Below are 72,089 nucleotides of genomic sequence, written 5' to 3'. Positions count from 1 at the left end.
CCCGGCTGCTCCACTTCCAATCCAGATCCCTGCTAGTTCACCTGGAAAAGCAGCCGAAGATGGCCCAAGTCCACAGGCCCCAGCACTCATGTGAGAGACCCAGAAAAAACTCCTGGCTCCTGGCTTTGGTCCAGCCATTGCAGCCGTTTGGGAAGTGAACCAGTGGAAGGAAGAAGATCTCTCTGTGTCTCCTCCTGTCTCTACAAGCCTGTCTTTCAAATAAATAAATCTTTAAAAAAAAAAAAAAAGTTCTGCCACTCAGCACTACCATCCTAGGAACCAGGCTTTCCAGCACAGGAACCTTGGGGACACATTCAAATCATAGCTAAATTCTAGCAGGGACTGAAGGGAGTTCACTCATCGGCAGATAAATTAAAGCATAGCAACACCAATAGGTTGTACAGCCCTGCCCATCACCAGCATGGGCCACAGACTCCAACCCCAGAGCATCTTTAGCTGTTGCTGCTGCTGCTGCTATTGAATATGCAGTAGTTTTCAAAGAGCTCCTCTGCCTGCTGGCTTTGACAATAAGAGATCATGATTACAAATGGCTTTAGACTGGAGACAGATCTGTGGTCTTCATTAAGGTTTATTTGTGACTGTTCCAATGGTGGTTTCTGAGAGAAGAGAAAAGAATGCCGATGGTAATTAGGCCCTCCTAATTGCAGTAGTCACTGATTGCCTATATTAAAAAACATTTGAGGAAGTGTTGCAATTAGAGCTTCGGGAAATATTTAAAAAACAAAGTGAAGAGAGGCCTCACGGTGCAAGGACACAGAGGCACCCGGGAGTCCCTGCCCAGATGGAGGGGGCTCTTAGCAACCCTGGACGTCTGGGCACTGCCCACCCTGGGACAGCGGCCATGACACTCTGAGGAGGAAGAGGTGAGTTTCTTCCCAACCATTCTCCAGACACACAGGCTGTGAATCCACCCATGGAGAGGCGGTTTAGAAGGGAGACGTGCTGCGAACAGTGCACAAGGATTCTAACAATGCCAGGCATATATCAGCTACAGATGCACACTAACTTGTTCCAACCAGACAACAATCTATAGCTCTGTTCGTTATTTTAAAGATGGAGATGCTTAGGTGTTCATTGAGTGAGAAAGTTGAAAACTGTCAAGGTCACACACACACACACACACACACAGCGGGTGACAGACCCCAGCTCAAAGCCAGGTGCTCTTCATCCCAAAGCAGGCGCTCAGAACCGATCCATTACTTTATGTCTTCTGTTCTCCAGAGGCCTGGCTCTTTTTCGTCACCAGCACCCCAACAATGTGAGTTTGCATGAACCAGTCACCAAGCCATGTAACAACTCGTTTTGCCCAAACTGTCCCTCCCCAGTTGCTACCCGGGAGCTGGGGGGGCCTCCCAGTCCCTCCCCTAAAACTCCCTAAGAAAGAGTCCTAAATATTTCTCCACTCCTTCCTAGACAAGCAAGGATCCAAAGTCTTTCATTCTACTGTGAAAAAATTCTAATCAGGTCACCTCCAGAATTCTTCAACCACTGGCCAAACACCTTTTCCTCTGGCCTCCTGGTTCCCAGCCGCCCTTATACTGGGCTGGGAGCCCCATGAGGGAAGAGATTCAGGTCTGTTGTATATCCTGCTGTAACCCTACCACTTAGAAGCGCCACTGGCTATTATGGCTTGAATGGGATCTTGTTCCTCCAACTCACACAGATGTTTCAACTCATGAAGTCTTATGTTAATGGTTAATGGATTAAGGATGGAACTTAACCCAACCGTGGTGTCTAGAGGTGGGGCCTTGGAAAGTGATTGCATTGGATTGGGTTGCTGGGGTGGAGCCCATGATTGAGTTATGGTAGTATTATAGGGAGAGACTGCGCAGAGGGTAGATGAGGACCATGGTCCCTGTGTCTCTGTTTCCTGGCTCACCACATGAACGTAGCTTCCTCGTGTGTTCTCCCACTGTCATCAGACATCAGACAACCCAACGTGGGGCCACCAAGTGTGGACTACAAACCTCTAAACCATAAACTGAAATAAACCTTCATACTTCCTAAGGTAATTCAGTTAAAATAAGGAAAAATTACTAATATGCTGGAACAGGAGCAATAAATATTTGCCAAAGAACTGACAGCTTTCTTTTATCCAAACAGAAATGCATCCTCTCCATTTCTAGCCATCTCTTGGTACATGATACTTTCCTAGTTCCCAGAAAGGCATCCTCAGCCACTTTCCCTTGAATCACACCTCTGCACCTTTCTAGCCCAAATAGGTCCATTTGACCTCTTGTAGGGTACAAGAAGCATTTGTGTTTCTAAAGGCTGACTCACAATGCTATTCCCTCTGTCTCACTACGTGGTGCAAAGCCCAGACAAAGGTGTTCTCAGACTCACTTGAATGGTGCTGCAGAAGAGGGTGTTTGAATTATATGTGCGCTCTGTCCAAGAGAAAGCAAGATTAAAACTTTATTTCCATCTCCTACTTGGCACTGGTGTCTCCGTAGAAATGTTGGTCCATTAAGTGAAGAATGCTAATTGCTTACTCACCTACTGACAGTGATGACAGGCGTGCTTAAGGGTTTTTATTAAAACCCATTCAAGAAGCCGGCGCCGCGGCTCACTAGGCTAATCCTCCACCTGGCGGCGCCGGCACACCGGGTTCTAGTCCCGGTTGGGGAGCCGGATTCTGTCCCGGTTGCCCCTCTTCCAGGCCAGCCCTCTGCTGTGGCCCGGGAGTGCAGTGGAGGATGGCCCAGGTGCTTGGGCCCTGCACCCCATGGGAGACCAGGAAAAGCACCTGGCTCCTGGCTCCTGCCATTGGATCAGCGCGGTGCGCCGGCCGCAGCGCGCCGGCCACGGCGGCCATTGGAGGGTGAACCAACGGCAAAGGAAGACCTTTCTCTCTGTCTCTCTCTCTTACTGTCCACTCTGCCTGTCAAAAAAATAAAAAAATTAAAAAAATTAAAAAAAAAAAACCATTCAAGAGAATCTGTGTAGCAACACTGTGGTTGCTTTGAAGGGAGAGACTTTGCACATAGATGCTTTGCACATAGGTCTTGTGACTCTGAAATACTTTTGGATGTGGAATATTTAAAACAAATTCAATCTTTACTGATACAATTAGCAGGTGCCATTCTGAATGTGCGTGTATGCGTTTAGCCTCATTGCCATCCCACCAGGTGGGTATGATGGCCTGGATATTACTTTGGAAGTTGAATGTCTCCCTAAGGCCCATGTATTTAAAACCTTTGTCTCTAGAGCTGATGGAGAGGTGAGCTGAGTGGGAGGTCCTTAGGTCATTAGGGACCTGTTCTTGGAAAGTAGGGTACACAGTTACGTTACAAAAACCTGAGTATGAGTCCAACGTTCCATGCTCTGCATCCTAGCTCATCACGTGGTCCTTCCGCCATGCACACTCCCTGTCTCTTGCCATGTTGGGACGCTGCCTGCAAGGACACCATCACCACAGGTTGAACCAATAGGATTCTACCTAATCTTAGACTGTGAACGTCCAGAACCATGAGCCAAAACACACTCCTTTTCTTTATAAAGTTGGGCTGTTGCTGGTATCCTGTGACAGTAATGCAGCGGGAATCACTATTATCCCATTTTATGAAGGAGAAAAAGGTGAGACCTAGAGGGGTAAAGGAGCTTGCTCAGAGTCAACTAGCAAGTAAGTGGCTAAGCCAAGGTCAAAACCAACTCCATCTACTTTGGCAACCCATAGTCCTGATGCTGCATTACAGTGGTCAGTGGTGAGAGGCCAGTGGGCTTCACAGTGCCTGAACGCTTCCCTGCCACCCACCAGTTCTAGATTCATTCTGAAAATCACGTACTGAGTGCCTTCAGTGACCCAAGGACCCTGCTCTGTGTGCAATCTGTAAGTAGCAGGTTAGAAAGTTGGAGACTGGCTCAGATGACAAACTAAGCTTAAGGGCCCACAGCTTCCTTACTCCACCTGCCATGAAACAAGCCCACAACCGCATGGGAAAACAAGAAACCTCCCTCTGATGGTCAGCAACTTTAAGTCACAGCTGTAAGTGGAAAAGCAGGCAGGCAACATACAATGACAGATAAGGCCAGAGGGTTCCTCCAGCCACCAGAGCCCCAGCAGGAGACTCTCCAGAGAAGGCGGGAACATTGGGAGAGGAACCCCAAGCTCAGAGACAATGGGGACAGGAAGGGAAGCTGGTCCAGGAGTGCCTGTCCCCGGGATTAACTAGGGAGACAGAACCACTGAGCCAGCCTTCAGTACTGAGCAGTGAGAAGCACTGGTGGGGAGACAAAGTGTGCCTGGGTAGAACTCTTAGTTACGGTCTTAATTCCAGCTTCCTGCCAATGCACACCCTGGGAAGTAGCAGGTGATGGCTCAAGTAATTGGGCCCTTACCACCCATGTGAGAGAGAGAGACTTGGATTGCATTCCCCACTCCCAAGCTTGACCTGGCTCAGCTGGCCACTGTGGGCATTCCGAGAGTGGACCAGTGGATGGAAGATCTCTGTGTGTGTGTGTCTGTTCCTCTCTGCTTCTCTCTCTCAAAAAAAATTTTTTTAAATGAAAGGAAAAAAACCTAAAAATTTCTAGAAAAAGAAAAAAAATCACTTACAATCCCTGTTCCATCTCTTCTTCTCACCTGTTTTTATTTTTAGTGGAATAAATATTAGATTTTGAATATGTATAAGAAGCAAGTAAAGAAAGAGGTTAACCATGCAGGAGCACCAACAATGTAGTAGATCGGCTGGTGTGGATTAGGTTGAGAAACTCTTCCTGTAAAACAGGGGAGAAAACCCTAAGAATGGGTGGAGATATAGCTCAGTGTCAGGGTAGAAGGGCAAAGGATTGAAGGGACTCTTGGCCTCTGTTCTCTCTACTTCGGACACTTACCCTGTGCCAGGCATTGTCCTTAACATACAATTCCTCATTTGAATCTCAGAACAACCCCCCACACACAGGCTGGGGAAAGAAATACAGGACCTATATCAAAAGAACAGGACCCAAAATATACGAAGAACTCCTGTAATTGACTCATCGTTTGTCAAAGAGAACAAAAATTCACAAAGGAAGAAACACAAAAGACAATAAGCACTTGAAATGGTGTTCATCACCATTAGTCATCAGGGTAATGCCAGTTCAAATCACACGGAGATATCATTTCAAACCTGTTCGAATGGCCAAAATCAAAAATCCTGACAACACCAGGACGCAGAAGAACAAAAACTCATACATTGTTGTGAGATTACAAAGTGCCAAACCATTTTTAACTATTTGGAAGCTTCGTATAAAATTAAATACCTACCCACGGTGTAGCCCAGAATTTCACAGGAAGGTACTTACCTGTGATAAGCATCTGCAAAAAGATGCACAAATGTTCATAGGGAACAGTCCCAACGTCCATCAGTAGGAAGTAGATAACACACTGTATCATGTCCACACCATGGGATACTACTCAACAATGCAAAGAAATCAACCACTGGTACACAGCAACATGAACCTAAAATGAATCTAGGTTGCAACGAAGATGTTAGTCCCAAGAGCTAATGCACTTTCACTAAAAGAGCTGAGAAGAGCTTCTCAGGGAAGGAAGAGGTTTATCCTAGCTGACAAGTTTTGGAGGTTCACAGTCCAAGATCAGGCGACTGCATGAGTCCTGCATCTGATGAAGGTTGGCAACGGGGGAACCCTGCAGAAGGAGCGTCCCCTGTCAAGCAGAGGGACACAGGTAGCACACTCTTCCTCCACATCCCTGTGTGTCTCCTTAGAGACACGATGATCCAATGATTCCCCCTAACAACCTAATCCAGTCTCACCATTTCCCAAAGGCCCCACTGCCAGACACCAAAACTGGATCCAGCCTCCACCACTAATCCATCAACCCTTAAACCACTGACTATGAACACAAGGCTTTGAGGAGCCAAGACCCACCCAAACCACAGCACTGCGTAAGTGCACCTATGAAAAACCTAGGCTAAATGAATGTATGATGCTAGAAAACTTGGACTGATTAGAAACAGGGCACAAATGAACATTCTGGGCTGGAGAAATTGCTTTATATCTTATTATTTTGGGATGGTTATTACATAGATGTATGCAATATTCAAAACTCATTGAACTGAACACACACTATCTGAACCTTTTATTCTATGTAAATTATATTTTCATTTTTAAAAATATATTTTTACAAAAATCTTTTGTTGGGTTTTCCATTTTCACAAATGAAATATCAAAGTCCAAAGAAGCCAAGATACCATCTTACAATCACACAGCAGGTGAATGGAGTGGTAGAGGCAGAATTTATAACCACAGCTGACTGATTCCAGAACCCACACTACACATTATGACTGTTATATTAAACCATTCAAAAACTCCTCTGCTAGGGAAATTAAGCAAGAAAAAGAAATAAAAGGCATCCAGAGTAGGAAGAAAGAAGCAAAACTATCTCTATTCATAGAAGACATGATCTTGTAGATAAGAAAATTATTAGAAACACACAAAAACCTATTATACCTAATAAATAAATTCAGAAAGTTTGCATAATATAAGAGTAAAAAAAATCAGGACCAGCACTGTGGCATGGTGAGTTGGGCTGCCACTTGTAACACTGCCATCCCATATCAGAGTTCAAGTCCTTGTTCATGTCCTGACTACTCTGCTTCTAATCTAGCTCCCTGCTAATTGCTAATGCACCTGGGAAGGTGGTGGAAGATGGCTCAAGTGCTTGGGTTCCTGCCATTCCTGCCTTTGGCCTGGCCCATTCCTAGCCTGCAGCCATTTGGGGAGTGAACCAGTGGATGGGATTCTCTCTCTCTCTCCCTCCCTGCTTCTTCCCCTCCCCCTCCCTCTCCCTCTCCCTCTCTCCCTTTCTCCTTCTCTCTCTGTCACTCTGTCTTTCAAATAAATAATCCAAAAATAAAATTAAGAGAACAATCCTCTTGCAATTGGATTAAAATGAACAAGATAATTAGAAATAAACTCAACAAGAGAAAGGCAAGACTTACACACTGATTTCTACAAAGCATTGTTGAAGAATTAAAGAAAATCTAATAAAGGAAAGACATGCTATAGTCATGGGCTGTACGACTTAATGTTGTTAATGAGGCAGTATTCATCAAACTGATCTATAGATTCAATGCAATCCTTACCAAAATCCTAACAGTCTTTTTTCAGAAATTGACAAGCTAGTTCTATAACTCATGTGGAAATTCAAGGAATCCAGAATAGCCAAAAATATCTTTTCAAAATTTGTAATTTTTAAAATGTTTCCAAGAGGGAAAGAGACAGGCAGGGAGACCCCATCCATTGGTTCACTCTCCAAACGTCTGCAACAGCAGGTGTTGGGCCGGGCTGAACTAGGGAGTCGGGAACTCCAGCTGAGGCTTCCATGTAAGTGACAGGGACCCAAGTACTTGAGCTATCACCTGCTGCCTCCCAGGGTGCCTAGCTGGAAGAGAGTAGGGACTTGAACCCATGCACCCTGATGCAGGCTGAAGCAGTGCCCTAACCACTGAGCAAGACACCTGCCTCCCCAAACAAATTTTAAAGAGAACAAAAGTTGAAGGACTCACATCTCCCCACTAAACTTATTACAAAGTTATACTATGAAGATAGGGTGGTACTGGAATAAGGATAAACACACAGATGAAAGGAATACAATTGAGAGGCCAGCTATAAACCTTATTTCTATCGAACTGACTTTTAACAAAGGTGCCAGGACAATTCAATAAGAAAAGAATAGCTTTTCAGCAGGTGGTGCTGGGAAAACTGGATGTCCACATGCAAAAGAATAAAATTTGACCCCTTTCTTCACACCATATAAAAACAAATTCAAAATTAATCATCCATAAATTTAAGCAGAAAAACATTTTAAAATAAGATTATTGCTTTATTTATTTGAAAGGCAGAGTTACAGAGAGAGGAGGAGGAGGGGAGAGCAAGAGAGAGAGAGAGAGAGAGAGAATCTTCCATCTGTTGGTTCATTCCCCAAATGGCCACAAAGGCCAGAGCTGGGCCAGGCTTAAGCCAAACGTTTCATCCAGGTTTCCCAAGTGGATGCAAGGGCTCAGGTACTTGAGCCATCCTCTGCTACTTTCCCAGGCTCATCAGCAGGGAGCTAGATTGGAAGTGGAGTGGCCAGGACTGGAACCGGTGCCCATACAGGATGCCAGCCAGTGTCACAATCAATGCTTTACCTGCTACACCACAGCACTGGCCCCACTATAAAACTTCCAGAAGAAAACATAGGAATAAATCTTCATAACCTTGGATTAGGCAGCAGTTTCTTAGATATGACACCAAAAGCACAAATGAAAAGGAAAATAAATTGAAAGCCACTAGAATCAAAATTTTTTGTTTTAAATGATACCATCAATAAAATGAAAAAATAACCTACAAGAGAAAATACTTGTAAACCATACATCTGATAAGAATCATGAATCCAGACTGCAGAACTGTTTCAATGTAAGTAAAAATGAAAAATAGTCTAATTTTAAAATGAGCAAAGGATTTGAATAGAATTTCTGTAGACATATGAGTACAAATGACTTACAACCATAGAGGGAGACGTTCAGCATCATTAACTATTAGGGAAATGCACATCAAAACCACAATGAGATACCACTTGACACTTGCCAGGATAGCTAAGTTATAAAAACAGACTATTACAAATGCTACCAAAGATACTAAGAAATTGGAAGCCTTAGGCATTGCTAGCAGGATTATAAAATAGTGTATCCATTTAGAAACAATTTGACAGTTTCAACTTACCATATAACCCGGTTCAATGGTAACTCAATAAGTTACCTTTCTGAATTAGACTATGACTTGGCCATTGCTCTCAGAGACAAACCCGAAAGAATTGGAAACCCCATCCAGACAAAAATTTGTATGCAAATGTTCATGATTGTTCATAATAGCCCAGAATTAGAAGCAAACCAAATAGCCATCAGCTGATGAGTGGAAAAATCAAGCACATATCCACACAATGGAATACTAGTCTGCCATAAAAAAAATGTATCGATACACGCTACAGCATAAATGAACCTTGGAGTCATCCCCCTAAGTGGAAGATATCAAACACAAGGCCCACGTATTGCATAATTCTGCTCATAAGAAATGTTCAGGGTAGGCACATTCTATTTTGGGACAGTAGATAAACAAAGGAGATTAGCAGTGGCCAGTATATGTGGGTAGGAAGTAAAAGGGTTAATTCCTAATAGCATGGGGTTTCTTTTTGGAGTGATTAGAAATGTTCTAAAATTAGATATTAGTGAAAGTTTGTAAAATGTTTTGGATCTACTAAAAACCCATTTAACCATTTTTTCTGAGATTTATTTATTTATTTGACAGTGTCACAGAGAGAGGAGAAACAGAGAAAGAGATCTTCCATCCGCTGGTTCACTCCCCCAGATGGCTGCAGCAGCCATGGCTGGACCAAGCCAAAGCCAGGACCAGGAGCTTCTTTCACATGGGTGGCAGGGGCCCAACACTTGGGTCATCTGCTGCCGCTTTTCCCAAGCCAATAGCAGGGAGCTGGATGGGAAGTGGAACAGCCGGGACACGAACTGGCACCCATATGGGATGCTGGCATTGCAAGTGGCAGCTTTACCCACTATGCCACAGAGTCACAACCCCCTGCCCCATTTAATCAGTTAATTGTACATGTTAAAACGGTGACTTTAATAATATACAGATTGTATCTCAATAAAGCTGAACATTTATCCAGAGAGAAGGGGAAGGTGAGGATGGGATAGTGGCCCGGAGGGCTTGAAGTGAGTGATGAGGTTTGACATGAATGACAAACGACCCAGATCGGCATGCTGAGCCCTGGCAAGGCCCTGCCCAAGAAACGATAACACAATACCGTAACAGTACACCATCTGCATGGCTGCTGGCATCTCACCCCTGTATCTTCCAGTTCATGCCCACAAGCTCTGGGGCCCGGGTGTCAGAGTGGATCCCCCACAGTCAGAACCAAGCCTGGCTTCTTCCATTGGGAAGAGCTGGGGAGTACCTGCTGCTTCCTCCTGCCCACATCCGAATCATCCCAGCTTTCAGAGCCAGCAAGGAGCAAGGTGAGGACTCGGCTCAGTGTTTCCCAAGTAGAATTTCTGGAACGAAAATATCTATCGACTACACCTGCTGCCAAAGCATCAGGCAGAGAAAAGAATAAAAAGGAAAAAGAAAAGAGAGGCATCTCCCTAGTAATTAAATCTGAATTATTCACAACCTGTTAGACACTTTTTTCCCTCTGATGCCTAAGCATGCACTTTCATGTCTCCCCGAAGTCCTCACTGCCTTTGCCATCAAAGTTGAATGTTTGGCCTATAGCTTTGGCTTTCCAGAGGGATCCGAGGCCCCAGGTCACGCCACCACCTGACTCATCCACAAACCTGTCCCCAGCTCAATTCCTGAGCTGCTCAGAGGCGATGGTTTTATCTAATCCCTCAGCCCTCCCCCTCCCCTGTTTCCCCCTGGGTTTGTACATCATGAGGGTTCTTTGCAATGTGGCCAGTGACCTAGTTTCAACCAACCGAGGCAAAGGGGACAGATTTATTGACGAAAGTAACTAAACCTTGGGAAGACTAGGATGCAGCTGCCTTCAGCGATGATAAATCCAAGAACTCATGTGTTCTGGTTTAGCACCTGACACCTCCCTCCCAAACCCTCCCTCCCCCATACACACCACTTCCTCCTTGGTGGCTCTTTCTTCTCCATGAAGCTGGAAGCATGGTGATCATGGTAGCCAAGTTCACACCTCCTCCCCTTGTTCTCATCCAGAAAGCCTCAAAGGAAGCTCTGGCTTTCTTGGCTCAGGTCATTTCCCTTGGAGGCCAAAGGAGCAGGCATGTCGTGGTTGGCCATCTCCATTGAAATCCTACTGTTTGCACTATGGGTTTGGGTGGGGCTTATCTCCCAAGGATTCATGGGTTAGAAGCTTGAGCTGTAGGGTGGCAGGGTTGGGAGCTGGTGTGGAGCCTGTAGGAGGTTAGCAGGAGCTTTATAGGCCACCTGGGCCTGTGTTCTCAGAAGGGATCATTTTCTGGCTTCCAGTTTTGCATAGTGCTCTCTCCCTATCGAATCCTGCCCTGATGCCATCTTCCATGAGGCCCTCACCAGGGGTGGATCCAACGGGGCTAGCCCATCTTGCATGTTCAGCTTTCAGAACTGAGTTCTTTTCTGCGTGAGTACCCAGCTTCAGGTATTTTGTTATAGAACACACACACACACACACACACAGCCTGACTTATACAGTTGGAATGGGAGCAGCAGGTGTTTCTCTAAAGAAGGGAGGTAGTGTCCCCAGTCACAAAGCTACCAACAGTCATCCATAGGGCAGCCAGATTCCCACGGTCCAGATGGGAAGAGCTTAGGGTCAGGAGTCAGAGCTCCTGAGTTTTGGGGCCAGCACTGTGGCCTAGTAGGCTAAGCCTCTGCCTGTGGCACCAGCATTGCATATGGGCACCGGTTCAAGTCCCGGCTGCTCCTCTTCCCAGCCAGCTCTCTGCTTGGGCCTGGGAAAGCAGTGGAAGATGGCCTAAGTCGTTGGGTCCCTGCACCCATATGGGAGCTTTCAGAGTTAGGATATGCTACAAAAGAGACGGTAACCAAGGACAGTTTTCTGTGCACAGTAGGGTTGTTGGGGGCTGCAAAGATTCTAGCTCATCCTTTGCAATCCTCTCCTCCCAAGTGTTCAGCACATAGCACAGAGATGCTTAACCTTGGCTACAACTCCTGAGGAGCTCCTAAAAATCCCCCAGGCCTGACGGCACGCAGATCAATTGTTCAGCTCTCTGCAGATGAGACCCAGGCAGTACCACTTGCAGGTTAAGCTGCCGCCTACAGCACCGGCATCCTGTATCAGAGCCCTTTGAATCCCCGCTGCTCCACTTCCAACCCAGCTCCCTGCTAAGGAGCCTGGGAAAGCAGCAGAAGAGGGTCACTGTCACCCACATGGGAGACCTGGAAGAGGTTCTGGCTCCTGGCTTCAGCCTGACCCAGCTCTGGCTGTTGCAGCCATGAGGGTAGAGAACCAGCAGATGGAAGATCTGTGTGTGTGTGTGTGTCTTTCTCTTCTCTCTCCCTCTCTCTTTCTCTCTGCCTTTCAAATAAAACAAAGAAATAAATAACCGATCTCTGAGAGAGGTGGGGGAAGCATGCATGCATATATGCATATATGTTTATTATAAATTGTACTGATATTGGGAATGTATCATACAGCTTATGAATAATAAAATGTAAAATATTATTTATTTTACATTGCACATAGCCAGTGGATTTTTACAGAATGGTTTTGTTCAATTTTTCAGGACCAATGTATGCTACTACCGTTATAATTCCATCATGATTTGCCAATGTTCTGTGCTATCAATGGCAGATACAACACACATGGACGTCCAGTCTGCATTAATAAAGTTTTCTCTATCATTTTCTGAAGTCCAGAGGTTTAATCAATCAAGCAAAAGCTAAATAAATCCCTGACTTGAAGCACTGGCTGATTACCATGGTGTAAACACCCACCTATGGCTGATATCAAAGCTTCCACAAAATGCTGTTGCTGAACTGGGACTCACAAATTGGGAAGAGGTGCTTTGTAGCACCTCGCTCGATAGGATTTCCACAATATTCACTATATGTTGAATTCTAAATAGTACATACCATGTGTGTCATATAGAGAAATATACATATGCACATAGAAGAGCTCTTCAAAAATTCACCAAATATGCCTATTATAAAAAAAAAAAACTCCCCGTAGGTTGCAAAAGTTTTTTGTACCAAGCCAACTTATCTTTTAACTCCATTTTTCACAAAATTTTTGAAGTACTCTTGTGCGTGTGTGCATTTATTCTTCAAGAGCACAGATGTAAAATGTAAAATAATTAGAAGGTGAAGAATTTTAAAGATGCATTGATTATCTTTTAAAATATTACTTAGGGGAGCCAGCAATGTGGCACAGTTGGTTAAGCCATCACTGTGATGCCAGCATCCCACATCAGAGTCCAGGCTACTAACTGTCTGCTAATGCTCTTGGGAAGACAGTGGAAAATGGCCCAAGAACCTGGGCCCCTGCACCCATGTTGGAGACTAGAATGACTTCCTTGCTCTTGGCTTTGAGCTGATCCAGACCTGGCTATCGCAGCCATTTGGTGAGTGAATCAGCAAAGGAAGATACTCTCTCTCTCTCTCTCAAATAAATAAATCTTTTAACAAATAGAAAGATGTAATTAGGGCCAGGCAGTTGGTGTAATGGTTAAGACAACAGTTGGAGCACCTGCATTCCTAATCAGAGTGTTTGGGTTTCAGTCTCTGCTCTGCTTCCAACTCCAGCTTCCTGATAGTGCACAGCTGTCAGGCAGCAGGCACTGGTTCAAGCATTCGGGTCCCTGCACCCACGTGAGAGACCCAGATCGGGTTCCCAGTTCCTGCCTTCAACCTGGCCCAGCCTCAGCTGTTACAGTCACTTGGGGAATGAACCAGTGGATAAGATCCATCTCTCTCTCTCTCTCTCTCTCTCTCCCTCCCTCTCTCCCCCATCTCCCTTTCAAATAAATAAAATAAATAATTTTAACATATAATTTATTCAGTATTATGTAATTTAATTTTGTGTTTAACAGCTAGCTTGCAAAATCAATCCTGAAATGTTAACTATCATTCAGACAAGCAGCCCTCACACCCCTACGGGACAGACTCCAGCATGGGAAGCAGCTCAGTCACACATCGGCAGAATCCAAGTTTTCCTCACTTGCAGGGCCAAGGCAGCTCACCTCAGCGCAGGCTGGGGATCCATGTGCAGATTTGGATACCATGATGTTCAACATCCAGTTTTCCTTGCATTCTGCTCAGCCCCACTTGCCTGTTCCCAAGCCCAGATAATGGTCACAGCGTTAGGGGCCCCCAGGAGTGTGTTCCAGCATCGACAAACAGGTGAAAAAAAAAGAGATTTCACTTTGCAAGAGATGAGTCGTTTACTTCCAGTAAAGTGGTGAGAAAAAACTAACAGCATACCCAAGAGATTTTGGGGACTAAAGGGGCCATTTTGTTCAAAAAATTAAGATTTTCCCAGGAACGGACAACAAATGGTAAGATGGTTTCGAATGTTGGTGTATGGAGAGCAAACAACTGTTCAGAATTTTAAAGAGCAACAGAGATTTTGAAGATGAACACAGTCAGATTGACAGACAAGTTTTCATCTTGCAGGAGGAACAGGAGTAACGGGAGTGGGAGCGCAAGCAAGAGGAAGATGCCTGGATCTGTCATGAACACCCCTGGTAAAGGAGAAAGGAGTCAGCCTGCTCCCACCCATCCCACTTGAACTAGGCATGAGAAACCCCCCCTTCCTTCACCAACCCCTGGGAGAGTGGAGCTGGAACTCCAGAGGAAGCTGCATTGGGTTGTGCTAAGGATAACCAAAAAACAGTGGCTTCCAATACGACCAGGATACAGAACGCTGACGAAGAGTTAAAAAGCGGAAAGACGCTCAAGCAGCCCAAGGTAGAGGCCCATGTGGCAAGGAAGGAGGGCCTCCTGCTAACTGCCAGCCCCAAACTTGCTGGCTACGGGAGCTACAGAAGCAGCTCCTCCAGCCCCAGGCTGAGCCATCAGATGACTACAGCTCTGCCTGACCCCTCAGCTGCAGCCTCTGGAAGGCAGTTCTGTGGGAGGGGTCTTGGACTGATCCAGTTCTGCCCCCTCTCTCACTTGTGGTTCTCAAGAATAACTGGGAGCCGCGCTGTGGCATAGTGGGTAAAGCTCCCACCTGCAGTGTCGGCATCCCATATGGGCGCCGGTTCGAGTCCCGGCTGCTCTACTTCTGATCCAGCTCTCTGCCGTGGCCTGGGAAAGCAGTAGAAGATGACCCAAGTCTTTGGGCCCCTGCACCCACATGGGAAAGCTCCTGGCTCCTGGCTTTGAATCGGTGCAGCTCCAGTCATTGCCACCATCTAGGGAGTGAACCAGCAGATGGAAGACCTCTGTCTCTCTCTCTCTTTCTCTCTCCCTCTCTTTCTCTATCACTTGGGAGCCTGGCTCACAATGGACTCAAGGTGTCTGTCATCTGTCGTTCCTTGTTTCCTGTCTGTAGGTAAGAAAATCAACTTCCTGTAACAGGAGGGTGTTCTCTCTCGCTTGGCCCAGACAAACTGGTAGCCAGTGCACAGTGAACCTGTTTCACAGTCTCCGAGAGACCCCACGCCAGCCATGCAGCGATCTGATCTCCGTGAGCTCCTCCAGCAGCCGCTGCTCCTTCTGTGTTCTCTAATTAAATGAAGGAAACTCAGTCACCTACGCTCAGAAGCTTAAAGTCATCTCAGTTGCTTCCTTTCATGTCAGATGTTTTTAAATGTCTTCGTTTTAACTTTCTGAACACCTCTCTCTTCTATCCCATTTTTTTTTTTACCATTTCTCTTGCTGCAGTATTATTTCTGGCTACCATCATCTTTCTTGGGCACTCACAATGGTTTTTAAATTTATTCCTTAAAATTCATTTGCAGTGCCAAGTGTTCAGCCTCATGGTTACGATGGTGGTGAAGACCACTGCATCCCACATCAGAGTGCAATGGGCTGAATACTCAGCTCCAACTCCTGACTCCAGCTTCCTGCTAATGCAGGCCCTGGGAAACAGCAAGTGATGGCTCAAGTAATTGGGCTCCTGCCAACTGTTACCAGAGAATGCAAGGGTTCTTGTCCTCGCGCAAGAAAAGAGTTCAGGTGTGAGACAGAGTAGTGGAAAGTAAAATAGCAAGGTTTATTAGGGCAGGGGCATCCCTAAGGACGGATGGACACCTCTCCAGAAGGAACCTGAGAGAGAGTGTGTCCAGTAGCTCGGACTGGGGGAGAGTCGGGTTACATGGTTGAGTGGAGAGATTACACCTGCACAGGCTAGGTGGGGGGCTCAGCAGAGAGGCAGAGGGCTGAGCGCGTAGTCCGGTTGAGGCCGGGGGGTTTTAAGGGGATGGGTCTTACCTTCCCAAATCTTCTCCTCCTGGAACAAAGGACTTTTTGTATATAAATACTAAAAATTCCTTTCTGAGTTTTTCCCCCAGAAGTTACCAGACAGGAGGAAGCCTGGCTGCTGTCTCCCCAGATTAGAGGAAGGATGGGCAGGACCCCCTGGAAGATCAGGATGGGGCAAGATATTTAAAGTGCAGGTACTGGGCTGCACCTGGAAGGGTATCAGGCAGAAGGGGCAGGACCCCCACCTGGCAGGTTAAGGGTAGAAGGGGCAGGGCAGGGTGTTTCAAGTGCAGGTACTGGGCTGCACCTGGCAGGTTATCGGGATGACTTTGAGATGCTGGACCTAGATGTCAGCTCCTTAGGCCTTTGTCACACACACATATCTCATATCTGACTTCCTACCTAACACCACTTTCACCTACACAGGAGACCTGGATTGGGGTCTGAACTTCCAGTTCAGCCCTGGCCCAGAGAATGGCCATCGTAGGCATTTAGGGAGTGAATCAGTCAAGGGGAGTGCTCTCTCTCTCTCTGTCCTTCTCTCCCTCCCTCCCTCAAATAAATAAGCAAATAAGAAAGAAAATTATTTTTAATTGCACAAAACATGAATATATTATCATTTTTTAAAAATTCACACAATACAGATCATCAAAAATTCAAGATTTAATCATGATAATCAGTTGGAAGGGTTCCAGATATTTTCTCTGCAACTTATACCCCGATAGTTTCTGGGTATTTTTATTTTATTTTTTTTAGGTAAAGCTTTCTTTTTAACATAAACGGTGCCAGAAACGGTTTTGTCTCTTTCTCTTTTCACTGCAACAACGTGCCTTAGCGATTTCCCTTGCCAGCATATAGAGAGCCGCCTCATTTGGGATGCCACAAGGTATTCTGGGTGTGCCAGTCACCCTCTGTTTCCTGGTATTCACAGCCTGGTGTCACTTCCCTCTGGGTGTGGCTGTGCGGGTGTTTGTGGAAGAGATTAGCATTTGAATGAGTAGACTGAGTGAGGATCCACCCTCACGAAACGTGGGTGGGCTGTCTTCCCAACTAGTGAGAGCCTGCAGAGAACAAAAAGGCAGAGGAATGGTGAATTCTGTCTCTCTTCCAGCTGAGATATCCAAGGCTTTTTAATTTAAAATGCAAAAATAATAATAATAATAATCCATGAGAATAGTCAGGAAAATAATTTTAAAATATAGAGATAAGACGTGCCTTACCAGATATTAACATTTACAAGAAGGTTATTGCAGTAGCATGAACTCTGACAAAAGACAGCTGAGGTCCTGATTCGGTAGGAGAGTAAGGATAGGATGTCAGCCTTAGGGAAGCTAAGCAAAGGGTACCAGGACCTCTCTGTCCCATTTTCACAATCTCCTGTTAGCCTCATAATACTTCTAAATAAAAACGCTTTTTAAAAACAACACACAGGGACTATGCTGTGGCGTAATGTGTTAAGTCTCTGCCTGTGACGCTGGCATCCCATATGGACAACAGTTTGTGTCCCGGCTACTCCTCTTCCAATCCAGCTCTCTGCTATGGCCTGGGAAAGCAGTGGAAGATGGACCAGTGCTTGGGCCCTGCACCCATGTGGAAGACCCTGAGGAATCTGGCTCCTGCCTTCAGATCGGCCCAGATCCATTACAGGAATGAACCAGCAGATGGAAGACCTTTCTCTCTGTCTCTCCTCTCTGTAGCTCTACCTCTCAAACAAATAAATAAATCTTAAACACACACATCACATACACACACAAATGATAATCTGGTGAGGAACCTTTTGCAAAACATATGGATAGGGGCCGGTGCTGTGGCATAGTGGGTAAAGCAGCCACCTGCACTGCTGGCATCCCATGTGGGCAACAGTTCAATCCTGGCTGCCCCTCTTCTGATCCAGCTCTCTGCTGTGGCCTGGGAAAGCAGTGGAGGATGGCCCAAGTCCTTGGGCCCCTGCACCCATGTGGGAGACCCGGAAGAAGCTCATGGCTCCTGGCTTCAGATCAGTGCAGCTCTGGCCATTGCAGTCATTTGGGGAATAGAATAAACTAATGGTTGGAAGACCTCTCTCTCTCTCTCTGGCTCTGTCTATAACACTGTCTTTCAAATAAATAAACAAATCTTTTTAAAAAAAAAAAAAAAGGATAAAGTGAGCAGTTACTGGAGCAAACTTTTGGCCCAGCACTTAGCCCACATCCCATATCAGAGTACTGTGTTCGAGTCCCTGCGCTGCTTCTTATCCCAGCTTCCTGCTAATGTGCACCTGCTGGGAGGCAGCAGGTGATGGCTCAAGTACTTGAGTCCCTGCCACCTGCTAGGATTTGCTAAGCCACTGGAACACAAAGAGTTAACTTCACACCTGGCAAACTGAGCCCCAATTCAGAACAACCCTGAGGATGTCACAGTGGAATTGTATGTACTAAGATCTCTGCCTCTTACAGCTGCCTGCTTGCCTGAGACACCCTGAGCTGATAAGAGCATACATTGTAAATTGTGGTTTTGATGCATACCTGGCCAGAAGGTGCCCCTGCCAGGTCAGATCCACTTTATCTTGGCAAAATGTGGGTCTTCACGTGGGAGACCAGGAGGAAGCACCTGGTTCCTGGCTTCAGATCGGCGTGGTACGCTGGCCGCAGTGGCCATTGGAGAGTGAACCAACGGTAAAGGAAGACCTTTCTCTCTGTCTCTCTCTCTCTCTCTCTCTCTCTCTCACTGTCCACTCTGCCTGTCAAAAAAAGAAGAAAAAAAAGAAAAGAAAAAATAAAATGTGGGTCTTTGCGTGTCCGCATAGCCCCCACCCAACAACAGCATGAAGGGTCTGTTGCCCACTGCCTGGTGGGCTGGCTGTCTTCTCAGATCCTGCCCACCCATTGACAAGTGGGCTGCAACCTTACGTCCTCCTCCCCAACCATGCGTCTTATCTTTAATAAAAATCTGTTTGGCTTTCATTGGCTTTAACTGGCCGCCTAGAATCCTAAAATGAACACCACTCATGTAGCAGATCAGGATGAATTTCCTGGCTCCTGGCTTTAGCATGGTCTATCCTTGGCTGTTTGTTGGCATACAGAGAGTGGACCAGCAAATAGATCTGTGTGTGTGTGTGTGTGTGTCCTTCAAATAAAAAAAATGAAAATAAAGAAACAAATTTTTGGCCGGCGCCGCGGCTCACTAGGCTAATCCTCCACCTAGCGGCGCCGGCACACCGGGTTCTAGTCCCGGTTGGGGCGCCGGATTCTGTCCCGGTTGCCCCTCTTCCAGGCCAGCTCTCTGCTGTGGCCAGGGAGTGCAGTGGAGGATGGCCCAGGTGCTTGGGCCCTGCACCCCATGGGAGACCAGGAAAAGCACCTGGCTCCTGGCTCCTGCCATCGGATCAGCGCGGTGCGCCGGCCGCAGCACGCCGGCCGCGGCGGCCATTGGAGGGTGCACCAACGGCAAAGGAAGACATTTCTCTCTGTCTCTCTCTCACACTGTCCACTCTGCCTGTCAAAAAAAAAAAAAAAGAAAGAAACAAATTTTTAAAAGAATAACAGTTATAAATATTCAGAGAACTTCAGCCAGTTGATAAGAAAATGACAACTGAATTGAAAAAAGAGCACACGAAGGCTGGCACCATGGCTCATTAGGCTAATCCTCCACCTGCGGCGCCGGCACACCAGGTTCTAGTCCTGGTCGGGGTGCTGGATTCTGTCCCGGTTGCCCCTCTTCCAGGCCAGCTCTCTGCTGTGGCCCGGGAGTGCAGTGGAGGATGGCCCAGGTCCTTGGGCCCTGAACCCGCATGGGAGACCAGGAGAAGCACCTGGCTCCTGGCTTCGGATAAGCACAGTGCACCGGCCTCGGCAGCCATTGGAGGGTGAACTAACGGAAAAGGAAGACCTTTCTCTCTGTGTCTCTCTCTCTCTCTCACTGTCCACTCTGCCTGTCAAAAAAAAAAAAAAAAAAAAAGAAAAGAAAAAAAAAAAGAGCACACGACCCACACAAGGTGCTGTGTGAACTGTTGGTCAACACAGAGGCAGATGCCCAACATCCATAGAAGCCAAGGAAAAGCGACTTAAACCAAATGTGCTGACCTTTTCTATTTGCCTAACTTTACAAAGGAGGGAGTCAGCTTGTACAGTCTTGGCTGGCACTTTTGAGAAGTAGAAACCACTGCAGCCTATTAGAAAAGTAATCGAGAGGCATCCATTAAAATTAAAAGTATGAAAAAAAGTGCAAATATTCACAGGCCCAGAAATCTTACATTTGGAAATCTTTTTTACTGAAACGAAAGTCCCTATATACCCAGAACCATATTAAGGAGACCTACTGCAGTCTTTTTTTCATCATTAAACATGGAAAACAGAACACGAATTCCACCCCTAAGAGAATGTTGAATAAACAAATGCATTAAGCCAGGGCCGGCACCGCGGCTCACTAGGCTAATCCTCCGTCTTGCGGCGCTGGCACACTGGGTTCTAGTCCCGGTGGGGGCGCCGGATTCTGTCCCGGTTGCCCCTCTTCCAGGCCAGCTCTCTGTTGTGGCCAGGGAGGGCAGTGGAGGATGGCCCAGGTGCTTGGGCCCTGCACCCCATGGGAGACCAGGAGAAGCACCTGCCTCCTGCCTTCGGATCAGCGCAGTGCGCCGGCCGCGGCGGCCATTGGAGGGTGAACCAACGGAAAAGGAAGACCTTTCTCTCTGTCTCTCTCTCTCACTGTCCACTCTGCCTATCTAAAAAAAAAAAAAATGCATTAAACCTGACTCACTTGGGGGGTGGCTATCTACCGTGAAGAGGAAAGAGCATTGCATAGTAATAAGCACATCAGACCACCTTTGTCATCAAGGCAGATCAAATCGGCCAACGCTCCTGATGGCTAGCCCCAGAGATCTTCGGGAAACCATGACCCCATTTGTCTCCTTTTTATCATTTTTAAATTCTTCATGATGAACATGTCTTGGGGCAGCATTTGGTACAGCGGTCAAGATGCCACTTGGGACACGGGCATCCCCTGTTGGAGTACCTGGGTTGGGGTCTTCCTACCCCGCTTCTGCTGACGTGCACCCTGAGAGGCGGCGGATGATGCCTCAAGTACTTGGCTCCCTTCCACCCTCATGGGAGATCCAACTGGATCCCTGGCTTCCATCTGGCCCTGGCTATTGCAGACTTTTGGGGAGAGACTAAGCCAATGGAAGAGCTCCTCCCTCATCTCTCTTTTTAAGAAGAGAGTAAAACCAGCGCCACAGCTCAATAGGCTAATCCTTCGCCTTGCGGCGCCGGCACACCAGGTTCTAGTCCCAGTTGCCCCTCTTCCAGGCCAGCTCTCTGCTGTGGCCTAGGAGTGCAGTGGAGGATGGCCCAAGTGCTTGGGCCCTGCACCCCATGGAAGACCAGGAGAAGCATCTGGCTCCTGGCTTTGGATCAGCGCAGCGCGCCGGCCTCAGCGGCCATTGGGGGGGTGAACCAACGGCAAAAGGAAGACCTTTCTCTCTGTCTCTCTCTCTCACTGTCCACTCTGCCTGTCAAACAAAAAAAGAAGAGAGTAAAAATGTATTAATTCTTAAAAAATCCAATAGTTCCAAGTGTCTATGTCTCCCAGTTACTGACAGAGGGCAAACCCCTCAGCATGACTTAGGACACCCTCATGGTCTAGCCTTTGCCATTTCTATGTCCTCATCTCTCCACAACCCTCCCAGACTCAATGTTGCAGCCACACCAGTCTATAATACTTATGGTTTCTTCATGTATTTTCCATTTTACCTTCAGAACTCTTTGAACCTGAAGCCAGTATTCTTTCCCCTTTCCAACAGGTAAACTCATACTCATACTTCAAGACCCAGATTCAATGACCCCACTCGACTCCCTTCACATCTCTGATGACATGTGTGTTATAGCATAATCATCTCTGTGTGTGTGTGTATGCATGTATTTGTGGTGTCACTCTTCCTTGAGCTCAGTTGGCATATGGAGCAATTTCAATGATTGCTAAATAAACTAAAATTAATCAAATTGGTGTCTGATGACTTGTGTGTTGTATGACTTAGCAATAGCATCATTCAGGCTATGTTTTGATTTTGGGGCTTTTGATGGGCCAGGATGGGTGCAGCTTGCGTAAATAGACTAATGCAGCTTGGTTGAATCTGTTTGGAAAAGTTGAGACGCTTGCAATTACAATTTAGTTTGGGCTAAATTCCTACATGGGGAATAAAATATGAAGAATGCAATTGCTGATTTGAAAGTTCCATCAGTAACCCCACCCCCTTTTCTTTCTCACAGTGGATGTAGAGAGGCCAGCTCCTGGACTCACTTGTGCCTGGCTCCATCCCTAACCCTCCCGGGACTCGGCTTTGGGCAGCTGACTCTGAGCACTCCACCTCTGTGCTCTCTCCCCAGCTGGATGCCAGCAGAGCTCTGTCGATGGCCAGCACTGGAGGGAGGGGAGGGAGACTGGAAGGCACGGAGAAGAAAGGAAGAAGCCAAGGTATTTCTCCCTATCTTTGCTTCAATCCACTGCCTCTGAGCCCCCATGGGACACCACTGCTCTTACTCCTCTTCTTTTGGGTGCTCTGGTTCCACTGGGCTCAGTTATAGCACCTCCTCCCTTTGTCACTACAGACTAAGACAGTCGTTGTCTGCTGTTACTAATCTCTGGGAATCCATGTACCACTTTGCTTTGGCTTTGAAACCAAATACCCCAAAACTTAATGACTGAAAACAACAATTTATCTGTAGCTCATAACTCACAAGGTAGCAATTTAGCTGGTAGCAGCTGGATAATTCTTCTGCTGGTCTGAGCTAGGCACACTCACGTGTCTACAGTAAGCTGTAGAGCCTGCAGAGAGCCCTGCTTTGAGGGCTGACTGGCTGCCATCTGGGGCCATGGTGGGTCCATGTGTCTCCTACCATCCACCTCCTGGTCCAGGCATAGTCACTTGGCAGTGGCTCCAAGAAAGAGAAGGAAGGGAAACAGGTTCAAGTGCCAGCCTACAACTTGTACATCACTGCTTTCTCCCAAAGGACATTATAGGTCTGCCCATCGTCAAGGGGTAAAGGAATAGGCTCCATTCCTTGATGGGGCAGGAAACATTTGTGGCCATGTGTGCAGTCTGCCACACCTTGCCATTACTGCCTCTGTCAGCTATTTATCCAAGACTTTGCTAAATTTCCTCTATGGTAAATACTTGGTGTCATCACTGGCTAGTTAGACCTGTGTGTGTATGTGTGTGTGTGTGTGTGTGTGTATGCTCAACTGTGCTTGGGAGACAGGATTCACAGGGAAAAAATCTATTCCTAATGTAACCCCCTTGGAATAGAATGTTCCAGGTAAATGTCAGCAATCCAAACTTCCTTAGAATTCCTCAATATGACAATATACTGTTTTTGAATATTTAAAAAAAACTCTAAGTTTTGGAACCTTGCAAAATACAGTGGACATGCATAAATTGATATGTACAAAACAGTAAATCGGCTGCCACCATGAAGTCTTCCTCACTTACAGTGATCCCAACTCTACAGTTTCTGTTCTTCCTCTTGCATAGTCTCTCCTCCCCAGGCAGAGGCTTTTGCTTGGCCCATTGGAGTCTCTCACAGCAGGAAGGACTTTAAGAGGCCTCACTGCCTCTTACAATAAGTAGAACTTGGGCTAGAGATAGAAGGAACATGGGCCGGCGCCGCGGCTCAATAGGCTAATCCTCCGCCTGCGGCCCCAGCACCCCAGGGTTCTAGTCCCGGTCAGGGTGCCAGATTCTGTCCCAGTTGCCCCTCTTCCAGACCAGCTCTCTGCTGTGGCCCGAGAGTGCAGTGGAGGATGGCCCAAGTGCTTGGGTCCTGCACCCCATGGGAGACCAGGAGAAGCATCTGGCTCCTGGCTTTGGATCAGCGCGGTGCGCCAACTGCAGCAGTCATTAGAGGGTGAACCAACGGCAAAGGAAGACCTTTCTCTCTGTCTCTCTCTCTCTCACTGTCCACTCTGCCTGTCAAAAAAAAAAAAAAAGAGAGAGAGAGAGAGAGAGAAGGAACTTGCCTGAAAGAGCAATGGTTACACAATGGACTTACACACACTAAACAAAGGTGCATTTGATAGTGGCCTGGTTCTTGTCCCTCTCTCCCACAGACACTGCTGGAATTCTAAGTGGGGCATGTATAGGTGCACAAAGTGAGAACGGGATTTATATAAAAGGTGACAGAGTGGACACACATTCAAGCATGTGTGAAATACCTATCATGAATGGACCAGAGAGTTGCTAAAGAGAAAGAAAAAAAGGCTGAATAGCTCCCTCAAGGATGGTCAGGGGCAAAATAAGAGAGCTCTCCCCCATTCTCAGTTTCATGAGGTAGGGAGTGGTGCCTTAACTTAAAAAAAAAAAAGATTTATTTATTTGAAAGTCAGAGTTACACACAGAGAGAAGGAGAGGCACAGAGAGAGAGAGAGAGAGAGAGAGGTCTTTCATCTGCTGGTTTTTTACCCAACTGGCTGCAATGGCCAGAGCTGTGCCAATCCAAAGCCAGGAGCCAGGAGCTTCTTCCAGGTCTCCCAAGTGGGTGCAGGGGCCCAAGGATCTGGGCCATCTTCCACTGCTTTCCCTGACAGAAAGCTGGACTGGAAGTGGAGCAGTCAGGAGTCAAACTGGCACACATATGGGATGCTGGCACTGCAGGCAGCGGCTTTGCCTGCTACACCACAGCGCTGGTCCTGGTGCCTTAACTGAATAAGCAAACAGGAAGGAGTCTTAGCACAGGTGGAGCTATCTGAGATGTTTATGGTACCTCCATGTGGAGTTTAATATCCATGTGGTCATCATGGCATCTCCTCCTCCCTGGTCCCAGATAGGACACAGGTGCATCCTGGGAAGGTGGACATCTCAGACTCACAGGTAAAGAGATAACATTACGTTTCAGGGCTGGCAAAAACTGCAGCCCACCCAGGCCTAACTGCCTGTCTATTCATGCCGTGTCAACTTGGGTGTCTGCTATGAGGCAGGCATGATACTAAGTATTAAGAACCATGTTGAACTTCTGGTTCTGAGGCCCCCACAGAACTGAATTAGGCAGAATGTTCACCCTGAGTGAGTTAAGTCAGGCCTGAGGCATCAGATGAGCACACGTAACAAGTACGTAAACATTTATCAAACATACGGATAAAAAACATACACACAAACAGGGCACAGAGGAGCAAGAAGTGAATTCTGAGAACAGAGAAAGCCTCATAAAAATAGGTGATTTCTAAATTTTAGACTAACAAAGACTTGTCACAGTTTGGCAGGCAATGTAGAGGTGAGTTACACAGATGAGCCTTCAGTTTCATTGCGCTGACTTTCCAGGTGGGGAAGACAGCTTAGAAATGTTCATCAGAGGGGCTGGCACTGTGGCGCAGCAGGTTAAAGCCCCAGCCTGTGGCACTGGCATCCAACATGGCGCCAGTTCGAGTCCCGGCTGCTCCTCTTCTGATCCAGCTCTCCGCTATGGCCTGAGAAAGTAGTAGAAGATGGCCCAAGTCCTTGGGCCCATGCACCTGCTTGGGAAACCTGGAAGAAGCTCCTGGCTCCTGGCTCCTGGCTCCTGGCTCCTGGCTTCAGATCAGCTCAACTCTGGCCGTTGCAGTCATTTGCAGAGTGAACCAGCAGAATGGAAGACCTCTCTCTATCTCTCTATCTCTACCTCTCTCTGTAACTCTTTCAAATAAATAAAATAATTCTTTTAAAAAAATGCTCATCAGAGAATTTATCTTCCTCACTGGATGAGGAACAACTCTTTCATCATCGCTGTCATCCACCTCCTTTTTCTCCAATGCCTTTTCGTAGCAAGCTGTGCCATCTTCCTCTGTTTTTCCTGGACCATTAGCAGGGAGCTGGATCAGAAGTGGAGCAAACGGCACTAGAATCGATGCTCATACGGGCTGCTGGCATTGCAGATGGCAGCTTTTCCAGCTAAGCTATGATGCCGGTCCTCCTCAATTTTTTATTGTGATAAGATACACATAACGGCCGGCGCCGCGGCTCAATAGGCTAATCCTCCGCGTGCAGCACCGGCACCATGGGTTCTAGTCCCGGTCGGGGTGCCAGATTCTGTCCCGGTTGCCCCTCTTCCAGTCCAGCTCTCTGCAGTGGCCCAGGAGTGCAGCGGAGGATGGCCCAAGTGCTTGGGCCCTGCACCCACATGGGAGACCAGGAGAAGCACCTGGCTCCTGGCTTCAGACCAGCACAGTGTGCTGGCCATAGCGCACTGGCTGCGGCAGCCATTGGAGGGTGAACCAACGGCAAAAGGAAGACCTTTCTCTCTGTCTCTCTCTCACTGTCCACTCTACCTGTCAAAAAAAAAAAAAAAAGATACACATAACACAAAATTTACCATCTCAACCAGTTTTAATTGTCCAGTTTAGTAGTATTAAGTGCATTCCGAGTGTGCAGCCATTCTCATCATCTGCTCCATAACTCTTTTTATCTTGTAAAACTAAAGCTCGGTCCCCATTAAACCATCAGTCCTCATTCCCTCCTCCTCAGCCCCTGGTAACTACCAGTCTACCTTCTGCCTCTGACTTTGAACCTTCCAACATTTATATTTACCATATAAAGGGAAGCAGACAGAACTTGCCTTTGCGTGACTGGCTTATTTCCCTTAGCATAACGTTCTCAAGGTTCATCCATGTTGTAAGCATATGGCGTCCTTTTCAAGGCTGAGTTATATTCTACTGCAAAGATGTACCACATCTTGTTTGTCCATTGATCCGTCAGCAGTCACTTAGGTTGCTGCCATGTATCAGCTGTTGGCACATAAATGCTGCTATAAACACCAGTCCACAAATACCTCTTGGGGACTCTGCTTTCAATTCTCAAGGATATACAACCAGAAGTCAACCCTTATTGTTTCTTACTAGTGTTCCTAATCCACTACCCTTAGGGACGGCAGACTTTCCAAAAGTTATAGGCAGAGGTGGGTGGAGTCTTAGACCAGGAGATTGAAACTGAAAAAAAGTGAGAAGGTCAATGCACGGTACAGAGAACACAGTGAAATAAGCATGGCTGTGTTGGCCAATACTGTCTTGTCCTGAAAACTGGGTAGAGTTGCATTCCTTTGGGACGGAAGGCAGCTCTCCTAGGCAGCCAGTGGGTTTGTAACTTACATAAAGAGAGAGGTGATGGTGATGATTTCTAGAGCAGAGGGCCATACCTTCCCCTCAGAAAGCATGGCTGCACAATCTGTTCATTTATTTCACATGGTGCCTAGCAATGCACAATCCCTTATCGCTCAATGTAGTGCAAAAGCAAGAAGAAACAGTTACGGAGGAGGAACAGAATGAAGGAAGAAAATGACTTCAGGAGAGAAGATCTCATTCATGAATTTTTAATGCAAGTAGGAGGGGAAAACAGCAAATTGGTTGTTGCAGAAAAATAAATAAGTGACTTAAAGGATAAGGTTTTTTTTAATTCCTAGACTCTTTTTTTGTAATAAAGTTAGGATAAAAAACAAGAGACATAAAAGATAGATATGCAACATCCAAAAATAATAATAATATATATAGTTATTTCAGAAGAAAACAGAAAAAGTAAAAGTGTAGCTTTCAGCAATGTAATGTCCATTTTATGAGAACAGACTTCAAAAACAGAGATACCCAGTCTTGAAACTGGGTTCTGCCACTTTCAACTGTATAAACCTGGGCAATTTCCTTAGCCTCTCTATCTCCATGTCTTGGTTTTATAAAATGGATTATGATAATAGTATTGACCTCTTAGGGCAGGTGGAAAATTATGAGAGGTGATGTTACTTAAATAATCTGTGGGAAGCTAACACACAGTAAACACTCAATAAATGTCACATATGGGCTCAATTGTGCTCCCTAAAAATTCCATGGCTCACTTGGTTAACCCTCCACCTGCGGCACCGGCATCCTTTATGGGCACCGGGTTCTAGTCGGCTGCTCCTCTTCCAGTCCAGCTCTCTGCTATGGCCTGGGAGGGCAGTGGAGGATGGCCCAAGTGCTTGGGCCCCTGCACCCATATGGGAGACCAGGAAGAAGCACCTGGCTCCTGGCTTCGGATCAGTGCAGCACTGGCTGTAGTGGCCATTTGGGGAGTGAACCAACAGAAGGAAGAACTTTCTCTCTGTCTCTCTCTCACTGTCTGTAACTCTACCTGTCAAATAAATTTTTTTTTAAATTCCTATGTTGAAGCCCTAACACCTAGTATTCCAGAATGTAACTATACTGGAGACAAGGTCTTTAAAGTGGTCATCATGTTAATGTGGGGCCAGATGCCATCTGACCAGTGTCCTTACAGTAAGAGGAGGTACAAATGCCAGGGATACACACACAGAGGAACACCCCGTGAAGCCACAGAGAGAAGACGGCCCTCTGTAAGTCGAGGAGAGAGGCCTTGGGAGAAAGCAAGCCTTGACTCCCAGCCTCAAGACTGTAGAAAACCGGCTGGCATCGCTGCTCACTAGGCTAATTCTCTGCCTGCGGCGCCGGCACCCCGGGTTCTAGTCCCAGTTGGGGCGCCGAATTCTGTTGCTCCTCTTCCAGTCCAGCTCTCTGCTGTGGTCCAGGAGTGCAGTGGAGGATGGCCCAAGTGCTTGGGCCCTGCACCCCATGGGAAACCATGACAAGCACCTGGTTCCTGGCTTCAGATCAGCGCAGTGAGCCGGCTGTGGCGGCCATTTCGGGGGTGAACCAACGGAAGGAAGACCTTTCTCTCTGTCTCTCTCTCTCTCTCACTGTCTAACTCTGCCTGTCAATAAATAAATTAAAAAGATTGTAGAAAACCAATTTCTGTGGTTCCAGACCAGTTTATGATATTTTGTTAGGACAGTCCTCATGAACATATATCACCTAGTATTGTTATTATTTGTAAGATTAGATGCAAAGCTTGATTAGCTTGATAAAGGCTCCCAGACCAACGGTGCCGAGGAGGCCAAAATCCACACTCCCTCCAGCCTGCCGCATCGGCCCGCTCACTGTGGGGACCGTCATTGTATGACACAGGGTGTTTCCGGTTTCAGCGTAGGGTGCGGGGCTCTGACAGTCAGCAATGAGTCAACATCAGGGAAGTCCCTGTGATTCGAAGACCTACCCCATTCCCCAGCCCTCAGCTCCCTTGGGCATTGCCAAGAACACATCACCCCAAAATAATGAGCTTCTCCCTCGGTTTCCCAATCGTCAAGGTGGTCCTGCCCTCACCCTTTTTGAAGTCAGGTCAGACTCCACTGAAGGCCACCAGATGTGATCTTAAAAATAGTCCAAATAGTCCCTTCAGAAGCCCACAATTAAAACCTAATGACATTTTCTTGCCAATTAGGGAAGTAGTTGCCCTCCCTCGTAATGGTAGAGTCCCCCAGAATCCATAGTCTGAAAATAGGGGTGTCTCCTTCCACTTCGTCCCCCACAACTCCCTTCTCTTTTTATGGTAGACAGCTACACATCTCCACCATTATTTGTAACCTTGGAGAAATTATTTAACTCCTGAGCCTAATGACTTATCTAAGATGCTAACCACACTTGTTGTTTGAAAATCAAATGAGAGCATTCATTCATTCAACCAATACTTATTGAATGGCCTCCTCCTGCCATGGTTTGGATACAATCTAAGTATGTTTCCCGTGCTGGGGTAGTGCGGGGTTCATGTGCTGGGAAGGTGGTCCCCAGTGTGGTGATGCTAAGAGGTGGTGGGATCTTTAAGAGGTGGGACCTAGTGGGAGACAGTTCCTTAGGTCATCAACAAGAGCTGCTGTCAGAAGAGATTTAGGGGCCAGCACTATGACGTAGTGGGTAAAGCCACCACCTGCAGTGCTGGCATCCCATATGGACACCGGTTCAAGTCCCAGCTGTTCCACTTCCAATCCAGCTCTCTGCTGTGGCCTGGGAAAGCAGTAGAAGATGGCCCAAGTCCCTGGGCCCCTGCACCCACGTGGGAGACCTGGAAGAAGCTTCTGGCTCCTGGATTCAGATTGGTCCAGCTCCAGCTGTCACGGCCATTTGGGGAGTGAACCAGAGAATGGAAGACATTCTCTCTCTCTCTCTCTCCCCCCCCCCTGTAACTCTGCCTTTAAATAAATTAAATAAATCTTAAAAAAGAAGAAGAAGAGGAAGAGACTTAGGGAGCTAAGCTTTCATGGAGAAAAAGCTGTTGTTAAGAGCTGGACTGACCCCTGAATCACTCTCTGACTTCCTGTTTCAAGATGTGATCTCTTTCTCCCATTCACGTTCCCAGCCATTGTGACACCTTCTGCTATGAAGACCTCACTAGAGCTGAGCTAATACCCGTGCCTTAGCCTTGAATGTCCATAACAGTGAGCCAAATAAGTCTATTTCCTTCATAAAGTAGCCGAATCTCAGGCATTTTGACGTAGTACAAAAATAAACCAGATTTATACCTCCGATGCACTCATTTTTGCATTTAACAAATATTTGCTGAACATCTGCTGTACACCAACCCCCTGGGACACAACAGGGAATACTATCTGTGGAGGAGGCTGTAGCTCTCATAGAGATTGCGTTGTAGGAGGGAGAAAAATGCAGCCGGATAACGCCAGCTGATGACGTGCTGTACAGGAAACAAGAGTAGTCATGGGAGAGAGAATAATAAAGGGCTGAGTTGGAGGTTCATGGTCACGGACGGCTTCTTGGAGGCGCGGATGACAAGCTGGGCATGGGAGGACCTGGGGAAAGCCCGTGCTATGAGAAGAAGGCAAAGAGAACTGTAGATGCGGCAGTTCTGAAAGGAGGGATGCACTTCAGAGACAGAAGGGCAATTGGAGAGAGGATGAGGAGGTCAAGGTTAGATTGCAGAAGTGAGGGGCTGGGTTAAGGCTCTGCCTGCAGCACTAGCATCCCATATGGACACTGGTTCCAGTCCCAGCTGTTCCACTTCCAATCCAGCTCCCTGCTAATGCACCTGGGAAAGCAGCAGAAGATGGCCCAAGTGCTTGGGTCCCTGCTACCAATGAGGGAGACTAGATAAAATTCTTGGCTTCTGCCTGGCACAGCCCTATCAGGACCATGTAGGAAATGAACCAGCAGAAGGAAGATCTCTCTCTCTCATTCTCTCTCTCTCTCTCTGTAACTGAAATTCTCCTATGATTCCAATGAGCAGCCAAAGTTGAGACCATTCGAATGAGAAGCCACCGGAAGAGGAGATGAAGGAGGAGAGGGACATGCTCTGAATTCTCCCTAGAAGAGAACATTCTGGCTGCCACACAGGTACAAGACGTTGTCACAACAGAGCCCAGCGGTATAGCTGATGTCCACTGCCTACCTCCTTCTCTTCCGCATCTTGGCAACCCTCCAAAACGTGGAGTTGCTGCAGACTGTAGAGAGAAATCCCAACCAGACACTGGGAGATAAATAGCTCCCTGGAACTGCCCATGGCTGGTGACCGTGTTTCCCCTTCTCTGTTCCTGGAATTGCCCATCCACCCCCTCCAGGACTGGAAGCCTCATCTCTGCTGTCTTTTCAGATGCAAACTTTGCACCGTCTTTGCCAGCTCTGAGGACCCCCCCAGCCCCTAGAACAGCTCGGAGGAATACGCAGAAGCAACTTGGCGCGTTTATTTTGATGAAATACAACAATTATCATGCTTAGCAGCTGTTGCTATTTAAAATAAGAAAAACCTGGGCTTCAATTTAAACTGTTTGGTAAAGCATGTGCCCCACCAATCTGGTCCAACAAAATCAGACATTATGAAACCCACAGAAGAACTGGAGCTTGTTACAGGAAGTTGAGATGCAAATCATATTTTGTTTCAAATGAGCCCGATGAATGCATAATTTTCCACAAAGAAATACTTTTGTGTCAGGATCCTTTTGCCAAGAACTGAAGTTCTGGGGCTGCAGCTGTTAGCAGTGTCTGATTGTCCATTTCAGACTGTAAGGAGTTCTGCTTTTCTAAGGAAGATTTGGAGCAAAGGCAGGAAGAGGACAGAGCTACTCTCGCTGACTGCCTTCCAGAACATTCGCTATGAGATCTGCCTGCGCTTCCTGGACTGCCATACTTGTCCTCTGAATTTGCAGATTGAACCTCAAATTGCATCAACAGCTACTATTCAGAAAGGACATTTTTCCTCTCTTTTCCAGCTCTTTCGCTGAGCTTAGGCTCATGAATTCTATTTGTCAGAAGTCTTTTGATTTCAAGCGGAAGAAATCCACTTCAGATTAAGTAAACCAAAAAAGGCAAGGGAGGAATTATCCGCTCACTTAACTGCAAAGTCCAAACACGTTTTGGCTCCAAGGCACACTGAATCCAGGTTGATGACATAGGAGAGGGAACTGGTCACAGATGAGTAACAGGATGAACAAGCAGCCCTCTGGGTCCAGCATTTGTTGCTGTGGATTTGCAAGGCACCAGTTTTCAAGTGGTGTGGTTTTCTCCAGGCAGAGATGCAGAAATGGCTGATGGACGATTGTGAATTGAGTTTGATGTGTTAGGTAGCAGGGGAAAATAGAAGCCAAGAAGTACAAGGGAAATTATCATTCGGAAGAGGTCAATGAGATGGATCTAAGCTGAGAAGGGGAGTAGTGGCATCAGACAGGAGCAGGTGCACTGGGAGAGAATAGGGTTACTGGGAGTCACTACAAGGTGGAAAGACAGTGTTGTGGGGTAACGGAAACAAAGGGTCTGTCCACACAGGATGATGTGGGTCACTAAGAGGTACAAAAGGGGCAAATCGCGTGACAGATCTTTATAATCTCCCACCTCTTATTTTCTTTTTTTTTTTTTTTTAATTTTTTGACAGGCAGAGTGGACAGTGAGAGAGAAAGACAGAGAAAGGTCTTCCTTCTGCCGTTGGTTCACCCTCCAATGGCCGCCATGGCCAGCGCACCACGCTGATCCGAAGCCAGGAGCCAGGTGCTTCCTCCTGGTCTCCCATGGGGTGCAGGGCCCAAGTACTTGGGCCATCCTCCACTGCCCTCCCGGGCCATAGCAGAGAGCTGGCCTGGAAGAGGGGCAACTGGGACAGAATCTGGCACCCCAACCAGGACTAGAACCCGGGGTGCCGGCACCGCAGGCAGAGGATTAGCCTATTGAGCCGCTGCACCGGCCATCCACCTCTTATTTTCCAAAGAGGAGAGGATTATATTTGATCTGCCAAAGGGGTAATAGGTGAAAATGCAGAACCTGTAAGAGTCTTTCAGCTCTACTTTAAATGTAGCTTGTCAGCTTCGAAACTCAGGTTGCAGTGTGGGCCACAGTATAGCTGTGTTGAAAGGTGCTGGGACCCTCACAGGTGTGTGGGTGATGAGAGTGTCACCCTTATAAGGGGAATAATGCCCCTCCCATGGGACTGGGTTATTTCTCACAAGAATGAGTGAATTCTTGCTCTCCCGGGACTGGATTAGTCACCATGAGAGCAATAAAGAGTAATAAAGAGAAGCTGCCCCTCATTTTTTTTTTTTTGACAGGCAGAATTAGACAGTGAGAGAGAGAGACAGAGAGAAAGGTCTTCCTTCCGTTGGTTCACCCCCCAAATGGCCGCTACAGCCGGCACTGCGCCGATCCGAAGCCAGGAGCCAGGTGCTTCTCCTGGTCTCCCATGCGGGTGCAGGGCCCAAGCACTTGGGCCATCCTCCACTGCCTTCCCAGGCCACAGCAGAGAGCTGGCCTGGAAGAGGGGCAACCGGGACAGAATCCGGCCCCCCAACCAGGACTAGAACCCGGGGTGCCGGCACCGCAGGCAGAGGATTAGCCTATTGAGTTGCGGCGCCGGCTGCCCCTCATGTTTGGGGTCTTCCAACTGCACCTCTTGTCTCCTGCTTTTCTTTTATTAAAAAAAAAAAAAAAGATGTGTTTAGGGGTCAGTGCTGTGGCATAGCAGGCAAAGCCACCTCCTGCAGTGCCGGCATCCCATATGGGCACTGGTTCGGGTCCCAGCTGCTCCACTTCCAATCTAGCTCTCTGCTGTGGCCTGGGAAAGCAGTGGAGGATGGCCCAAGTCCTCAGGCCCCTGCACTCGTGTGGGAGACCTGGAAGAAGCTCCTGGCTCCTGACTTCAGATCGGTGCAGCTCCGGCCACTGCAGCCATCTGGGAAGTGAACCAGCAGATGGAAGATCTCTCTCCCTCTCTCTCTCTCCCTCTTTCCCTCTTTCTCCCTCTCTCCTTCTCTCCCTCTCTCCCTCTCTTCCTCTCTCCCTCTCTCCCCCTCTACCTCTGCCTCTCTGTAACTCTGCCTTTCAAATAAAATAAATAAATCATTAAAAAAGATGTGTTTATTTACTTATTTATTTGAAAGACAGAGTTACAGTGAGAGAGAGGAAAAAAGAGAGATGTTGCATCCACTGGTTCACTTCCCAAATGGCCAGGCTGAAGCCAGCACTGTCTCCTGCTTGTCTGCTACATGGCAATGCAACACAAGGCCCTTGCCAGATAAAGCCCCATCCAGGACTTCCAGCCTGAGCTAAACAAGCTTCTTCCACTTATGAATTACACAGCCTCAGGTATTCTGTTCTAGTAAGGGAAAATGGACTAAAACACCTACACAATGGTATTTTTGAGAAACATGGATCCTCTTTGAGAAAGAGAAAACAAGAAGTTGGGAGGAAGAGGAGGCAATGGAAGGGGATGGTGGATGAGACAGGAGAACCGTGTGAACTGCTAGTCTTGAATGGAATAGAAGAAAGAGAGATAAGGAACCTCCTTAGGGTGTGGGAAGGTGGGGAGAGAGATGAGAGTAATTTGCAGGATGCCATCTTGTATATTGTTTGATAGAGACAGCCACCGCGATTGCCGTTGTCTCCAGGCCTATTGGGTAAAGACTCAGCACACTGTCATGGTTCTCGGGGCACACAGCAGGGTTTCTAGCACTACACTGAGGGGCTGGCACTGTGGCGTAGTAGGCTAAGCCTCTGCCTTTAGCATGGCATCCCATGTGAGCACCCCTTCAAGTCTAGCTACTCTACTTTCAACCTAGCTCTCTGCTAATGGCCTGGGAAGGCAGTGGAAGATGGCCCAGGTGCTTGGGCCCCTGCACCCATGTGGAAGACCCAGAAGAAGCTCCTGGTTCCTGGCCTCAGATCAGCCTAACTCTGGCCATTGCAGCCATTTCGGGAGTGAATCAGTGGATGGAAGACCTCTCTCTGTGTCTCTCCCTCTCTCTGTTTATAACTCTACCCCTCAAATAAATAAATCTTTTAAATATATATATATGTGTGTGTGTATGTGTGTACCAGCGCTGTGGTACAGCGGGGTAAAGCCCTGGCCTGAAGCACCGGCATGCCATATGGGCGCCAGTTCTAGTCCTGGCTGCTCCACTTCCGATCCAGCTCTCTGCTATGGCCTGGGAAAGCAATAGAAGATGGCCCAAGTCCTTGGGCCATTGCACCCACGTGGCAGACCTGGAAGAAGCCCCTGGCTCCTGGCTTCAGATATACACAGCTCTGGTCATTGCGGCCAATTGGAGAGTGAACCAGTGGATGGAAGACCTCTCTCTCTCTCTGTCTCTACCTTTCTCTGTAACTCTTTCAAATAAATAAAATAAATATTTTTTAAAAGCTAGGAACTTGTTTTTAAAAATAAAAATTTTATATATATACATATATTTGTGTGTATATATATGTATGTATATATATGTATACACACACATATATATGTATATGTGTATATATATATATTTTTATAAAATGCTGAGGAACTGGCTTGAGGAAGCCTGGAGCAAGCTGTAGAATTCCAGGATTTTTATGAAGGTCCATTTGGATCTAGGCTGTAGCTGTAGAAAAGGGAAGAGGCGGGGTGGGGGTGAAAGTCAAAGAATCAAGAAGGCTAAATAACTACTAGGCTGAAGTAGTTCAACGAATAATGCAGGCGATTGTCAGTACTGGGCTGGAAAAGGAAGACTCTGCCCCAGGTCCCAAAGTCTTCCATGAATGAAGTGCCCAGGAAGTACATAAATGACAATAATGAGAGGAGGAATGTGCTGTAAGTAGATGGCTGGGTCTCCAAGGAGAGGAGAAGTGTACATGCCTGTGCAAACAGCATAAGGGGACAAGGGCTCCAACACACCCCTCTTCCAGCCCGGAATAAGGTGGAGTGTGGAGAATAAGTTGTACCTACGAGAGCCACTAGGGGACGCAATGTCCATCGAAGAGAGTCAAGGTTCCATGGAGGCATTGAAGATGTTTATGGTGTTTATGTTGGAGCTGGGCACAAGGAGAAGGTCTAGGGAGGAAGGGGTAGTGGGATTGGGGTCAACAGAACAGAAGCAGAGAGCTTGGCTCTCAGATGACTGACTCCTTCTCAGTCCCCACGTTATCTCCTTGCTCTCAAGTAGCCATGCTTCTCCAGGTTCTGTATTGTAGTTCTCCCACTTATTTCCAGTACAAAATGGCATTTTTAAAGATTTGTGCATTGTCAGGGCCGGCATTGTGGCTTAGGGATAAAGCCTCTGCCTTCAACACCAGCATTCCATATGGGTTTGAGTCCAAGCTGTTCCACTTCTGATCCAGCTCCCTGTTAATGCACCTGGGAAAGCAGCAGAAGATGGCCCAAGGGCTTGGGAACCCTGTACCCACATAGAAGACCTAGAAGAAGATCCTAGCTCCCGGCTTTGGCCTGGCCCAGCCCTGGCCATTGCAGCCATTTGGGAAGTGAACCAGCAAATTGAAGACCTCTCTCTCTTTCTGTCTGTCTGTCTGTCTCTCTCTCTCTCTCTCTGTAACTCTAGTTTCAAATAAACAAAATAAACCTTCTCAAAAAATTGTGTATTGTCTAGCCTCCCTGTTGGCTACCTTTAGCATCACTGAAATATAAACTCTATGGAAGCAGGCACTATGTCCATTTATTCTCTGCCTTACCCCCCAGTGCTTGGCACACAGTAAGCCCTCAATAAACGTATGTTTAATGAATTCATTAATAATAAAGATGAATGACTGAATGAGTAGCCCTACAATAGAAGAGTATAAATATTGTTGGAGAGGGAAGACTTTCCCTCTACCTCTGATGATTCGATAATTAGGTCTATAAAATAAATTGACAGTAGGCAGACTAACAGGAGAAAAAAATACAAATTTATCACATACATGGGGACATGAAGGAAAATAAAGTGAATACTGCAAAACCTAGTGAGATCTAGAAGCTTATGCACTCTCTTTATATTTTATGTATTTGTATTTGAATGGCAGAGAGATGGACTCAGACAAAGAGAGACCTTCCACCCACTGGTTCACTCTCCAAATGCCCGCAGAAGCCAGGTCTATACCATGCTGAAGCCAGGAGCCTGAAACTCCCAGGTTTCTCATATGGGTAGCAGGGACCCAAGTACTTGATCCATTACCTACAGCCTCCTCTTGTGTGTCCATTGGCAAGTAGCTAGAATTGGGAGTGGAGCCAGGAGTCAAAGCCAGGCACTCTGATAAGGGATGTGGGCATCCTAAGTAGCACCTTAACCACTCTGTCAAATGCCCACTCCCATAAACCCTCTTTATAAAGGAGAGAACGGGGAGTATTTGGCAACTTAGGGGAGAGCAAATGATTTGGAGGGGAGACTGTGGACCCCCAGAACGATGGGTGATAACGACTGTGCCAAAGCCCAACTGGGGGTGGAGAGGACCTTCACTTCCCTCTCCTACGATGTCAGCTCTGTCTCCCTGGTTGACCACAGTCCCAAGGAGTGGATTTGTGATAACTGAGCTCTTTTTAGAGGACCTGCCTTTAGGTAGGTAAAGGAAGTTTGGGGAAAGACTCTCCCTGTATTTGCTGCTCCCCAGGTGACCTCAATGTGAAGTCCTCAACAGCTTACTGGGAGGTGACATTTCCTGAACTTTATATCCACATAATATCCACAAAGCTTCCATATTTGTTGAGGTGCCCGGTGCCTGGATTGGATTGGTTCCTTACAAGGGTCAGGACGCGGAGTCCCCCAGTTCGACTTCGTACAGACAGATCCCTCCTGGCCTTGTTGCTTAAATCCACACTCCCACATCGGGATTTGTTAGCTCCAATTCTAGCCTAAAAATACTCCTCTCCGATATCAAGGACAAAATTTATAAACACGAAAGTGGTTATTACGGCTTAATCACAGGCTTGGTGGTGGTGAGCCTTGGCAATCTCTCTGGGGTATTAACAAGAGCAGTGTAAATATGTCACGTAGGTGGTATTTTTAGTCTCATCCACCCTTCAACCCAAATGGGAACATCCCTGCAGAAGGTCCTTGTGACTCCCTGGGCCCCACCAATCCTCACTGCCCAGAAGTCATAGTTATGGGGGCTCTAGTGGCAACTGCTAAGTGAGGTAGAGCCAGGGGGAGTGGGTCCTGCCTGGGACCCAGCTCATTCTCCGTTAGATGGCACCTGAGCCCTGGAACCACACTCAATCAACCAGTTCCTGTGGCCAAGTCACACTGCTCATCCCAAGAAGAGGCTTGGCCGAAAGTCAGTTGTGTCTCACGGGAAGGAAGAGGCAGTCCTCTGAGGATCCCCTTGTTGTCAGCTCTTTTCCCTAGGACAGAACCTTGGAAAAACAAGACAAGGGGCTGGTATTGTGGTAGACTTGGTTAAGCCACCATCCGCAATGCCAGCATCCCACATAATCACCAGTTCAAGTCCTGGCTGCTCCACTTCTGATCCAGCTCCCTGCTAGTGCACCTGGGAAAGCAGCAGAAGATGATCCAAGTACTTGATCCCCTGCCACTTACATGGGAGAACTGGATGGAGTTCCAGGCTCCTGGCTTCAGCCTGGACCAGCCTTGGCCATTGTGGCCATTTGGGGAGTGAACCAGTAGATGGAAGATCAATCTCTCTTCTCTCTCTCGCTCGCTCTCTCTCTCTCTTGCGTGCACGCACACTCTCGCTCTCACTCTCACTCTGCCTTTCAAATTAATTAATTATTTAAAAAGAAAGAAAGAAAAGCAAGAAAGGACAAAGAATCCCTGTCTAAGCCCTGGAGCCACCAACCAAAGTATTTTCCAAATCAACATCTTCTCTACTCACTGTCAGCTTTTAAACATGAAATTTATACCCCTTTCTGAGAGATGAACTCTGCAACAGGCTGGTTGGGACTGGGATTGGGCCCTAAACTGCCTCTCTCCATACCCCTGGATAAGGAGAGAATTTTTTTTTAATTTTTAATTTATTTAAAAGGCAGGGGGAGACAGAGACAGGCAGAGAGACATCTCCTACCCATTGGTTCACAAGAACGTCCTATGATAATGCCCTGTCACTGGTATTTGGTGAGTAAGGGTGTCCCCTTTATGGCTGCCCAGCTCTGATTGGTTGGGGTTTTGACATACGTGACTATACTTTGGTAGCAGTAACTTCCACAGCTTGCAGCATAGCAGGTGCTGTGTTAAGTGCTGAGTTGTACCCTTTGATAATAAACTGATGACCTATTAAGGAAACTGTTTACCTAACTTCTGTGAGCCATTCTGGCAAATTATTGAACCCAAGGAGGAGGCCCTGGGAACTCTGGGTTCACAGCTGGCTGGTCAGAAGTACCAGAGGACCAGGACTTGCATCTGGCCTCTGAAGTGGACACAGCTTTGTGCATGGAGCCCTCAGCTGTGGGGTTAGATGCTAAATCCTGCTGCACAGTTTCAGAATTGAATTGAGTTAGAGGACAGCAGGCTGTTGTCAGAAGTGGTTGGCATGGAAAAATGTCCCCACACGTTTGGTATCAGACTGTCCTGGTGGAGGTGTAGGGGTGAGGGGGAAGGGAGGGTGAATGTGCCAGTGTTGTGGCACAGAGGGTGGAGCGGCCACTTGTAATGCTCGCACCCCTTATCAGAGTGCTGGCTCAAATCCCAGCTATTCTGCTTCCCATCCAGCCTCCTGCTAATGTGCCTGGGAAGGAAGCAGAGGATGACCCAAAAACTAGGACCCCTGCCATCCGCCCGGAGGACCAGGATGGAGCTCCAGGTTCCTGGCTACAGACTGGCCCAGCCCTGGCTGTTGCAGTCATTTGGGGAGTGAACCAGAAGATCTCTCTCTCACTCTCTCTCTCTCTCTCTACCTTCCAAATAAATAAATCTTTTTTTAAAATATTTAAAATCTATAAAAATATTTAAAATCTATAAAAATCTTGTTTTGAGATTTATTTTATTTATTTGAAAGGCAGTGTGACAGAGAGAGAGACAGACAGGGAAAGACAGACGTCTTCCATCTGTTTATTCTCTCCGCAAATGGCTGCAGTGGCCAGAGCTGGCCAGGCCAAAGCCAGAAACCAGGAGCTTCATCCAGGTCTCCCACTTGGGTTCAGGAGCCCAAGCACTAGGGCCATCTTCCACTGCTTTCCCAAGTGCATTAGCAAAGAGTTGGATCAGAAATGGAGCAACCAGGACTTGAACCAATGCCCATATGGGATGCCAGCATCGCCATCACAGGCGGCAGCTTTGCCCAGTACACCATAATGCCAACCCCATAAAATAAATCTAAAAAAAGAAAACAACAACAACAACAACAAAAAGCATGTGGACTTGACTCTACCTTCGCTTCACAGGTGGCCTGAGGCTAAGGACCAACCAATTGGAACCTTGCATTCCTGCTCACCACAGTAGTGTCAGCAGGATTGGTCCGCGGGCTTGTGTAATAGTTTTATCAAAGTCAAAACCAATGCTGGGGGCCACCCCCCCTGCTGACTTTGTATGTGTGCCCTGGGCAAGTCATATACCCCTGCAGTATTTGTTTAAGGAAAATTTCATTGCATCACAGCTACAACTGTGCTAGGGCTAGGGCTAGGGCAACATCAACATCACCTAGATGTCTGATAGACACGCAGACTCCTCGGCTCCTTCCAGACTTAATGTACTGCTGTAGACAGGGAGGTAGCAAGGAGGAGCTGAGAACTGCACCACCCAAACCACACCCCCTTTCATGTCAACCCAACATGGCAGCAGGCTCAGCATACCCACTCCCCATCCTGCCCCTGAGCCTCCCTTCCCATCATGCACCAGACACCAGGACACTTCCTAGGCCCCAACTTGTGCTCTGTGGCCACGTGTACACCAGACACCTTGTGTGCTGCAGCCCTGCCCCAAATTCCTCCACCTCCTTTGAATATTCAATTAGGCCCTGCCCCAGGCAACCCCCTCCCAAAGTCCTGTAAAAGGAGATCCCAAATCTTTTTTTTTTTTTTTTTTGACAGGCAGAGTGGACAGTGAGAGAGAGAGACAGAGAGAGAAAGGTCTTCCTTTGCCGTTGGTTCACCCTCCAATGGCCGCCGCTGCAGCCGGCGCACCGCGCTGATCCAATGGCAGGAGCCAGGATCCAGGTGCTTTTCCTGGTCTCCCATGGGGTGCAGGGCCCAAGCACCTGGGCCATCCTCCACTGCACTCCCTGGCCATAGCAGAGAGCTGGCCTGGAAGAGGGGCAACCGGGACAGAATCCGGCGCCCCGACCGGGACTAGAACCCGGTGTGCCGGCGCCGCAAGGTGGAGGATTAGCCTATTGAGCCACGGCGCCGGCCCCAAATCTTAATTGCAACACGCAGTTTCTCCTAGGCTGCCTGCACTGCCGTCTGAGTGTGCACTTTACCTTCACCTTTGAACAGGTCTGACTTTGCTGATCCCCTTCTTCTGTGGAGACGAGAGCCTGGAACAGGTCTATCAAGGGGAATCTCTCTGCCTTCCCCGGGAACAGCCTCAGAGTTTCTAGGGAAGGAGCCCAGCTATTTCCTGCATTCACAAGCCCTCCGGGAGATTCTGACACACGCTGGAGTTTGAGGAACACTGGATTCGCTCATTCCTGAGTATCTGAGTCTACCAACCACTGTGTAAAATAATTCAGAGAATCCAGGGAGAATGGAGCCTGATAACCATTCTTCTTCTTCTTCTTCTTCTTTTTGCCTTTTTTTTTTTTTTTTTTTTTTTGCCTCTTTCTTTCCTTGTTCATTTTCAGCCACTACCACTTCCTAATTTTATCTCAGAGGCTCTTTCCTGCCAGCCTGGGGCAGCCAGAAATGTAATTGTAATTGGGGAGAAACCCCAAGCGTTCTCAGCTAGCCCATGGCAGCACACAGATAATAGATCCAAAACGGAGTATATTGGGGTTGGTCAAGCCAACAAACTAGGTGATCCTGTGGCCATAAACCAGCCTCCCCAAGCAGCCAGGCTGTATAGGGCTTGCTTTTAGGGAAACTCTCTATATTAAATCATTCCAGGAAGGGTTATGCCCACTGAGCTGTCATGTATGTTACATGAATTCATGTTGTGGGTGGAGATTTAAAGCTCTTCGCTTTCTCTATTAGGAAAGATGAATTGGGCTGTGGTTGATGCTTATGTACAGAATCCTTAACCTGACTTCAGTCAGGTAGGGACCTTCAGCTTCTCATCAAAGGGAATTCACCATGGGAATGTGTCTTTGTCCAATCAAGGCTGCAGTTCCTATCTACCTGCAAAGATATCTGCTTGATCTATTGTGTAAACCTTTATTTATTTGAGAGACAGAGACAGAGATTTTCCACCTCTGCTACACTTCCCAAATGCAGGGTCTGGTTCAGGCCATAGTGAGGAGCCAGGAATGCAGACCAGGTCTCCCACATCGACAGCACCCATCGAAAGGGTTGGGGGAGGCCACAGCAGAGGCAAAGGGAGGCGACGACCCTGAAAGAGGGATGCTTGCAATTTTCTGGGGAAGCAGCTGCCTGCGATTATCCCAGCTGGGGAAGAAAAATGCGCTCACCTCTGCTCTCTGCATCTCTACCATAAATCTGCCTGTGGCATCTCTTTCTAGAAACAGGCTTGACCCGCAGACCCTCAGAAGTGCAATCTTGAGTTGTGCACTCTCTTTCCCCATACGTGGCCCTAAGCCACAAAGGCTGAACACGGAACCCACCAATGCCATGACAGCTAACGCATGACATTGATGAACCTATAAATACTGTAAAAAAAAAAAAAAAAAAGCCTCATGGGTCAGTCTCCAGGAAGTGACTCCTACTGAGCCTGCTGGTGAATAAATTCTAGAATTCTCCATTCAGTCTCTGGTACCTTGAGCCGAGGGGGCTTTTCCCACCTTAGATTACAACAACACCATCCCCTGCTGCTTCCAAGGGTGTACATTAGCGGGTAGCTGGAACTGGGAGCCGAGCAGGGACTCAAACCCAGGTATCTAATATGGGACACAGGAATCCCAAGCAGCACCTTAACTGCTGCACCCAATGCATGCCCACATGTGATCTATTTAGCTAGGATTAGAACAGGGCTGGGTTGTTTCCTGGGTGTGATGGAGAGAGTCTCACGCCCTTTCTGCACGGCCACAACCAGGCCACCATCCCTAGGCTGTGACTGTCACACAGTGCCGTCCCTGACAGACAAGACCACAAGCAGGAGCTGTGTCTGTGGGCTGGCGGCAGTATCCTTGGCTCCCAGAACGTGCCTTGGTCCTCCCTGTGTACCTGTTGCATAAGTGAGATCTGCCTCTTCCTCCAGGTCCCCCAGATGCAACAGAAAACCCCAAAGCTGCCTTGTAGTCTGCATTAGTCAGCTCAGGCTGCAATAATCGAAGGCCAGCCACAGCGGATGTGGTTTTTGTCTCTCTAGAATTGTTTTAGTTCATTTCACTCCAGCAGGGATCGGTGTCTTGCAAGGCTGCCTTCTCATTGTGTCCTCGCATGGCCTTTCCTGCATGTATGCAAAGAGAGAGAGAGAGTTTAAGAGTTTCTCCCCCTTCTTTTAAAGATTTATTTGAAAGGCAGAGTTATGGAGAGAGGGAGAGACAGAGAGATATCTTCCTTCCACTGACTCACTCCCCAAATGGCCCAATAGCCAGGTCTGGGCCAGGCCGAAGCCAGGAGCCTGGAATTCCGTCTGGGTCTCTCATGTAGGTGCAAATACTTAGGGCATCTTCAGCTGCTTTCCCAAGCACATTAGCAGGGAGATGGATTGGAAGTGGAGCAGCCAGGAAATGAATCAGAACTCACGTGGGATGCCCGTGTCACAGGCAGAAGCTTAACTTGCTGTGCTCAATGCTGGCCCCAGTTTCTCCCCCTTTAAAAATAAATAAATAAATAACTTCTCTTTGTTTTATTAAGATTCAGTTAGGCTAGATTGAGAACACACAGTCAATATAAATACTATATTCATGTAATTCAAAAGTCGTAACTGAAGGAAGCATTGTAAAGAACTAAAACAATCTTATGGTTGAAAAAACAATATTCAGTACCTAAAAAATGAGACTAATATGTGAGATGGTCACAACTCTAGCTTCTGTGTTTCTTTTTTTAAATATGTATTTTATTTATTTGAAAGGTCGAGTGACAGAGAGAGAGAGAGAGAGAGAGATCTTCACTGCTGGTTCCCAAATGCCCACAACCGCCGGGGCTGGGCTAGACTGAATCCCGAATCCAGGAGCTCAATCCGAGTCTCCCACGTGGGTAGCAGGGACCCCACCTATATGAGCAGGGACCCCACCTATATGAACAGGGACCCCACCTATATGAGCAGGGACCCCACCTATAGGAACAGGGACCCCACCTATATGAACCACCACCTGTTGCCTCCCAGGAAGCTAATGATGGAGCAGTGGAGCCAGGACAAGATTCCAGGGGCACAGCACGCAGGTGTGTTACTCTCTCGGCCAGTCACCCACCCCTCGCGCTCTCTCTTCTACTCCTCAGCTCCGTCCAGCCCAGGGAATCTGATTTCCCCGTCAGCAGGAAAAGGTGGCCAAGCAAATAGCCCCGAGTTGCGGTGTACAGACCCGGATCTCGGCTTCTGAAGCTCGAAGCTCGAAAGCCCTTCCCTTGTGCTCATTTCCAATCTCCCACATGAGAGACGGTCACTGGGTAAGGGGAAAAATACAGGGAAACTCTAAGGGGAAGGAAAAAAAACTCTATCAGTTGACATAGCAGAATAGTAATCAAATTATAAAATATAGAGTAAATAATGATAGTGATGGTTTTTGTTCCATCTAAGTTATATACAGGAGAAAAATAAAGGAAGTAAAAAAGGTTTAAAATGAGAACAGTCATGACATGTAAGGAAAAGCAACCTTCAGAGCAGTGAGGATAGAATGATCTCATTTTTATAGAAAAAGGATATGTTTGGCTGATTTATCGGTTTACAGAAAAATAAGTCTAACTAGGCACCCAGCTGTTCTCTGTAGTTACCTCCAGGGAATGGAAGAGGGAAGGGGAATTTTACTTTCCATTTTATACACATTTGCATTTCAATAAGTCTATTAAAAATGTAATGTTAATTGTAAAATGCTGAACTGTGATGGGGAGAGAGAAATAAAAGAATAGACTAGATAGTGAATATGAAATATTTGGTTGAGATTTCCTTGAAACAAGATAGAGACAAAAAAGACAAAAATAGATGTGATTTGAAATAAAAGAAAGAAAATCAGTGCAAAGAAGCTACAACAACCATACGTACTCAAAAGTCTAAAGAACTAAGCACCCTGTGAGGTAAGAAGTTAAAGACGGAACAATGAGAGAGGAAGCATAATCTATGTTGAAAAAAATGTATAGTAGAAATTAAGAAAACAAAGACCAAAGTTTAAAGACATAAAAGAAGTGGAGGAAGCCTACTGGTAGCAGCTAAGGTTAAAACTTTGCAGGTTTTTTTTTCCTGTTTTTTTAAAGATTTATTTATTTATTTATTTATTTTTACTTGAAAGGCAGAGCTACAGAGAGGCAGAGGCAGAGAGAGAGAGAAAGAGAGGTCTTCCACCTGCTGATTCACTCCCCAGATGGCTGCAAAGGTCAGAGTTGCACCGTTCCAAAACCAGGAGTTAGGATCTTCTTCCAGGTCTCCCATGCAGCTGCAGGGTCCCAAGCACGTGGGCCATATTCTATTTTCCCAGGCCAAAGCAGAGAGGTGGATCAGAAGTGGAGCAGCCGGGACTTGAACCGGCATCCATATGGGATGCTGGTACTGCAGCCAGCGGCTTTACCCACCACGCCACAGTGCCAGCCCCTGAGACTCTCTGACTTCTGTCGCGAAAAGTCCCATAAAAGAATTAACTCCTTGAAATGGGTTAAGCTGTCCCTTGGGACACAGTAACTTCCTGCTAATGTGCACCCTAAGAGGCAGTAGATGATGGCTCAAGTACTTAAGGACCTGCTACCTATGTGGGAGACGCAGACTTGCTCCCAGCCTCCTGGTTTCAGCCTGTCCCAATCCTAGCTGTTGTAGGCATTTGGGGGAGTGAACCACCAAGTAGAATAACTATCTCTCTGTTGCTTTCTCCATCTCTCTGCCTTTCAAATAAATAAATAGTTAACTCCTTATTCTAAAAGTATCCTCAAAATCTTCCACCTTCACGGCACATCCCCTGTGCTCCAACTTCTAGCCTCAGTTGATTTTTTTTTTTTTTTTTTGAGCTCCTTGTGAATTCAGAGTGAGACTCCTTGAATCAACAAGAACACACTCAACAGGAGCCAGAGAGCTGCAATCCTGTCCTTCATGGCTGAATCGGGTTTGTAGTGCTTTCTGACGCCTTAGCTGTCAGGAAGAATGTACTCACCCCTTGCCCTGTCTCAAAGCAGAGTTGCGTTCATTCCCAGGCCAGACAGCTCTCCAGCCCTCAGCTTCCTGGTCTAAAAAGTGGAGAAAATGAGAACCTACCTCATGGAGCGATTATGAAAACTACGGAGGAGGTAGGGACGGGCTGTCTCAAACCATACGGAATTAGTCTACCGACTATTTCAAGTTGAAATCACTTGAGGCAGCGAACAGAGAGAGTTGTCTGGCTTGTGTGTTCCTACATGCCATCAGCCATAAAGATTCTTTTGGGAGGGCTGTGCTCCACATACCAAGGTGGGGAAATAGCCTTAATTATCAGAGATGGATCAAGGGGCTGTACTGAGCGTGAACAAATCTCTTGCAGGGACCCCTACCTTCTCCTGGCTAGAAGCATTCCTCTCTCCATCAGTCTCTTGGTGACATCACTAGAATTTACGGCCCCTTCCCGAGATCCATTTGTCCGACCAAGCCTTCACAAATTTATCTTCCTTTAGCTGGCGAGTATAAAAGCATCCTGTGTGACTCATTGATTTGGACATCACTGTCCTCTGGAGATCCCCCACGTGCAGGTAAAATTAATGGAACTTGTGTGCTTTTCTCTTCTCAATCAGCCCTTGTGTTAATTTGGTCCCAAGACCACAGCCCAAGGGTCCACATAAAAAAAAAAAAAAATGAGGTAGAGAGTCAGTGGCTCTCTCCCTCCCCTACAACTAGATACACAAAAGGAGCCTTGGGAAACACTCAGCGAAGTCCAACTCTCTGCTTTTGCTAAGGAGTAGAATGTGGTCCGAAGATCTCTCCAATATCGCAGAGCAAATATGTGGAAGAACTTACATTTAACCCAATATCCTGTCTTGCCAGTGGCATTTTTCTTTATGCCTGGCTGGGTTTAAGGATTAGTTTTTTTTTGTTTGTCTTCATCTAGGGCCATTTTCGGTTGCTTGCCTTCAAAGTTTTCAAGGAGCAGAGAATTTTGTTTTTGCAGAAAAAAAAAAAAAAAAACTGTGAACCACCCCAGGCAACTATTTTTAGGATCAGCCAATTTCCTTGGAGCTGGGATAGGAGTTCAACTTCCACTCAAATGGACTCCTCTAGCAATACAACAGACTGGCCTGCCCCCCACCACCGGGGTTGGGGTGGCACAGCACTGTAACCTTTCATGTTGCCGTCATTCTCATCCTCTGGTTTAAAGACAGACTAAATTAAAAGGTTAGAGAGGCAGCCTTTTCATAAAATGAGTTACAGTGATAGCAAATCATAAAAATGGACCAAATAACTGTTGAGTAATTGGGCACTGCCAACCCAAGGCTGTGTTAAACCCTCCAATGCCCCAATGCCAGGCCCCAAGGATGAGAACGGAACTTCAAAGCCAGACATGAGAGCCAGAAGAAGAAAGTGTGGACTTGAACCTGTGAGAGGCCCCTCTGGGTCCCCTGAGCCAGAGATCCCTGAACGTCTCCATTACAGCAACCAGGAGCTTGTTTTTAAGTCAGTGTGCTTGGTTTCTGTTGGTTGCAACGAAAACAAACAAACAAACACTCATAACTCTCTCTATCTGGTCTTCTCACCTCTTTCTGGAAAAGGAAGTTTTTTAACTTCCTGCTTCATCAGTTCATTATCTCCATACCCATCAACTCACCTTGGAGGAAAACCATCCCCAGTTATTCGACCTTTATCTTTTCTTGAAGACTCCTTAAAGCCAGCCAGCAACATCGTCACAGGGTCACTGAGTCTCTACCAACCGCTCAGACAGGGATTCAACAACCCTGTTGTGAAGGGGAGCCCAAGTTCTATTGTAGGGGTCGCAGTGAGTCATTGCCTTAAAAGTCAAGAAATGCTTGGCAAAGTCACTAAAATATGATCGGCCAGCCAAGGGTCCCCTGGGTAGTTTGGCCATCATTTGATGAATGACTAGCACCGTCTACCAAATGGCAAGATGCTTCCCTCTTGTGTGCCTCTAGGAGTTCTCACCATGAGCCATGGAAGAACAGCTTCTACAGACAGCCCGGGAGTCACCCTGCACCTCCTGTCATGTCCACCATGCCCTGTCCCCTTAGCTGCCACTGCTTGACCACTGCCAGCCCAAGTGCTTGGAGCCATTGACAGGCAGCCCAGCAATCATCTTCACCAACAATGCCACCAACTCTTCTTGGCCACCGAGTGCGTGAGCTTCTTGCCACGTCTGCTTGCCCGTGCATCTTTCTCCAGGTGAGAGGGAACTGCATTTCCCTTCAGTAGCCAGACTTTTGCACAAGGTGGATGGCCTTTTGCTAAGAGATTCAGGTCTATGACGCTGTAGTCGCTCCATTTTACTGACTTCTCGGGGAGAGCCCTCAATCCAGGAACACAGATGAGGCAGTGCCTCTCATCTCACCCCTCAGCCTTTCCTCTGCACAGCCTCTTAGTCTGGCATAGACCCAGACTCCTGGCTCCCACCCGACCTCCTGACCCTTCCACAGACACCCATCCTGGTACCAGAACTGCTCCTCCTCGAATTGGCGCGTGGTTGCCTTGGGTCTCTGTAGCCGCTCCCCACAGGCAGGTTTCCATCAGAGACATCTGCACGTGATGTGTCCGGACCGAAATTGCAAACGTCTCTCTCCTCCAGATGAAGCTGGGGGCGGGCGCAGCAAAACAGATGTCCACAAGCACTTCACACAGGGAGGGCGGCTCTGTTTCCTGAAACTCACAGGGAGAACTCCAAGACTGCTTTATCTAATTGCACCAGAGAGAACATTTGAGTCCTGGTCAAGACGCCTTGTTACACACGCACACACATGCGCACCACTATTGAGAAAATGCATAGGATCAAATAAGAATAAAACCATACCTGTGTCTTATTGTCTTAATAATATGCCATAAAGGGACTGGCGCTGTGGCACAGCAGGTTAAAGCCCTGGCTTGAAGCACTGGCATCCCATATGGCCACCGGTTCTAGTCCTGGCTGCTCCTCTTCCATTCCAGCTCTCTGCTATGGCTTGGAAAGCAGTAGAAGATGGCCCAAGTCCTTGGGCCCCTGCACCCACGTGGGAGATCCAGAAAAAGCTCCTGGCTCCTGGCTCCTGGCTCCTGGCTCCTGACTCCTGGCTCCTGGCTTCGGATCAGCCCAGCTCCGGCTGTTGCGGCCAACTGGGGAATGAACCATCAGACAGAAGACCTCTCTCTGTCTCTACGTCTCTCTGTATCTGACTTTCAAATAAATAAAATAAAATAAAAACATAATAATATGCCATGAGGATTTCTGCCTTATTATTCGGCGTGCACCCTAAAATGCATTTGATGGCCTTGTTTGGGTATACTATAATGTATGTTTTTCACTTCTTGCTGGACTTGTAGTCATTTCCTATCTTTTGCTCTTATCAGGGCCTCATTGATGCACAGCTATACAAAATCTCTTTGGATCTGTGCTTACGTCTGCAGGATAGAGTTGTGGAAGTGGAATTGCTGGGCCAAAGACTACAGACTTTTTCCAGGCTGCTCATAGCCAAACTGCTTCCCGAGAAGCAGGTTTACAGCTGCACCAAGAAGAGGAAAGTACGGATCTAGGGGTGCGCAACCGGCACACGGTGAGGCAGCCTCTCGGGACACCTGCATCCCACATCAGAGTGCCTGGGCTTGAGCCCTGGCTCTGTTGCCAGTTCCCGCCTCCTGCTCATAACCAACCTGGGAGGCAGCAGGAGACGGCTCAAGTAACTGGGTCCCTGACACTCACGTGGGAGCCCTGGATTGAGTGCCGGGCTCCTAGCCTCCGCCTGGCTCAGCCCTGGCTATTGCACATATTTGAGTAGTCAGGGAATGAACTAGCAAATGCGAGAGTCTCTCTCTCTCTCTCTCTCTCTCTCTCTCTCTCTCTCTCCATATGTGTGTGTCTGTGTGTGTGTGCGTGTGAGCATATGCACTATGCACACGTGTGTATGTATATATATATGTGTATACACATATATATACATATATATGTATACATATATATATATATATGTTTCTCTGCCGTCCAAGTACATGAAAATAAATGAACATTTAGAAAAACAAAATGAGAAAGAAAATGAAATCTTCCTCCAGTTTCTCCAGAATTGGACATTATGTGGTTAACTTTTCTTTCATCTTTGCCTGTTTAATAGGAAAAATTGTTTCTTGTCTCTTGCTGTTTTAACGTGCATTTATGCTATTACTATCAGGGTGTAACTATTTTATTATGATTATTACCTATTTGCGCGCACACCAAGAATCTCTACCGTTTGGTGGTTTTTTTCATATTTGGGTATTATTGAGGGTTTCCTTATGGAATGCAAGACCGTTTTTGATATTAGAGGTTTTTTTTTTTACAGCACCTTTTGCCTTTTAATTTTGTTTAACACATTTGATTCATAGATACTTGAAGAATAATGTAGTAAAATCAATCGTTTCCTTTCTGACTTCTTATTTTGTGTGTAACGGGGTTTTCCTTGTTTCCTTGTAATTTTGCCAAACACTGTTCTGCGTTTGTATGCAGTAACCCCAAGGGAATTCTTTGTGAGTTTTCCCCTTACTGTTGTGCTGTTAAGAGCTTTCTTCTTCCCAAGTTTCTGATAAAAAAAAACACACACATTTTGTCACAATTCTGTATCATTGCATTTTTATGATTAGCTTTTCTTGAACAAATTAAAATAATGAAAATATCTGTGACACATATATACAGTATATGGTATTTATGAAATATATTTTAGTAAATGAAAAAGAAAATAAATGACATCTAATTCCAATGAGATGACTTAAGCAAACTTTTGGGATTGTCTAAGAGCACACATTACTTCATTTTTTAAAATATTTGGTTTTTCAGTTTATTAATTTCTCTTCCATTCACTGGCTCATTCCTCTAAATATCTGCAACAGCCAGGGCGGAGCGAGCCCGAAACCAGGCGCCTGAAACTCCGTCTGGGTCTCCTACATAGACGGCAAGGACCCAAGCCCTGAGCCAGCATCAGCTGACTCCCAGGGTGTGCACTAGCAGGAAGCTGGAACCGGAAGTGAAGCTGGGTGCAGGCGTGCGAAGCAGCATCAAACACCTGCCCCTGGTTTTGTGAAAGCAGTCCTTCTGGGACTTAGCAATGCCTCCAAGCCCTCTTACTTTGTTATACAAAGGCCTTCTGAAACCTGCTGCCCTCTTACTTCTTTAATGCCATCTCTCCCTACCAGGCCCCTCTACATCAGTTTCCTGACTGTTTATGCGCCCTGATACGTCACTCCCTTTAAAGATGTATTTCCTTTCTGCTAGCACGGTTTCTCAACTTTGGCATCTACTGACACAGGAATATGGACCCCGAACATTGCTGTGGGGCCATCCTGTGCATGATAGGGTGTTTCACGGCATCCCCAGCCTCTACCGACTGGATGCCAATAGAAATCCCACCCCCGACCAAGGACGATCACCAAAAGCGCCTAATATCTGGCGAGGGCAGGGGCAGGGGAAAGGAGTGGGTAGCCCCCATGCAATGAGAGTATATTCAAAACTCTTAAACAGGCACTCCTGGTATGAAAGGTCATCTGTCTGATCGTGGGGAGCAGGACACTCTGAGCAAAATACCGGAAGTGGAAGTTCTAGGCACTGTAGGATGGGTACAGCCTCAGGGTCATGAAATTAGAAGTTTATATCTGCTCTACTGTTGGGAAGACAACAGATGGTGGCCCAAATGGGTGCCTGCCTCGCACATGGGAGATCTGGAGGGGGTTCCTGGATCTTAGCTTCAGCCTGGCCTAGCCCTAGTTGTTGTGGGCATCTGGGGAGTAAACCAGCTGATAGAAGATCTCTGTCTCCCTCTCTCATTCGCTCTGTGTGTGTGTGTGTATGTGTGTGTGACTCCACCTTTCAAATAAATAAATCTTTAAAAAAGAATGAATTCAGCCACCACCTAAAGCCAGGCTTCCCCATGTCCACCCAGCTCCAGCCATAAGAGTATCTTGGGTGATAAGAAAGGGACTTCCTGTCAATCAACCAGAGGAAAAACTCCCAGGAATAACTCCATATGCAAGAGTGCACCTAACTGGCGCCGTGGCTCACTAGGCTAATCCTCCGCCTTGCGGCGCCAGCACACCGGGTTCTAGTCCTGGTCAGGGCGCCGGATTCTATCCTGGTTGCCCCTCTTCCAGGCCAGCTCTCTGCTGTGGCCAGGGAGTGCAGTGGAGGATGGCCCAAGTGCTTGGGCCCTGCACCACATGGGAGACCAGGAGAAGCACCTGACTCCTGCCATCGGATCAGCGCGGTTCGCCAGCCACAGTGTGCCAGCCGAGGCGGCCATTGGAGGGTGAACCAACAGCAAAAGGAAGACCTCTCTCTCTCTCTCTCTCTCTCTCTCTCTCTCTCTCTCACTATCCACTCTGCCTGTCAAAAATTAAAAAAAAAAAAAAAAGAGTGCACCTGCTTCTAACAGGGTAGTGAAACCATCTCACTACAGTCTTGGCACAGGGGTATTCCACAGGTGTTATCAAAGATCCTTGGGAGCCCTGAACATTGCTTCTTGTGCACAGTGGAAGCCATTGCCCGCAGAGCAGATGCAGACTCCCAGGAAGTGGATATTGGTGCTTTGCAGGAGGCAAGTGAGGCCTACCGGGTTTCTTCTTGGACGATGCCAATCTGGTGACACCCGTGCCAGCTGGGTAACTATCATGCCCCCCCCAAACAGCCAGGGGATCTGCTGCACACTTGGAAATCATGCAAACAAGAAGCATTTTCTTCTCAAGCCAATAAAAATACCTTTTCTTTTCTGAATGTAATATTATTTTTTCCCAAGGGGGCAAAAGCAATCGTAGTATATGACAGAAAATGGAAAAATAGGAGACAAACAGATATTGACAGGTAGTTTTTTTTTCTTTCCATTTTCATTTTGTGTGGGTACTTTAAATGCAAAACAGGGACATAAAGCATTCACGCAAGTCACAATGTTTAGTGTACAACTCTATAACAACCATAAATAGACTAGTTAAATTTTTTCTAGAACATGCTAGCATTCGGAATTTTTTAAAAGAGATACATTTCTTTTTATCATTGACAAGTAAATGATATTTGTACATGTTAATTGAAAAGTAGCTTCCATTCATTTGCTTTGTTTAAAAGAAGCAAATTATCCTACATGGAAATAGATGTTTTCACTGTATTTCTCTGTTGTTTCTGCAGACTTGTTATTAAAATGCATTGAACCAACCATTAATGCTCTGTTGAAGCTGGACGCTTTCGAGTTTATTAATAAACAGAAGCCTGTGAGGCTTAGGACAGCGCTTCACAAACCGCAATAAGCATGCAAGTCACCCAGGGGTCTTAAAGACAGATTCTGAGAGTCAATGCTGTGGCATAGCAAGTTAAACCACCCTCTGCAGCGCCAGCATCCTATATGGGCGCTGGTTTGAGTCCCAGCCGCTCTTCTTCCAATCCAGCTCTCTGCTGTGGCCTGGGAAAGCGGCAGAAGATGGCCCAAGTCTTTGCACCCGCGTGCAAAGAAGCTCCTGGCTCCTGGCTTTGGATCGGCCGTTTCAACCATCTGGGGAGTGAACCAGCAGATGGAAGACTTCTCTCTCTCTTTCTCTCTCTCTCTTCTGCCTCTCCTTCTCTGTGTGTAACTCTTTCAAATAAATAAATAAATCTAAAAATAATAATAAATAAATAAATAAAGAGATTCTGGTTTAGCGAGTCTAGGTGGAGTCTGAGGGTCTGCATTTCTAACAAGCTCCCAGGGGGCATTGCCGCAACATCTGCACCCGCTGGGGCTGCCAGTCCACCTACCACACTCTGAGGATTTGCAATGATCAACCCCACATCGCTAGCGGGTGCCCTGGAGAAATAAGGATCCAAGTCTCCAAGTCGCCTCCTTCTGGTTGAACCATACTGCACGGATTCTGGTAAGGAAACCATAAAACTCATCCCTCCAAATCAGAACTTCCTTGTTTAAGTCAAAGGAAGCACCATGTATAAAGTGGACTGTCCAAGGCAAACAGGGCCTTATGGTTAGCCTGGCTTTCACAGAAGTGGAGATTATCTTCCAACAAGCCAATCATTAAACATTTATAAATGGGAGGAAAAAAAGAAAACCTGTTGGGAAGAAGTGCAGTGCCTCTCCGAGAGGAAGTTCATCATGAATATTTTGCAATTGCAAGAGATGTTTGCAAGCGGTAAATAAAGAGTGAGGATAAGAGGGATAGATTTAGCCGGCGCCGTGGCTCAATAGGCTAATCCTCCACCTTGCGGCGCCGGCACACCGGGTTCTAGTCCCGGTTGGGGCGCCGGATTCTGTCCCGGTTGCCCCTCTTCCAGGCCAGCTCTCTGCTATGGCCAGGGAGTGCAGTGGAGGATGGCCCAGGTGCTTGGGCCCTGCACCCCATGGGAGACCAGGAAAAGCACCTGGCTCCTGGCTCCTGCCAGGATCAGCGCGGTGCGCCGGCTGCAGCGGCGGCCATTGGAGGGTGAACCAGCGGCAAAGGAAGACCTTTCTCTCTCTGTCTCTCTCTCTCACTGTCCACTCTGCCTGTCAAAAAAAAAAAAAAAAAAAAAAAAAAAAAAGAGGGATAGATTTAATTTATGTAGTTGTTCAAAAGGCTATTGATAAGGTTCTCCAGGAAAGGCTGATAAAGATGAGTCACCAGAGGAGGGAAGGAGTGTTTCCTGACGATAGGAAACTGACTTGGAGCCCAGAAACAAAGGCAAGGGATAAATAGGCACTTATCTCTGCCAGGGTGGGAGGCAAGCCCGCTGCGGATGGATGGGGAGAAAGCAGGGCCCATGCGCAGTACAAGCAGTACAAGCTGAGAATGTGCACTTGACTTAAAGTAAGGAAACGAGTGTATTACAAAGGCAGTGTCAAGGTGTTGCAGTTTAGGAGTGAGTGAATCAGAGGCTGGAAGAAATGCCACATGAGGTAATACCTTGAATAGGATTGAACTTTTTCACTCAAAGGAAAACTAACTTCAAGGCAAATGCAATTAAAAATAAAATGCTTAGGTTGTCGGCTTGGATGAACATTGGGACACTATGGGTGACTCAGGCAAATGTACTGTACAGAAACTGTGTAGGGTCTGAACCAGAGGCTGCGTGACCGGCATGGGGTGGGGGGTGCCTGCAGACTAGCAGGGCCTGGATCTGCTGAGTCCCCATCTGAGGAGGGGCGTGGCCACGGATGCCCACGTCTCCTATGGGAGTGCCTGGCTTAGCGTCCTGGCTCCACTCTCCACTGCAGATTTCTACCAATGCGCATCCCAGGAGGCACAGGAGATGGCTCTACTGTGGTAAGTGCGTCCCTACTGCTCGTACAGGAGACCCAGCTCCTGGCTTCTGCCTGGCCCAGCCCAGAAGATGGATAGATTGATAGATACATAGATACATAGATAGATATCTGCCTTTCAGATAAAATAAATAAATAATGTCTTAAGATCAGGATAAGGGGCTCAGGTATCTGGGGGAAGAAGCACTCTGACAGAGATTCTGATTAACACCTAAGATCCTAGGTTTGAATCCCAGTGAGTTAACTAGTAAGAATATCATAAAAATAAAGGTTAATATTTTTTCATCAAAGAAAAATGTTTTCAATCAGTTATTGGAACATAATGGCATGGTGCATGATTTTCAATACTTGTAGTTAGTCAACTTTTTTTGAGAAACAGAATACAAACACAAAACACAAATATGCAGCCTAAGTTGTGTGGAGTGAACACTGTGACACCCAGCCACCAGGTCAAGAGACAACTGTCCCTTCCCCTTAACAGCCCATTCCCTGCCCTCTGGGAGCAATCTCAATCTTGGCTTTTCAAAGAATCAGCTCCCTGTTTTGTCTTATATGAGAGTACTTCCAAAGTATGTATGGAAAATGCAATGAAACCGTACATTTATTTGTTGTAAGAGATCTTTGATATTCCACCCATAGTTTTTTCTCATAATATGCATTTCCTATGAATTCATGGAATATCCTTTATATAGATGGATTTCAAAAATTTCTGCATGAAAATAAATTCATCTTTTAGTTCCATTTCCATGAACTTTTTTAAGTGTCATCATAGTTTTACCATCTCAAGATGCTCTCTCAACAGTATAATTTTTTTAAAGATTTATTTTATTTATTTGAAAGATAGAGTTACAAGGCCGGCGCCATGGCTCACTAGGCTAATCCTCTGCCTTGCGGCGCCAGCACACCGGGTTCTAGTCCCGGTCGGGGCGCCGGATTCTGTCCCGGTTGCCCCTCTTCCAGGCCAGCTCTCTGCTGTGGCCAGGGAGTGCAGTGGAGAATGGCCCAAGTGCTTGGGCCCTGCACCACATGGGAGACAGAGTAAGTACCTGGCTCCTGCCTTCGGATCAGCGCAGTGCGCCGGCCGCAGCACACTGGCCACAGAGGCCATTGGAGGGTGAACCAACAGCAAAAGGAAGACCTTTCTCTCTGTCTCTCTCTCTCTCTCTCTCACTGTCTAACTCTGCCTGTCAAAAAATAAAAATAAATAAATAAATAAAAAATTTTCAAAAAGAAAGATAGAGTTACAGAGAAAGAGAGAGAGGCAGACAGAGAGAGATCTTCCATCTGCTGGTTCACTTCCCAAATGGCTTGGCCAGACTGAAGCTGGGAGCCCGGAGCTTCTCCCAGGTCTCCCACATGGCTGCAGGGGCCCAAGGACTTGGGCCATCTTCTGCTGCTTTCCCAGGCACATTAGCAGGGAGCTGGATGGGAAGTGGAGCAGCCGGGACTCAAACCAGCACCCAAATGGAATGCTCACATCACAGATGGCAGCTTTACCCACTGCATCACAACACCATCCCCTTAACAGTATAATTTAACCTTTTATGCTTTTGAACTTTATGTAGATGGAATTTCATAAAAATGGAGGATGAGTTCTTTTATGTCCAACTTCATTCACAAAATGCTTTTCAAACATTTACCCATGTCGTTATTTGTATTTGTGCCCTTTCATTATCAATATTACAGAGCAGGGGTCCTAAAACTAAGAGCCCAAGGGCCAACTCTGGCCATCACCTGTTCTGGGAATAAAGCTTAATTGAAACACAGGCTGGCCTGTTTGCAGCTGCTTACACATCACAGTAGCATAGTTGAGCTGTTGTGACAGAAGTCAAATGGCCCAGAAAGCCCCAAATACCATAGGAATCTGGCCTTTTACAGAAAAGGTGTGCACCCCTGCCATGTATTATTTCATTGTCCAAATATACCCAAAATGTATTTATCCATTCCATTTTCCATGGACATCAGGGTGGTTTCCAGTTTGAGGCTATTACAAACATGGCTGCTATGACCATTCACGAATACATCTCCCGGTGTGTGTGCTCATAAACTTCTGCAAGATACACACCTAGGAATGGAATGTGTTTGCTCATATAATAGAAATAGCTTTAAAACAGTAGGTGCTGCCCTCTGGGTTTACAAAGTGGTTGCATTAACCTCCTTGTCATCACTGTAACTAAAATACACAAAAGGAGTTTCTTGGGAAAAGAAAGGTTTACTTCAGCTTATAATTTGGAGGTCACCGATCAGGACCTGGTGGCCCCATTTGTTGCAGAAACCTGGTGTGGGAAAACTCCCTCTATTCAAACAGGCACCAGAGACAGTGGAGGATCCAAGCGGTTTATTACGCCAGCGGGCTCAGCTGGAATCATTTCCCGAGAACTGAGTAGCAGTCCCAGGTTTCTTACAATATTTATAGGTTCATCAGCGTCATACCTTAGCTGTTACAGCACTGGTGGGTTTAAATTGCAGCCTATGTGACTTAGGACCACACTGCCAATGGTCAGTGGGTCCAGAATGGTTTTTTTTTTTTATTTTTTATTTAGTAAATATAAATTTCCAAAGTACAGTTAATGGATTACAATGGCTTCCCCCCCATAATTTCCCTCCCACTCACGCCCCTCCCATCTCCCGCTCCCTCTCCCATTCCATTCACATCAAGATTCATTTTCAATTATCTTTATATACAGAAGATCGATTCAGTACATATTAAGTAAAGATTTCATCAGTTCACACCCACACAAAAACACAAAGTGTAAAAATACTGTTTCAGTACTAGTTATAGCATTACTTCACATTGGACAACACATTAAGGACAGATCCCACATGAGAAGTAAGTACACAGTGACTCCTGTTGTTGACTTAACAATTTGACACTCTTGTTTATGGCATCAGTAATCTCCCTAGGCTCTAGTCATGAGTTGCCAAGGCTATGGAAGCCTTTTGAGTTTGCCGACTTCAATCTTATTCCGACAGGGTCATAGTCAAAGTGGAAGTTCTCTCCTCCCTTCAGAGAAAGGTACCTCCTTCTTCGATGACCCCGTTCTTTCCACTGGGATCTCACTCGCAGAGATCTTCCATTTAGGTCTTCTTCTTTTTTTTTTTCCCCAGGGTGTCTTGGCTTTCCATGCCTAAAATACTCTCATGGGCTCTTCAGCCATATCCAAATGCCTTGAAGGCTGATTCTGAGGCCAGAGTGCTATTTAGGACATCTGCCATTCTATGAGTCTGCTGTGTATCCCGCTTCCCATGATGGATCGTTCTCTCCCTTTTTGATTCTATCAGCTAGTATTAGCAGACACTAGTCTTGTTTGTGTGATCCCTTTGACTCTTAGACCTATCAGTGTGATCAATTGTGAACTGAAATTGATCACTTGGACTAGTGAGATGGCATTGGTACATGCCACCTTGATGGGATTGTATTGGGATCCCCTGGCATGATTCTAACTCCACCATTTGGGGCAAGTCTGATTGAGCATGTCCCAAATTGTACATCTCCTCCCTCTCTGTGACTAGCACACAATTATTCTTAGGTGTTTAAATTTTAACTGAAAAGTGATCCCCGTTAAATATAAGAGTGGGAATAAGAGAGGGTCCAGTATGTTTGTAAAAGAGATACCAGGGGCAGGTTTATTAGGAGAGATTTATGACTGGAATTGACGGAAGCAGAACTTAGGACGTCTTCCCTCCCTAGACAAGATGACAGTGGGCAGCTGCTGCACCAGCTAACGGCAATCCGCCGCTTTTCAAGGTTTGTGTTGGGAGGAGGGGTCTGCTTTTCTTTCTTTGTCTCTGGTTGCAGCTGTATTTCCTCTATACATTGACTGGGCCTCTGTGGAGTCTGCTCACGGCAGGTGCAGAAGAGCACTCGTATCATGAGCCAGGAAGGAGAGAGAGAGAAAGAGGAAGGGAGAGAGGGAGGGAGAGAGAGAGGGAGGGAGGGAGGGAGGGAGGGAGGGAGAGAGAATCTAGGCTGAACTCAAACTCAGAGTAACCAATTCTCTTGAGCAAGAACCATCTTCCCAGGACACACACCCCCACCTCCCACGATGACCTAAACACCCCCCAGCAGACCCTCTTTTTGAACCCCATAATCAGATCAAGTCTCCACCCTTAATCCATTAACTGTTAACATTAAGACATCAGAGTTTAGGGCTGGTGTGTTGGCATAGCAGGTAAAGCTGCTGCCTGCAATACCAGGATCCCATGGGAGCACTGGTTCGAGTCCTGGCAGCTCCACTTCCAATCCAGCTCCCTGTCAATGCACCTGGGAAAGCAGCAGAGGATGGCCCAAGTCCTTGGGCCCCTGCACCCATGTGGGAGACCTGGAGGAGGCTCCTCGCTCCTCGTTTCAGACTGGCTCAGCTCCGGCCATTGCAGCCATTTGGGGAGTGAACCAGCAGATGGAAGACCTGTGTATGTGAGTGTGTGTGTGTGTGTTTGTGTGTGTCTACCTCTCTCTGTAATTCTGTCTTTCAAATTAAAAAAAAAGACATCAGAGTTTGATAGCTGCTAGAGCTTTGGGGAGGTAAGCCCCTCTCAACCTACGATAGTAGTTTTGTTGATTTCCATTTCTGCTGACGGAAGGAACATTCTCACGGCTCCTCATCTTTACCATCACCGAGCATCGTGTCTTGGGCTATCTCATCATGTTTAGGGTTATCTCACTGTATTTGTTAACTGTTGCTGCAGAACAAATGGCTTCTGAACTTAGTGGCTTAGAGGAGCAGACACAGAGTTTCACACCGTTTGTTTGGGTCAGGAATCCAGGAACAGTGCTGCTGGGCGACGCTGGCTCAGGATCTCTCTTGGGATGGAAGTCAGGATGTTGGTGAGGAAAGCAGTCACCTGGCCGGCACCACAGCTCACTAGGCTAATCTCCCACCTGTGGCGCCAGCACCCCAGGTTCTAGTCCCGGTTGGGCCGCCGGATTCTGTCCTTGTTGCCCCTCTTCCAGGCCAGCTCTCTGCCGTGGCCTGAGAAGGCAGTGGAGGATGGCCCAAGTGCTTGGGCCCTGCACCTGCATGGGAGACCAGAAGGAAGCACCTGGCTCCTGGCTTCGGATCGGTGCAGCGCACCAGCTGTAGCGGCCATTTGGGGGGTGAACCAACAGAAGGAAGACCTTTCTCTCCTCTCTCTCTCTCTCTCTCTCTCTCTCTCACTAACTCTGCCTGTCAAAAAAAAATGTCCTGAGGGCTTGCCTGGGTAGGAGGAGCTGCTTCTCGGCTCTCTGATGTGGCTGCTGACCACATTCCATGGCCCACCGTCCACTCCATCAGACAGTGTGATAGGACAGCTGACTTCCCCCAGAGCAACAGATCCGAGAGAGAGATAGAGCAACCAAGCAACCAAGATGGAACCGGCAGTGGTTTGTTTTTTTGTTTGTTTGTTTGTTTTTTTCCCATAACCTAAACTCTGGGGGTGGGAGCTGCATCACATCTGCCATACTCTACTGAGCACACAAACTAACCCTGGTACCATGCGGGAGCATTGGAATCACTGTGTATGCATGGTTGGGGGCGGGGGAGCCTTCCGAGGGCTGTTTACCACGTTCATTGTGGTTTTACTGTGCTTTTCCTACTAATACGAGGAGCATCTTCGCGTGTGTACTGGCCATTACAGTTTCTTCTTTTGTGAGCACGTTGATCCTTTTCCTGTTGGGTTGTGTTTTTCTCACTGATTTCTAAGAGGGCTGTTTATAGTCTGGACACGGAGTGTTTTGTTGATTTGTGTTGCAACATCTTCTTCCACCATCTGCGTTACCTTTTTACTTTCTTAGTAATGTCTTTTAATAAACACAAGTTTCAAATTTGAGCATAGTCAAACGTATTTATATCTTCGTTTATGGTTAGTGATTTGTACCTTATTTAAGAAATCTTTCTCTGCCCTGAGATTGGGAGGATAGTCTTTCATTTTATCTTCTAAAAGCTTTATTACTTTGCCTTCCAAAAAATAGGTCTCCAATCCTCCTAGAATAGGTCTTTGTGTAGGTATGATGCAGGGGTCTAATTTCATTTCTCTTCCACATTGATGCCCAATTGTCCCAATTCCACTTATGGAAAATACTGTCCTTTCTTAAGATTCTGCTGAGTCAGATAAATCCGTTATCCAGGTCTGTGTCTGTTTCTGGGCTCCCTTTTCTGTTCCTGGTAATTTATTCTCATGCTAATATCATACCTTGTATTTACCATAGCTTTATAATAGATCTTAATGTTTGGTACGCCAAGTCCTCCAATCTCGTTTCTGAGAAGCATAACACAATTCCTGACCTTGGGATGGCTGGTCCAACCAGGAATATATGGTCTCTTGTAACGAGTCCCTAAATCTTGGTATTACTTTCAAAAAAAATCTAAAGTAAATCTTACCTTGTCCATGACATCTCCTCCAGGCAGAGAGTCACTCCTCTGGCTACCACTGTGTCTCTGTCAAGTGGTTAGCCACACATGTTTCCCTATAACTGACTAATTCCCATTGGTGTTATATTTTCCATTCTGGAATGTAAGTCCCTCAAGGGCAGGGATGGTGCGTTATTCGAGAATTGCATCTGATTCATCTTCATGCACCTAACACAGGAATTGCATGTCGTAGATGCACAATGAATGCTTGGTAGATAAATTGCCACTATTTCTCTTTCAATGTATTTAGTTTCACTTATCTGAGAGACAGATGGAGAGAGATCTTCTACCCACTACTTCATATCTCAAATGCCTGTAACATAGTCAGGCTGAAGCTGGGAGGCAGGGACTTAACCCAGGTCTCCCACATGAGCGACAGGGACCCCAGTCCCTGAGCCCCCGCCTACTGCCTCTGAAGGTACCCAAGAGCAGGAAGCTGGAATTGGACACTGAGCCAGGCCTCAAACCCAAACACCCTGATATGAAATGTGGGTGTCCCAAGCGACATCTCCACTGCGGTGCCAAATGCCCACCCCATTGGCATTTCTTATCTATGCTAAGCACCAGTAGGAATGAATGAATGCTGATTTCCCAAACCAAATCTCCAACAGCATGCAGACTCAAGATCCTAATCAGAGTTCACCAACAGCACTACATTCCAAGGGTCAACACTCTAATGGGATATTCAAGTAGCTCCATGCATACCCTTCAGTGGCCCTCACGACACTTCAAGTCCAAGAATGTGTGATCACATACATCTCCCTTGTTTCACACACGTGCCTGTATACACACACAGTTAACAGAAGTCTGAACCCGCCAGATCAGGGGATGTACAAACATGAAAGTAATTCCGCTTTTCTCCGCCTACTCACTGCCCCTAACCGTCCTCTCAGACATCACTCTCTCTTTTTTTTTTTTTTTTTTTTTTTGACAGGCAGAGTGGACAGTGAGAGAGAGAGACAGAGAGAAAGGTCTTCTTTTGCCGTTGGTTCACCCTCCAATGGCCGCCGCGGCCGGCGCGCTGCGGCCAGCGCACCGCGCTGATCCGATGGCAGGAGCCAGGAGCCAGGTGCTTTTCCTGGTCTCCCATGGGGTGCAGGGCCCAAGCACCTGGGCCATCCTCCACTGCACTCCCTGGCCACAGCAGAGGGCTGGCCTGGAAGAGGGGCAACCGGGACAGAATCCGGCGCCCTGACCGGGACTAGAACCCGGTGTGCCGGCGCCGCTAGGCGGAGGATTAGCCTAGTGAGCCGCGGCGCCGGCCTATCACTCTCTCTTTTAAAGACCCAGCTTGTCAAAACCCTCAGGGCATTACACAGACTAGTCCACACAGTTCTGTACAGTTAAAAACTCAGTAACAGGGGCTGGCGTGTGGCACAGTGGGTAAAGCCACTGCCTGGGATTGTGGCCTTCCAGGTAGGCACCAGTTAGAGTTCCAGGTGTTCCACTTCTTATTCAGCTCCCAGCTCCTGGGAAAAGCAGAAGATGGCCCAAGTACTTGGACCCCTAACACCCATGTGGGAGACCCGGATGAAGCTCTAGGCTCCTGGATTCAGCCTGGTCCAGCCCTGGACCTTACAGCCATCTGAGGAGTGAACCAGCAGTTGGAAGATCTCTCTCGCTCTCGCTCTCGCTCTCGCTCTCGCTCTCGCTCTGTGTGTGTGTGTGTTTCCCTCTCTCTGACTTTCAAATAATTAAGTAAATCTTTAAAAAATGTTGATAACACATCTAGTTCCAACAACTTCTCCTAGCTCAGTGTGACCCCTGGAGGACTTCTGTTTCATTCTGCAAGGGCTGCATGAGCACACACACACACACACACACACACACAGTATAACCCACTTACACTGAGAAATACTGTTTGTCTCTAAAGTCAAATCTACCTGAGAAGGGGCTGGCACAGTGGTGTAGCAGGTAAAGCTGCTACCTGCAGTGCTGGCGTCCCACATGGGCGCCAGCTGCTCCACTTCTGATCCAGCTCTCTGCTGTGGCCTGGGAAAGTAGTGGAGGATGGTCCAAGTCCTTGGGCCCCTGCACTTGCGTGGGAGACCCGGAAAAACTCCTGGCTCCTGGCTTCAGATGGGCACAGCTTCAACTGTTGAGGCCATCTGGGGAGTGAACCAGTGGATGGAAGACCTCTCTCTCTCTCTCTCTGCCCCTGGTTCTAACTCTGCCTTTGAAATAAATAAACAAATCTTTTTTAAAGGTTTTATTCATTTATTTGAGAGGTAGAGTTACAGACAGTGAGAGGAAGAGATTGAGAGAAAGGTCTTCGTTTCGTTGGTTCACTCCCCAAATGACCGCAATGGCCGGAGATGCACCAATCCGAAACCAGGAGCTAGGAGCTTCTTCCGGGTCTTCCATATGGGTGCAGGGGCCCAAGGACCTGGGCCATCCTCCACTGCTTTCCCAGGCCATAGCAGAGATCTGAATCAGAAGATGAGCAGCCGGGACTAGAACCGGCGCCCATATGGGATACTGGCGCCGGCCCCAGTAAATAAATCTTTTAAAAAAACAATCTTCCTGGGAGTCCCACATGTTATGTGCCAGCCCTGCTTCCACTCCGTCTCCTGGGTGTCCCATTCCTCCTCAGCGTGTTGGGCTCTGAGAAGAGACGTGGAGAGTAAGGAAGTGTCAACATCCACTCACCATTGCTCTGCGATTCTCCCTTCTCTGTCGGGGTCCCTGCCTGCCAACGCCAGCCCCCCCCCACACACACACACACACTGGAGCTTCCAGGAGGTCTGGCAGGGTACCCCCTGTCCTCTAGCAGGAGTACTAGCAGCTTGCTCAGGGACCAGGGGCTCAACAATTCCCCTCATCCCACCCAAAGCCCGTATTCCCCAGGAAGTGGGATCTCGTTCCGACAGGCTGGACTCATGCCAGTTACTCAGCCACCATCTCCCAGTTCCAAACCCAATCCTCTGCACGCTGCAATCTGGGGACTAGCATTTGGAAAAGCAGGTTTCTGCTTTTCCAGAGGCTTCCTGTTAGGTTCTGCTCCTGGGGGTGTTGGAAGACGACTGTGAGGAATAAGGAGGAACGGGCTCTTTCTGCTCCAGGGAGCGCGCCTTCTCCTATCAAAGCTTCCCTCTGAAATGGCAGCTCCTTCCCAGGGCAGCAGCTAGAATCTGTTTGCAGTTTCTAATCAGTATCCGCTCCATGGTACCCAAATGGCCACAACTGCCAGGTCTGGGCCAGGCCAAAGCCAGGAGCCAGAAACTCCATCCTGGTCTCCCACATGAATGGTGGGGGCCCAGGTGCGTGAAGCATCCTCCCCCTGCCTTCCCAGTTGCTTTAGCAGGAAGCTAGATTGGAAGCGGAGCAGCAGGGACTTGAACCCACTATTCTAATATGGGATGCAGCATTGCAAGCAGCAGCTCAACCTGCTGTACCACAATGCTGGCCCCAGGAAATATTTTTCTTTTTTTTAAAGATTTATTTATTTATTTATTTATTTGAAAGGCAGAGTTACAGAGAAGCAGAGACAGAGAAAGAGAGGTCTTCCATCTCCTGGTTCACTCCCCCAGATGACCTCAACAGCCAGAGCTGCACAGATCTGAAGCCAGGAGCCAGGAGCTTCTTCTAGGTCTCCCACATGGGTTCAGGGGCCCAAGGACTTGGGCCATCTTCCACTGCTTTCCCAGGCCATAGCAGAGAACTGGATCGGAAGTGGAGCAGCTGAGACTCGAACCAGCACCCATATTGAATTCCAGTGCTGTTGTGTTCTGGATTGCCCAGATAGAAAGAACCAGTGAGACTCACCGTAATGCAAAGAACAAAGGGACTTTATTTGTAGGTCCAGCATGCTGGGGCCTGACCTCCCATTCGGTGTAGTGCTGGGAGACCAAGACCCCCTTCTCTTTGTTGTCGGGGTTTTATAGTTCCCAGGCAAACAAGTATTATCTCCGCATTCCTTCCTTCCCCTGGCCCTGCAGGACCAAGGACAGCCCACCTTATTGGTTGCCTCAACCTGGTCCGGTGGACCAGACCAAGGACTGCCCGGTGACAGGTTTCATCTTCTCACACCAGGCGCATCCTGGGCCTAGTCAGTTTTTTTGTCTTGTGAGAAGCCTGTCATGGCATGGCTCTGGCCTCTCACAGCGCCACAGGCAGAGGCTTAGTCCACTACTCTACAGCGCCAGCCCTAGGAAATATTTTTTCTCATAAACCCTTTCCAAGCCTCCAACCTAAAACAGGTAACATCTGAGCTTGTCTCTACTGAAGCAAGGCTGAAGTAGTAGCAACCTCTGTCTCTCTCTCCTCCCCCTCTGTCTCGGTCTCTCTCTCTCTCTCAATCTCTCTCTTTCCATCTCTCCCCCCTCCCGTTCCCGCCTTCCTGCCCACTATCTTCACTGCCTCCCCCACTTTCTCCCGGGCTAGTAAATTAGCCTAAAATAATTTGCACAAAGTAAGTAGCCATGTGTGACGTGAACTCCAAGAAATGTAATTTGGGGAGAAAATAAGCTCACCAAAGCCCGCATAATTTTGCAAAGTCAGGGAGCACTCTGCATGTTAAAAAGAGGAGCTAAATTATGCAGCTCCAGCCAGCGTGCGTCTTCTATCGCTGGTCACGGCCGCAGTTAAAATCGAGTTCTTCTTGAAGTACTTTAAAGCTCTAAAATGTCCTTTCTTCTGCAGAAAAAGGCAAAGTTGATCCCAGTCAGAGCCAAAAAGCAGCAATGAATTTGATGCTTAACTGCTCCCAGCTCACTTTCTGGGCAGTACTAGAAGAAACATAGTCTTTTTACATTTTAGTAATACATTGTGAAAAAGGCCAAAAGGATCCCTTTGTTCATATTCTGGAAGAATTAATACAGGCGTCTCCAGCTCTCACACTAAGGGGAGGGGTCAGGAGATGCCGCATGGGAAGTTGGCTCGCTGTCAACCCCACAGGGTTCACCAGGCTGGAATCAAACTGCCCTGAAGGAAGTAGCTCCAAGTGCCTTTCAGAGGCAGTGTTTGCTAGACCCACTCTCCTCTGTGCAGTCACACGCACACAATGACCAAGCAAATGCAGCAAGGCTGAAAATCCACCCCGCCTCATTTAGGGTGCTTTTGACTGCAAGTCGTGTTATTGTCCATCTCAAATCGGTTTAAGTATGGGGCTCCATTCTCCCGTGTCCCGAGGAGAGCCTCGGGCTGGTGGCTGGCGCAGCAGCCCCATGGCATCATCAAGGACCCGGGTTTCTCCCAGACTCCCTCATGTCCTCAGTTAACTCCCCTCGTAGTCCCAAGATGCCGCCACAGGCCCCGTCCCGACCTGCAGGAGAATAACGACTGCCCGGGTGGGCATTTGATATAGCGGTTAAAACAGCGCTGGGACGCCCATGTCCCTTACCCAAGTGCCTGGGTTCAGTCCCAGCTCCATTCCTGACCCCTGCTCGTGCCATCCTAGGAGGCAGCAATGATGGTGCAAGGAGCTAGAGGAGGAGGAGTTCACGTAATAGATGTGAACTGAGCTCCCAGCTCCTGGCTTCAGCCTCGCCCCAGACATCGGGGAGTGAACCAATGGATGAGAGTACCTTCTCTCTCTCTCTCTATCTCTCTCTCTCTCTCTCTTCACACACACACTCCCCTCTCCAAAAATAAACACAGATACCTGAGTCCATCCTCCTAAACTTTTAAAAAATTTTATTTAATATGAAAGGCAGAGAGAAAGAGAGGAGAGTCTGTGCTCCACTTCTGATCCTGTTTCCTGCTAACGTGCACTCTAGAAAAGCATCAGGTGATGGTTCAGGTAGCTGGATCCCTGCCACCCATGTGGGAAACTTGGGTTGAGTTCCTGGCTCTTGGCTTCTGCCTGGCCCAGCTCCAGAGGCTGTGGCCATTAGGACAGAAGATATTCTCTCTCTCTTTTCCTTCTACCCTCCGCCCCCGGTCTTTTTTTTAATAAGAATAAAGATTGTTCCTCTCTAATTTCCTCTTCTTTCCAATCAGAAAAATCTTCCTGCACCTCTCAGGACATGTTCTGTGTCTCACAGGCAGAATGGTTGCACAGTCTGTTGCCTAAACCAGTCTCTGACACAGGAACGGGCTGGTCAGCCCTTTCTTCTTCTGACTCCTGTAGATGAGGGCCTTCTGCCTTGCACAAATGCCTGTGTCAGGAAGGAAGGCAGAAATTTAGCCTGTGTGTGTGTGAGAAAGGCTTGGAGACCAGCACCTACTGCGGAAGCTCCAGAAGCCCAGCATTTTGCACTTTAATCGTGATCCCTCTGTGAATGGATTTCTTTGTGGGTCCCTCCGTGTGGGTCCCTCCGTGTGTGGGTCCCATCTGGGTTTCCAGAAATGTCACCGGAGAAAAGGCCATGGAAGCTGTGTGGTTCTTGTCTTCACACAAGAAAGAATTCAGGCATGAGACAGAGAGCAGTGGAAAGCAAAGGAGCAAAGTTTATTAGGGTAGGGACATCCGCAAGAACGGACTGGCACCTCTCCAGACAGAGCCTGAGAGAGAGTGCGCAGTTCACATTTAGGCTGGGGTTTTAAGGGGGTGGGTCTTGCCTTCCCGCCTTTTCTCCCCCCTCCCCTTTCTTCTCCAGAACAAAGGACTTGGGTGTGAATCTGCTGAAGTTCTTAGGGGAAGCCTGGGTGGCGTTGTTGGCCAAGGGGCTTCTCTCTGGGTGCCCCCCTTAGAGGAAGGATGTTTATCAGACCAGGTAGGAGGGGCAGGACCCCCTGGAAGGTTATCAGGGTCCAGGCGGGACTTTGAAGTGCAGATACTGGGCTGCACCGGGAAGGTTATGGGGTGACTTTGAAATGCGTATGCTGGACCAGATGTAGATGTCAATTTCCTTAGGCCTTTCTCACACACATAGGCTAATTTCTGACTTCCTACCTAACACCTGTACAGAAGGAAAGAGGATACCTAAAATTAGGGCAACCAACAGTATCCACTCCATGGTACAATTCAGGTGCGCAAAATAGGAGTTCTCATTTGTAGGCAAATGTCTTGCTGATGAACAGATACCCTATTCATGGCAAGAATGGAAAAACGTTAGCTTCCAGTTAAGGTGTTTTGACCACTTCTCTTTCAAATTGGCTCAATTTACCCAATTTCTTTTGGGTAAATATTTAATCCAAGCTTTAAGTCTGCCACCAGGGCTGTCTGGTCTCAAGGGCTGGCTTCTCATTCTCTGTCTCAGGACAGCAGCTAGGTGCACGGAAAAGCCTACACTTCCATCTGATGATGGGGAAGTGGTCCAAATTCATCTGACCCAGCATCCACAGAAATGTCCTTTGTCCTATCTGATCGTTGAGGTTCCTCATGGCCTCTGCTCCTGATTGCCACATCTGGTAGAACCCACGCTCAGTTCTCCTCCTTGGGCTGGACTCCTGCAGGGCTGGGCCAGAACCTTGCACTGGAAGGATCCCACTGTAGCTTTCACTGGCTCCAAGGGTCCCTCTGAGATTTGAAGATGACTTCCGTTCACTCTCTATGACCCAGACAACCCATTCTGCGGTTCTTGGCTACAGTCATTGTGTGCTTACAACAAAAAGACAGGTGATACATCCATCTGCTTTCTTTGTCCTTCTTAGTGATAGTGAAGGAGGTGCTAGTGTGTTCCAAAGAAACTAACAGAGACCTCCAGGCACCAGCACGTGTGTTCTCTGTATAAACGCGCAGCACCACCCATGTTCTTCCAGTGCGGTCGCTCCATGTGGGTACAGGGCCCTCCATGGTTCATTTTCACCCCAGAGTCCCAAAGGCGGATTGGAGTCCAAGCTGCAGCATTTTCCCCAAATGCCTCTACTTGTTTCTGATACACATCCTCCACCCCACCCAGCAGGAGTTTTGATCCCGATGGAGAGGGAGACAGGTGCACATAACTCACCTTTGTTCTTCTTCTTTTCCACCACACTCACATCCAATCTCCAGACCAAAAGAGAGGTACTTGCTCTACTTCGTCCCATCTGTTCTGAACTCCCTGTAAAGGGACTTTCAGACATTCACAGAGGGGCTGGCATTGTAGTGTAGTGGGTAAAACCACCACCTGCAATGTCAGCATCCCATATGGGTGCCGGTTTGAGTCCCCAGCTGCTCCACTTCCAAACCAGCTCCTTGTTGATGTGCCTGGAAAAGCAGCAGGGGATGGCCCAAGTGCTTAGGTCTCTATGCCCATGTGGGAGACCCTGAGGAAGCTCCTGGCTCTTGGCTTTGGCCTGGCCCAGCCCGGGCTGTTGCAGCCTTGTGGGGAGTGAACCAGTTGATGGAAGATCTCTTTCTCTGTCTCTCTCTCTCTCTCTCTCTCTCTCTGTAACTCTACCTTTCAAATTAATAAAATATATCTTTTTTTAAAGTCCATAAGATTAAAAGGTAAATACATTTTGGTGCAAAAACTTGTTTTAAATCCATGCAGTTTTTTAAAAATGCATTTTCCCTGAGTTTTTAGAGAAAATTTGTCTATCATATTCTCTTTCTCTTCTATCCAATGGCCTTCTTTGTCCCAGCACAAATCTACTCCTCCCCTTCCATGGGGAAAGCAATTTTTTTCCCAAAGATTTACCTATTCTTAAGAGGCAGAGTTACAGAGAGAAGAAGAGGCTGAAGAGAGGTCTTCCATCCGCTGGTTCACTCCCCAAATGGCCACAACAGCCAAAGCTCTGCTGATCCAAAACCAGGAGCCAGGAGCTTCTTCCAGGTCTCCCATGCGGTTGCAGGGGACCAAGCACTTGGACCATCCTTTGCTGCCCTCCCAGGCCATAGCAGAGAGCTGGATCCAAAGAGCAACAGCCAGGACTCAAACTGGCGCCCATATGGGATGCCAGCGCTACAGGCGGACTAACCTACTACGCTACAGCACCAGCCCTGGGGAACGTAATCTTATGGGCTAAATTTAATAGAGAGAGTGTTTCCCTTCCACAGGGAAAACCACACAGATCACTGAAAGAGATCCAAAACAGCATTCAGAAGATTGGGTATGTTTCAAATGTTATTCCTGTTCCACCATTTCTCAATTGCCTAACTCAAAGGAATGTCTGCGATTTGAAGCAGGTAAAATTATGTTAAAGACAATTACTTCCACAAACATACTTGCCTACGAAGGGTATTCGAAGTAGTGACCCAGAAGCCAGAAATTCATTCACAGAGTTTGTGTGTGCCTGCTAGAAGTGTTAATTAGCTTAGCTCAGTGATTCATTCTAATAGATTTTCCTCACTGAGCATCTACTAGGAGCCAAAAGTTCTTTGCAAGTAATTTAGTTCTAACCCCTTATCCATAAGGAAAGAATTGCTATTTTCATCTTAATAAAGTTCAGAAGGGTTAGATAACTTTCCCAAATTTATATGGTACCAAATCCAGAATTCAAGCCCAGATCTTTCCTCCCCTGTGGAAGCTACAATGGCAACATAAGATGATTCATTTTTTTTACAGAGAGATTTAGATAGTGAGAGAGAGACAGAAAAGTCTTCCCTCTGCTGGTTCACCCCCAGAATGGCCGCCATGGCCGGCACGCTGCGCCGATCTGAAGCCAGGAGCCATGTGCTTCCTCCTGGTCTCCCATGTGGGTGCAGGGCCCAAGCACTTGGGCCCTCCTCCACTGTCCTCCCTGGCCACAGCAGAGAGCTGGACTGGAAGAGGAGCAACCTGGACAGAATCCGGCGCCCCAACCGGGACTAGAACCCGGTGTGCCGGCACCGCAGGTGGAGGATTAGCCTAGTGAGCCGCAGCGCTGGCCAACCAAACCGGATTTCAACCTGACCAAGTTCCAAGCAGCCACTTACTATGTGGTCTTGAACAAGACACGTGGTCTTCTCTCTCTCTCTCTCTTTTTTTTTCCTTAACTTTATTTTTTTTTAATTTCAGAGGCAAAGAGACTAAGAGAGACAGAGAAACAAAGAGAGCTCCTATTTGCTTGTTCACTCCCCCAAATTTCTATAATAGTGGGGGCTTGACCAACCTGAAGCCAGGAGCCAAGAACTGAATCTGGGTCTTCCACATGGGTGGCAGGAACCTAACCACTCTGGCCATCACCTGCTATCTCCCAAATCCTGCATGATCAGGAAGCTGGATTCAGGGACTAAGGACATATTTCAAACCAGATACTCTGCTAGGGAATGCAGGTGTCTTACCCACTAGACCAAATGTCCACACACACATAACCTTCTTAATCTTTGATTTTTTTCATCTCTAAAAGAAAGTAATAACAATTTACACCTCATGTGGTTCTTGGTAAGATTGAATGAGGGGTCTGGCACTGTG

This window comes from Oryctolagus cuniculus, chromosome 19, assembly GCF_051225735.1.
Source record: "Oryctolagus cuniculus isolate XC-2025 breed Fujian yellow rabbit chromosome 19, ASM5122573v1, whole genome shotgun sequence".
NCBI lineage: Eukaryota > Metazoa > Chordata > Mammalia > Lagomorpha > Leporidae > Oryctolagus > Oryctolagus cuniculus.
This window is presented reverse-complemented; position numbering follows the sequence as displayed.